Source organism: Zingiber officinale, chromosome 3B (assembly GCF_018446385.1).
Source record: "Zingiber officinale cultivar Zhangliang chromosome 3B, Zo_v1.1, whole genome shotgun sequence".
Classification (NCBI taxonomy): Eukaryota; Viridiplantae; Streptophyta; class Magnoliopsida; order Zingiberales; family Zingiberaceae; genus Zingiber; species Zingiber officinale.
In genome coordinates, this window is record NC_055991.1 from 77018112 (window position 1) to 77089717 (window position 71606).

The 71606-nt window shown below is 37.2% G+C and overlaps 5 protein-coding genes across 11 annotated transcripts; 1 reads left to right on the plus strand and 4 right to left on the minus strand.

The window, feature by feature from the left end:
* Positions 1-16034: 16034 nt before the first annotated feature.
* On the minus strand, positions 16035-19763 carry LOC122056588 (CBL-interacting protein kinase 18-like). Of its 4 annotated transcripts, none has more exons than XM_042618599.1 (4): positions 19550-19763; positions 19362-19467; positions 16493-18141; positions 16035-16303 (listed from the first exon to the last, which is right to left on the minus strand). In XM_042618599.1, the coding sequence occupies exon 3, from the start codon at positions 17839-17841 to the stop codon at positions 16510-16512; it is 1332 nt and encodes a 443-aa protein (XP_042474533.1). In that variant the 5' UTR covers positions 17842-18141; positions 19362-19467; positions 19550-19763; the 3' UTR covers positions 16035-16303; positions 16493-16509. The 4 variants fall into 4 exon arrangements, with proteins under 4 accessions (XP_042474533.1, XP_042474535.1, XP_042474534.1 ...); XM_042618601.1 differs by having other exon boundaries at positions 19331-19467; XM_042618600.1 differs by lacking the exon at positions 19362-19467.
* Positions 19764-22139: 2376 nt separating this feature from the next.
* Positions 22140-28774, minus strand: LOC122056589 (UDP-xylose transporter 3-like). Of its 3 annotated transcripts, none has more exons than XR_006133300.1 (8): positions 28324-28774; positions 26888-27072; positions 25598-25665; positions 24574-24706; positions 24009-24170; positions 23663-23935; positions 22794-22997; positions 22140-22432 (listed from the first exon to the last, which is right to left on the minus strand). XR_006133300.1 is itself a non-coding variant. In XM_042618604.1 (8 exons), the coding sequence occupies exons 1-8, from the start codon at positions 28442-28444 to the stop codon at positions 22987-22989; spliced, it is 1041 nt and encodes a 346-aa protein (XP_042474538.1). In that variant the 5' UTR covers positions 28445-28774; the 3' UTR covers positions 22575-22986. The 3 variants fall into 3 exon arrangements, 2 of the variants coding, with proteins under 2 accessions (XP_042474538.1, XP_042474537.1); XM_042618604.1 differs by lacking the exon at positions 22140-22432 and adding an exon at positions 23498-23585 and having other exon boundaries at positions 22575-22997; XM_042618603.1 differs by lacking the exon at positions 22140-22432 and having other exon boundaries at positions 22575-22997.
* An 8908-nt stretch (positions 28775-37682) lies between these two features.
* LOC122054947 (zinc finger MYM-type protein 1-like) lies at positions 37683-39490 on the plus strand. The gene is made up of 4 exons (XM_042616359.1): positions 37683-38663; positions 38749-39186; positions 39270-39356; positions 39434-39490. The coding sequence occupies exons 1-4, from the start codon at positions 37683-37685 to the stop codon at positions 39488-39490; spliced, it is 1563 nt and encodes a 520-aa protein (XP_042472293.1).
* A 1483-nt stretch (positions 39491-40973) lies between these two features.
* On the minus strand, positions 40974-44293 carry LOC122056590 (protein ACTIVITY OF BC1 COMPLEX KINASE 3, chloroplastic-like). Of its 2 annotated transcripts, none has more exons than XM_042618605.1 (7): positions 43836-44292; positions 43531-43758; positions 43119-43454; positions 42465-43020; positions 42206-42392; positions 41733-42099; positions 40974-41186 (listed from the first exon to the last, which is right to left on the minus strand). In XM_042618605.1, exons 1-7 carry the CDS (start codon positions 44139-44141, stop codon positions 41058-41060), a joined length of 2109 nt encoding a protein of 702 aa, XP_042474539.1. In that variant the 5' UTR covers positions 44142-44292; the 3' UTR covers positions 40974-41057. The 2 variants fall into 2 exon arrangements, with proteins under 2 accessions (XP_042474539.1, XP_042474540.1); XM_042618606.1 differs by lacking the exon at positions 40974-41186 and having other exon boundaries at positions 41738-41877; positions 41955-42099; positions 43836-44293.
* A 256-nt stretch (positions 44294-44549) lies between these two features.
* LOC122054948 (octapeptide-repeat protein T2-like) lies at positions 44550-44888 on the minus strand. The gene has a single exon (XM_042616360.1). It carries the CDS (start codon positions 44886-44888, stop codon positions 44550-44552), a length of 339 nt encoding a protein of 112 aa, XP_042472294.1.
* Between the last annotated feature and the right edge of the window lie 26718 nt (positions 44889-71606).

Sequence of the window (71606 nt, forward strand, 5' to 3'; positions counted from 1 at the left end):
TGATGTTTTTTATTTTTTTTACTAGTATTAGATTTATTTGATAATTTTAATTTTTAATGGGTTAATTCTCAATTTAGTCCCTCATTATTTGACATGGCGCTGATTTCGTCCCCAATTTTTCAATTGACCAAATTTAGTCCTTCAATTTTTGAACTTTTTCTCAAATTGATCCTTCCGTCCAAATCTCCGTTAAAATAGACAGAAAGACTTGTTTAACCGGTGGGAGTGACCAGTTACTTACTTCCTCCTCTTCATCCTCGTGGTGACCGCCTCTATTTTTGCTTTCTCACGCCTCCCTCTCAACGCCGATCCCTCTGCTCCTTCCTCTCCGCTTTCTCGCTTCTTCTCTTTGCCTGCGGACTCTTCGCTCTCTGTGCCGCCGTCGGCGTCGCGTTCCCCAAGAGAAGATGCGGCGGTGAACGAGGGCTTGGCGGATCCGTTTCTAGCGAACCGAGGAGTTAGTTCCGAGAACGAAAATGACAGTGCAAATTCTTCTTTTTCTTTGGAAAAGACTTGTTTTGAAGGGCGGAACTGAAGACCAAGATCTCCAAATTACACATCAACAGCCTGATGAGAAGAATCGAACAGATGGAGAAAAGATTAGCGGTTTAGTCGTGAAGACTACTCCTCCTCCTCCTAATGCAGCCGTTACAGTTCCTGTCATTGCTGATGCTGCTGCATTAATAAGGAACGAGTCCAGTCCTCCTGCCGAGGTGAAGGCTCAGAGCGGCCTCTCCACGGAATGCGACATATTCGACGGGAGGTGGGTGTGGGATGAAAGTATTGAACCCTTCTATCCTCCTGGATCTTGTCCTTACATTGATGACGACTTCAATTGCCATAAGAATGGGAGCTTGTCCTGCCGTGGTGAAGGCCACGTTGCTGGCCTTGATGTCTCGGTCAGTGCTTCTTCGGAGCTTATAAACCAACAAAAGAAACAAATTTCTAAATCTTGAACTCAATCAATGCCAGGATTAGGGAAATAGCGCAAGAATAATAGTAACTGGTCACTTCCATCGGTTAAACAAGTTTTCCCGTCTATTTTAACGGGGATTTGGACGGAAGGATCAATTTGGGAAAAAGTTCGAAAATTGAAGGACTAAATTTGGTCAATTGAAAAATTAGGGACGAAATCAGCACCACGTCAAATAATGAGGGACTAAATTGAGAATTAACCCATTTTTTAATATTAAAGTTAGATTTGGTTGATAATTTTTTTTATTGTTTAATTAAAATTTGACGCGTAATTTTTAATTTTTTATTGATAAAAATTTAATTTATTAATTAAAATTAAGTTTGATTAATAAATTAAAAATTCTTATTGGTTATACTTAATTAATATTTTTTTATTAAAATATTCTTGAAAGTCTTTAAAAAGCATATTTAATATTGTACTATTATTTCTTTCTACTCCTTTATTATTATTATTTTACCATTATTATTATGTCCTTACTCTTCAACGAGTTATTATGCACACTTTTTTTAATAATTTACCGTCAATATTTACTAGCTAAATATTTTAACTAAATAAATTTAATTGATGATTTATCAAAGTTAAAATTGATAAAAGGCAACTTGGTTTAGGAATGTCCTGCCAACGTGAAATCCTAAGGAAGGGTTATTATACACAATGCATATATCTACTAGACTATTACTTAAACCTATTACATCTAGGTCACACAATAATAATTTTTACCATTGTGTCAAGACTTACCTTCATCGAAGTTAAAATTAATTGATAATTTTTTTAAAAAATAACAATTAAAATGTATATTAATAGTATTATAATAATTTATTACTTATTGTCAAATTAGTTAACATAAAATATTTTTTATTTTTTATAAATTTTACTAATAAAAAAGTTAGGTTTACCACAAGATAAAGTTATTGCTACATGACCTAATTGGTCACTCCTTCCGATTACATAAATAATCATTGACAATGTATAAAACTATCATTTTAAATTTTACTATTATAATTAAATGTGTCTAATAATATTTTTAATATTTATTTTTTAAAAAAATATTAAGGCCTTAATTTTTTCAGCCTAGGGCCTCAAAAATAGTTGAGACAACCCTAGGTGACGAATGAACAGATCAAGCAATGCTGAAGGACCAACAACGATGATGAAGTAGAAAGGGGTGTAGAAATTAAGGGGAAAAAATCTAGTCATATTATTAAATTTAAAATTGATGATTAAAAATATAGAGTATAATGTCTTTATATAGTTTAGTTAAGAAACCTTAAACTCTAAATATAAAAGAGAAAAAGATCAAATTACCTTAAAAGCTATAAACAAATAAATATATATAATCTAACATCCTCCCTCAAACTCACGATTCTATAGCTAGAAGCATTGAGAGTTTGTCAGATAAGAAACAAAAACGTGAAGCAGAATGTGACTTGCTAAACATATCAGCAATCTGTAGTTTTGAATGAACAAAAGGCAATATGATGGTGACAATTTGAAGATGGTGACGAGTAACGTAACAATCAATTTCAATATATTTCATTCTCTTATGAAAAAACTAAATTACGTGTAATTTGAATAACACTCTGATTATCATAATATAACAGAGTAGGTTGATGAAGAGAAATACCTATATCCGCAAGCAACCAACGCAACCAAACTATTTCACAAGTAGTTGAGGTCATGACACAATACTTAGCTTCTGTGGAAGATCTAGAAATAACATCTTGCTTCTTATTCTTCCAAGAAATGAGGAAATCATCAAGAAAACGCAGAAACCATTGGTAGATTTATGATCCGTAGGATCACCAGCCAAATCCACATCAAAGTATGCACGTAGTTCAAGAGATAAAGTAGAAGGAAATAAAAAACTTTGAAATTGAGTGCCCCGAAGATACCTGAGAATACAAAGAACAGCAACCCAATGAACTGTAGTTGGTGCAGCGATAAATTAATTAACCATACGAACAACATACGCAATATCTGGACGAGTCACAGTAAGATAAACCAAGCTTCTAACAATAGTTCTGTACAAACAAGGATCTGACAAAGGTGAGCCATCATATGGAGAATATCAAGCATTAGTCTCGATAGGAATATCAACGACTCTATTATCAGTAAGACGAGCACGCTCAAACAGATCAGATATATATTTTGACTGAGATAAAGGATAATCTTTCGGGGAATACACAACTTCAATGCCCAGAAAGTAGCGAGTATACCTAAGTATTTCATAGCAAAACGACGAGCCAACTCAGACTTTAGGGAAGTAATTTCATTAGAATCATTACCAGTAATAATCATGTCATCAACATATAATCATAAAAGAATACAACCTACACTCGTACATCTAACAAACAATGATGAATCATGATTACTAGGATGAAACATAAACAAAGTAATCACTGTAGAGAACTTCTCAAACCAAGCACGAGGTGCTTGTTTGAAACCATAAAGCGCTTTACAAAGCCTGCAAACTTCACTAGGTTGGTGTGAAATATCAGGAGGAGGTGTCATATAAATTTCTTCATGAAGATCACTATTTAGAAATGCATTCTTGACATCCATCTGAGATATTCTCCATTGACAAACAAAAGTAACAGTAATCAGAGTACGAATAGTCGTCATTTTTGTAACAAGAGCAAATGTTTCCTTATAATCTATGTCATACTTCTGAGAATAAATTTTAGCAACAAGACGAACTTTGTATCATTCGATAGATCCATCAGATTTAGTTTTAATCTTATATACCCAACAAGAACCAACAGTGTGTTTTCCTGATGGCAACAGAACCAAATCCCATCTTTGAGTCTGATGCAAAGCAGTTAGTTCCTCAGCCATAGCACTCTGCCAAAGTGGGTTGCAAACAACTTCTCTATAGGATACAGACTCAGAAAGATAATGAATAGATGCAACAAATTAAGCAAAAGAATGAGAATAACAAGAGTAAGCAAAATCTGGCAGTTTAGTAGACTTACGAACACGAGTGGATTGATGACGGTGGAGAGAAGGATCATCCACAACCTCAGAAGATAATTGGGTAGTGGCAGAAGGAGGAGCATGTGGAGTGGATATCTCAGGAACCAAAGTACCAGATTCAGTTAAGCTACCAGTACGAACTGTGAGTAAAACTTCCTCAGTGTCGGTATTGAAAGGATCAATACAAAGTTGATCTGACTTTGCCACATTATGCGAACTAGATGGAATAGAAAAGAATGGAATATGCTCAAGAACCACAACATGATGAGAGACAATTTTTGACTAACGGGATCAAAGCAATGATATCCTTTTTAAGTAACACCATAACCCAAAAAGATACAAAGAGCAAACCGAGAGACTAATTTATTACGCTCGACATATTGACAAAGGATAAAGCAAATACAACCAAAAATACGTAGAGAGGAATAGAGAGGAGCATGCCCATACAATTTTTCAAAAGGTGACAAGCCTAAATTGTGTGAGGTGTTGGAATCTCAAGGTTGTTTTGATGTGATCAAACAAGTTAAGTTAGGTCCTGCTGGTTTTTGATCCCTGTTTCTAAGTGTGCAGGAGCTTAAGAACACAAGAAGTCGAGCGGAAGACGCGGCTAGCGAGGAGGACAGCACAGGAGAGAGCCAACGGGCTCAGTGTGTCTACGGGGCGAGGCGCAGCAAAAGAGTACACCGGTGGACGAGAAGAACGTGCTCGACGTTCAAGGGACGAGAAGCCGGAGCGAAAGCCTGCTCGAGGAGAAGGCCAAAATTGGGTTCGGGTGAGCCTTATTTCGGTTGGCCGAAATCACCCAAGCGAGCGGGGTCGGAGCGGAAGACTCGGACCAAGGCGAGCAGCACTGGAGTAGAGGGCCCGGACCAAAAAAGTCAACCATGTTGACTTTAAGGGTTCAGGCGTCTGGACTCATTCCGGGTGCCCGGAACCTGATTCTATCCAGATCGTGTTTATCCGTGATCCATTGCAGAGGGGATAATGTTTTATCGCCCTCTAGGCGCCTGGAACCCTTCCAGGCACCCCGACCAAGGCTATAAATATAGCCTTGGTCCAAGAAGCTAAAAAAAAGAAGCATTCTTGTAACAACACTTGTACACGCTCTAGTTTTCATTTAGCTTCTAATTTTTTGTGCTTACACTGCTGTAAAGAGACTTCTCCACCTGAAGGAAAGTTAGTGCATTTCACTTCCTTGGATTAACAACCTCTTCGGTTGTAACCAAGTAAATTCAGGTGTCTCTTTCTTTTTAGTACATTTTTTATTCTATCTTTATGCAAGTATTCATTTAAGTCCGAGAAGGGTATTTTCTGTTTTATTTTTAGCAGGACTATTAACCTCCCTTCTAGCCGGCCCAATGGTCCCAACAGTGGTATCAGAGCCAAGACACTTTAGGAGGACTAACCGTCGATCGAAGCAAAGACGATGGCCGGACTGAGCATATACCCGTCGACGTTCGAGGGGAGTTCGCTAGCTGGAAAAAACAAATGCAGGTATTCTTTAAAACCGACTTTGAATTACTTTTAATAATGGAGTTCGATTTTGTAGCACCCGAATGTAAGGAAGAATACCAATGGACGAAGAAAGAGTAAGCCGACTATGTGGCAAACGGTAAAGCATAATTCCATCTGCTGAGCATCCTTCCGCTACAAGAAGTCAACCGGATTGGCACCTATAACTCAGCAAAGGAGCTTTAGGAGAAGTTCCTTGAGCTACACGAAGGGACGTCCGAGGCCAAGCTCACGCAACGAGACTTACTCCGCAACCAGCTGACGAACCTACGACTTGAAGAAGACGAAATGATTGCACATCTTCACTCGAGGACTAAGGAGCTCATCACCGGACTTTCGAATCTCAAAGAAAAGGTAAGTAACCGAGATTCGCTAAGGTATGCTCTTACTGCATCCCTAGGAATACCAAATGAGCATCATTAGTAGATGTCTTCTATATCTCTAAGGACTTAGAATCTATTACCATAGAAGAATTCTTTTCAACTTTTGAAATGCATGAATCGAGATGTGCAAGTACGAAGGAGCCGAAGCATAACATCACCCTCAAGGTAACAAGAGATGAACATGAGTTAGAATCTTCTCTCGACGACGAGGAAATGTTGATGATGGTAAGACATTTTAAAAAGTTATATAAATCAAGAAAAATTAACGATCCGTAGTGTAGAAAGAAAAGGATGATTAGATGCTACCACTGCAATGAAGAAGGGCACATCAAAGACAACTGCCCCAAGCTAAGGAACAAGGACAAGGACAAAGAAAAGAAGCTTGTTCAAACGAACAAGTACAAGACACTAAAGGTGACGTGGGACGATACGTCGTCCGAATCGGAAGTCGAGGTTTTCTCCGGATTTGCATTGATGGCAAGTCATTAAGAAGATGAATACGAAGCAAGCTCATCTAAAATGAGTATCGATGAAGGGGGAGCTACATCGGAAGAAAGCAGCAGTTCAGGGGAGCTACGGGTAACGAAGTCGACAAGGTAAATCAGGTACGATCTCTCCCACCTGACAAGTTATTTAAGTTTGTGAAATTATTAACCAAAGATTATTGCAAACTTGAAAAAAAAAAATAAAAATTAAAAATTAATTCTAGCAAAATCTTGCCCATTAGAAGAATTTGACAAGATTAAACTAGAAAATGATATTTTGCAAAAAGAAATAAATAACTTGAAAAATAATGCATGCTCATATAACATAAGTTTTAGAAAATTTAATAATCTAAATTGATATTTTAGATATCACAAAGGATAAATTAGAAATATTTCAAAGAAATATGTCCATAGAAAATATCTAATCAATCTAGTTGGTTGGAACCTATATTGGGTTCCTAAGTCTTTCCTAACTTGAACTTTAGTTAGACTTTGAGCTTTCAGCGAGAAAATTAAACGTTTAATTTCCTTATGCAGTTTTGTCTAGAAGTGGTTGATGATCCAATAACCAAGAAAACCTAGTACCTCGCCATAGTCTGAAAGTCAAATATTGAAATAAAATGTTTAATTAACTAACTGATAAAGTATTAAAATTGAAATTAGAAAATGATTTGAATAGTTATTCAATTTTTTAAAAAAAATTCTACATTTTTTTTACGAATCTACTTAACTTCTTTAGATTTTTTTAAAAAAAACTTAGAAATTATTTAAATTTTGTTCTTAAAGTTTATTTTAAGTTTTTTTAAAAAAATATATTTTACTTAGAATTTTTTTTATCAAAATTTCTAAAAAAATTAATGCATGAAAATTTTCTTTAACTGAGAAACTTTTTTATTTTTTTACTTAGAAAATATTTATAAAGAAAACTAAAAAATTAAACGTTTAATTTCTTATGCGGCTTTGTTTAGAAGTGGTTGATAATCTAATAACCAAAAAGGCCTAGTGCCTCGTCGTAGTCTGGAAGCCAAATATTGAAATAAAATATTTAATTGACTCACTGATAAAGTATTAAAAAAATTCTAATTTTTTTTACGAATTTCCTTAACTTCTTCAGATTTCTTAAAGTTTCTTTTAAGTTTTTTTTTAAAAAAAAATGTATTTTACTTAGAATTTTTTTTATCAAAATTTCTAAAAAAATTAATTCTTTAAAATTTCCTTTAATTGATAAAATTTTCCATTTCTTTACTTAGAAAATATTTCTAAAATTATATTTTCAAAATCAGAGTTTAATTAGAATTTTTTTTGAAATTTTTTGGAAATTTAGAGTTTTATAAAAATTACGCTTAGATTTTTATTGAACCCCATTTTTTTTATATGATCAAAGAGAGAGAAGAAAAAGATTAAGTCTAGGAGGAGGTAGCTTAAAACTAAATTTCCTATTTTTTGTGTTTTATTGAAAATTTTATTTTTGCTTTACCTTTATTTGTTTACCCCTAGCTTAACTTGGGTTGCTTACAATAAAAAGGGGGAGATTGTTGGAACCCCAAGATTGTTTTGATGTGATTAAACAAGTTAAGTTAAGTCCTGTTGGTTTTTGATCCCTGTGTCTAAGTGTGCAGGAGCTTAGGAGCACAAGAAGTCGAGCGGAAGACGCGACTAGCGAGAAGAATGACACGGGAGAGAGTTGACGGGCTTGATGTGTCTGAGGGACGAGACACCGCGAAAGAGTACACCGGTGGATGAGAAGAACGTGTGCGACGTTCGAAGGATGAGAAGCCGAAGCGGAAGCCTACTCGAGGAGAAGGCCGAAATTGGGTTCGGGTGAGCCTTATTTCGGTTGGCTAAAATCACCCAAGTGAGCGGAGCTGGAGCGGAAGACCCAGACCGAGGCGAGCAAACTAGAGCAGAGGACCCAGACCGAAAAAGTCAACCATGTTGACTTTAAGGGTTCGGACACCCGGAACCTGATTCTATCCAGATCGCATTTGACCGTGATCTGTTGTAGAGGGGATAAAGTTTTATCCCCTTCCAGGCTCCTAGAACCGTTCTAGGCGCCCCGACCAAGGCTATAAATATAGCCTTGGTCCAAGAAGCTAAAAAAAACAAGCATTCTTGCAACAACACTTGTACACGCTCTTGTTTTCATTTAGCTTCTAATTTTTTGTTCTTACACTGCTGTAAAGAGGTTTCTCCACCTGAAGGAGAGTTAGTGCATTTCACTTCCTTGGATTATCAACCTTCTCGGTTGTAACCAAGTAAATTCAGGTGTCTCTTTCTTTTTAGTTCATTTTCTATTCTATCTTTATGCAACTGTTCATTTAAGTCCGAGAAGGGTATTTTCTGTTTTATTTTTAACAGAGCTATTCAACTCACTTCTAGCCGGCCCAACTGTCCAACAATGGTATCAAAGCCAAGGCGCTTTAGGAGGACTAACCGCCGATCGAAGCAAAGACGATGGCTGGACCGAGCATATACCCGTCGAAGTTCGAGGGGGGAGTTCGTTAGCTGGAAAATGCGAATGCAAGTATTCTTTAAAACCGACTTTGAATTATTTTTAATAATGAAGTTTGGTTTTGTAGCACCTGAAGATAAGGAAGAATACCAGTAGATGAAGAAAGAGCAGACCGACTACGTGGCAAACGGCAAAGCAGAATTCCATCTGCTGAGCGTCCTTCCGGCACAAGAAGTCAGCCGGATCGGCACCTACAACTCAGCAAAGAAGATTTGAGAGAAGTTCCTTGAGCTACACGAAGGGACGTCGAGGCTAAGCTTGCGCAATGAGACTTACTCCGCAACCAGCTGACAAACCTACGACTTGAAGAAGACGAAACGATTACACATCTTCACTCGAGGACTAAGGAGCTCATCACCGGACTTTCGAATCTCGGAGAAAAGGTAAGTAACCGAGATTCGCTAAGGTACGCTCTTAATGCATTCCCTAGGAATACCAAATGGGCATCATTAGTAGATGCCTTCTATATCTCTAAGGACTTAGAATCTATTACCTTAGAAGAATTCTTTTCAGCTTTTGAAATGCATGAATCGAGATGTGCAGGTACGAAGGAGTCAAAGCACAACATCGCCCTCAAGGTAACAAGAGATGAACGCGAGTCAGAATCTTCTCTCGACGATGAAGAAATGGTGATGCTGGTAAGACATTTTAAAAAGTTATGTAAATCAAGAAAAATTAACCATCCGCAGGGTAGAAAGAAAAGGACGATTAGATGCTACCACTACAATGAAGAAGGGCACATCAAAGACAACTGCCCCAAGCTAAGGAACAAGGACAAGGATAAAGGAAAGAAGCCTGTTCAAACGAATAAGTACAAGACACTAAAGGCGACGTAGGACGATACGTCTTCCGAATCGGAAGTCGAGGCTTTCTCCGAACTTGCGTTGATGGCAAGTCATCAAGAAGATGAACACGAAGCAAGCTCATCCGAAATGAGCATCGAGAGCATCGATGAAGGGGGAGCTACATCGGAAGAAAGCATCAGTTTAGGAGGAGCTACAGATAACGAAGTCGACAAGGTAAGTCAGGTACGATCTCTCCCACCTGATAAGTTATTTAAGTTTGTGAAATTATTAGCCAAAGATTGTTGCAAACTTGAAAAAGAAATTAAAATTTTAAAATTAATTCTAGCAAAATAATGCCCATTAGAAGAATTTGACAAGATTAAACTAGAAAGTGATATTTTGAAAAAAGAAACAAGTAATTTGAAAAATAATGCATGCCCATATAACACAAGTTTTAGAAAAGTCAATAACCTAAATTGATTTTTTAGATATCACAAAAACAAATTAGAAATATTTCAAAGAAATATGCCCCTAGGAAATACATAATCAATCCAGTCTTGCCTAACTTGAACTTTATTTCGACTTTGAGCTTTCAGGGAGAAAATTAAACGTTTAATTTTCTTATGCGGCTTTGTCTAGAAGTGGTTAATGATCCAATAACCAAGAAGATCTAATGCCTCGCCACAACCTGGAAGCCAAATATTGAAATAAAATATTTAATTGACTAACCGATAAAACATTAAAATTGAAATTAGATAACGTTTTGAATAGTTATTCAATTTTTTTAAAAAATTCTAATTTTTTTAAAAAATTCTAATTTTTTTTACGAATCTACTTAACTTCTTTAGATTTTTTTTTTTAAAAAACTTAGAAATTATTTTAATTTTTTTTTCTTAAAGTTTCTTTTAAGTTTTTTTTTAAAAATATATTTTACATGGAAATTTTTTTACCAAAATTTTTACAAAAAATTAATGCTTGAAAATTTTATGAGGAAAATTTTCATTTTCTACTTAGAAAATATTTCTAAAATTATATTTTCAAAATTAGAGTTTAATTAAAATTTTTTTAAAAGTTTTTTTAGAAATTTATAGTTTTATAAAAGTCACCCTTAGATTTGTATTGAACCCTATTTTTTTATATGATCAAAGAGGGAGAAGAAAAAAAATTAAGTCTAGGGGAGGTAGCTTAAAAATAAATTTCCTATTTTTTGCGCTTTATTGTAAAACTTATTTTTGCTTTACCTTTATTTGTTTACCCTAACTTAACTTGGGTTGCTCACATCAAAAAGGGAGGAGATTGTTGGATTCCCAAAGTTGTTTTGATGTGATCAAACAAGTTAAGTTAGATCCTGTTGGTTTTTGATCTATGTGTCTAAGTGTGCAAGAGCTTAGGAGCACAGGAAGTCGAGTGGTAGAGACGGCTAGTAAGAAGGGCGGTACGGGAGAGAGCCGACGGGGTCGGTGCGTCTGAGGGACGAGGTGCCGTGGAAGAGTACACCGGTGGACGAGAAGAACGTGCGTGACGTTCAAGAGATGAGAAGCCGGAGTGGAAGCCTGCTCGAGGAGAAAGCTGAAATTGGGTTCGGGTGAGTCTTATTTCGGTTGACCGAAATCACCCAAGCAAGCGGAGCCGGAGCGGAAGACCCGGACCGAGGCGAGCAGCACTGGAGCAGAGAGCCTGGGCCGAAAAAGTCAACCATGTTGACTATAAGGGTCCGGGCGCCCAGAGCGATTTCGGACGCCTGGAACCCGATTCTATCCAGATTGCGTTTGACCGCGCTCCGTTGCGGAGGGGATAAAGTTTTATCCCCCTCCAGGCGCCCCGACCAAGGCTATAAATATAGCCTTGGTCCAAGAAGCTAAAAAAAAAAAGTATTCTTGCAACAACACTTGTACACGCTCTAGTTTTCATTTAGCTTCTAATTTTTTGTGCTTACACTACTGTAAAGAGGCTTCTCCGCCTGAAGGAGAGTTAGTGCATTTCACTTCCTTGGATTAATAATCTTCCCGATTGTAACCAAGTAAATTCAAGTGTCTCTTTCTTTTTAGTTCATTTTCTATTCTATCTTTATGCAAGTGTTCATTTAAGTCCGAGAAGGGTATTTTCTATTTTATTTTTAGCAGGGTTATTCAACCACCCTTCTAGCCGGCCCAACGGTCCCAACATGAGGTTAGAATTGTATCAATCACGTGAGAAGCAGTAAAAATTGCTTCCCCCCAAAAGGTACTAGGAACACTGGTAGACAATAAAAACGAACAGACTGTTTTAACAAGATGCCTATGTTTTTGTTCAGCCACAATATTATGTTCAAGAGTATTTGTACAAGAGCTTTGATGAATAGTATCATCAAAAGCAAGTAATTATGAAAAATAATTCGAAATGTATTCACCCCCCGAATAATAATGAAAATATTTTATGACACTAGAATGTTAAGTTTTTATAAGATCTCTGAAGTTGTTGAAAATGGTAAGATAATCAGACCTGTGTTTCATAAGATAGACCCAAGTGTAAAGAGTGCAATCATCAATAAATGAAACATAATACCTTGACCCCCCTTTTGTAGGAATAGGAGAGGGTCCCCACACATCAGAATGGATAAGATCAAATAGAGCAGAAGAAAAATAAAGACTTCTAGAAAATGGTAAGGCAAAAAATTTAGCTAGTTTTCAACCACTACAATCAGAAATATCAGAACTTTTTAAAGGTTCTAATACTCCTGTAGAAGCTAAAAACTACAAACGATATATTTAAATATGACTTAAATGAGAGTACTATAAATAAAAATCAGAAGGTAAACGATTCAGATGAAAAGATGATAAATCTACACTCGAAGCCACAACTTCTGATATGACTAATCCAAATCAGCCTCTGAGATTGCGGATTCTGAACATAACAATTGGATGAAGAAAAAGAGACTAGGTATCCATAATCACATAATTGACTAATAGAAACAAGATTTAAAATAAGACTTGGAATATAATAAACATCAGTAAGAGATAAACAAGATATAACAATTGAACCGAAACCTACTAATGACATAGGAGTACCATCAGCAGTCACAATTGATATAAATGAATGGAGAGAAAAAGAAATAAAAGATGATAAATTAGATGACATATGATGGGAGGCACCAGAGTCCAAAATCCATAAGGATGAAGATATACCTGAAATACCAGACGATGACAAACTATATGAGAGGAAGCTACATGGCATATGACTATGAAGGAAGGAACTGTTGAAATTGGTCCAACATATATGGATCAAATTTCCATGAAGCATCTGCACGACCAGGCATGATGACAAAACGAATAATGCTAAGAATAACCAAACTGTAAGGATACACATCTATATGATCCATAAAAACTGGTATCAGAATGACCCATGACCTCATAGAGAATTTGAGGCAGAAAAAGATGTCAAACGTAGAAATCGATAGCACAAGGTGTCGGTGTCAAAATTAGTAGAAAAGGACGTCAATACCAAAATTGGTAACACAGGGCGTCAGCACCGAAATCGACAGAAAAGAGTGTCGGCGTTGAAATTAGCAGCATAGAACGTGGGCGTCGAAATCTGCAAAAAAGAGCGTCGACGCTGAAATCGACAAAAAAGTGTCTCGGCACCGAAATTGGCAGGGCAGGTCGTCGATGTCGAAATCGGCAGGACAGGACATCCGCACTGAAATCGGCAGTAGCAAGAGACGGTAGCGACAACAGTAAGCAATAATAGGGGGTGGTAGAAAAAATTAGGTCAGAGAAAGAGAACTTTCCTCTAATACCATGTAGAAATTAAGAAAAAGAAAAAATTAGCCATATTATTGAATTCAAAATTGATGATTGGAAATACAGAGTATAAAGTCTTTATATAGTTTAGTTAAGAAACCCTAAACTCTAAATATAAAAGGGAAAAAGATCAATTTACCCTAAAACTTATAAACAAATAGATATCTATAATCTAACAAGGCGGTCGTAGGGAAGCTGCGGGCAAACAAACTACATAGCAGGCAATTTGTGTAAGTAAGAAAAAAAAGAAAAAAGCAACTAAATTTCAAATGTGAAAGAAAGTTCTAAACCTAGTATTTTTGGCATCAAACCTATTTTCCTCATAGTATCCTTGGAGAGCGTCTGCGAGAGGGTATCCCTAATAGACTCAACTGATAAGGAGAGGGCCGACTACAAGAGTAGAATAGTTGGCAGGGATTTCTTTAATTAGATGGCTCGACCAAACTACGACAGGGATTTCTTTAGATGGCTTGACCTTAGTTTGACTAATTTTGGATGACCAATTTAATTCTATGGAAGTTTTTCATTGGCCACCTAGATTAATCAGAGAAATATATATAGAGGTCCATCTTAATAACCAACATTTTAACATTCATTACCTATTATGAAGAAAATCTTCCGTAATACACCAAAGTTTATTTTTTTTATTATTAGACAAATGTATCTTAATTTATTCATTCACTCATTCTGTAATATTTCTTACTTTAGGATGTAAAAAGTCTCTACACTTAGGGCTGTAAATGAACAAAGCGTTCGTGAACAAGATTGGTGTTCAGTTTGGTAAGAATTTGTTTATGTTCGTTTAATATACATAAGATTAATTAAACAAACAAGTTTGAATATTTCGTTAAGCTAAATAAATAAGTTTGAACACATATGTGTTCAGCTCGTTAACGTTCGTGAACAATGTTCATGAACAATGTTCACGAACCATATTCATTAATAAAACTCTTTTCAATATGCTAAATAAACAATAAAATAAAATAAAATAAATAAATTTAAATTATGAAGCTCAATAACCAATCAAATAACTAAAAATTTTAAACAATCAAACAAACTTGAATTGAGAGCTTGATAACATCTAAACGAACCAAGCTCGAACTAAGCTCGAACCAAGTTCAAACCAAGTTTGAATTGAGAGTTTGATACATTTAAATGAACCAAGCTCAAGCCAAGCTTCAAACAAGCTCAAACTCATAAAAAATAAACCAAGTCAAGTTTGAACACTCATTTCAAAAGCTTAATTCATTTTAAGCTCGACTCGACTCGGCTTGGTAACCTTATCAAACAAACTTGAACACCCTAAAATTCGGCTCGGCTCGACTTATTTACAGCCCTATCTACACTATCTCAATAATCTTATTTTTTTAATTAATCTTCTTTTTTTATTTACTGATACTAAATTCTAGCCTATTTGATTTTTTTTAGCAAACTACTCAATCACCTAGTTTAAGTTTTATATTATTCAAATTGCGTAGCCAATTTTGAGAATACATGCTTATTTGATATGAATTTTGCCCCTTTCACTCATTTACGTTCATTTGCAGAATCTATTGTTATAATATAGAGATCGATTCAGTAAAATTATGTGACCATAAATATTAATTTTAATCATATATTTTTAAAAAAAAATAATTAAAAAGACTTATATGATTAAAAAATTATTACTCTCATATTGAGATGTATCAAATTGATGTTTAAAGGGTATAGATATAATAAGAAGAATTAGACGAGCACATTGAACCTTGTTTCATGTTATTTTAAGTTCTCTAGGATTATTAGTTGATCTTGGTCGAAATTAGATAATCAACTTAGAGAGCTCGGAATAATATGAAACAAGCTCTTATATGATTGTTTAGTTCTCTTAATTATATTTATGCTTTCAAATATCAATTCGATATACTGTATTTAGAGTAGCGAATTTGATTATAGATCTTTTAATATATTTTTTAAAAAATATTTTTAATTGAACTATAGCACTCGATTAAAGTTATTGTTCATGGTCACACAACTTTACCAAATCGATGAACGGAGAGGTAAAATTAGTATTGGATATGCAATTTGGTATTTTCCAAGTTATTGTTCAAGTTTAGTTTGTTTGATAAAATATTCGAGGCAAGTCAAAGTTTAAAATGAACTAAGTAAATCGTTGAAATAATTATTATAAGCTTAATTTATTTTTTTCATAAGCTTGAGTTTAATTCATTTATATGTTATCAAATTTTATATTTTTAAATTATTTGATTGATTGTTGAATTTGATAATACAAATTTATTTGTTCATTTTAAAAGTTTATTTATTTATTATACTAATAAGAATTTTATTGATAAATATAATTTATAAAATTTATTTGTGAATATTATTTACAAATAATTCATAATTTATTCATGAACATTAGCCAGTTGAATACAAACTTGTTCAAATGTATTCATTTAATTTTAATTTAACATAATTCACTGTATGTATTGAATAAATATAAATGACTTCTTACTAAATTTGAATATCAAATTTGATCAAAAATATTTGATGTATTTATTAATTGAGTTCATTTTTTTTTTATTATTATTAGAAACTAACTTTAGTTCAATTGATTTCTTTTAAGCCTAATGGAATCAAAATACCCAAAAAATTGCTTAATACACAATCATTCATTCTACCATAATTGTGAGAGAGAGACATTGACCAATTATTCTTCTTAGAACTTTACTCGAAAGAAACAACACAACAGTGCAGTAGTCCTCGTTAAATTAAATCCAAATATGAAGTATGTAAATCATTCATTAGTTGAGTTGGTACTCAGTACTCAGAAACACCTCATAAAATAGCTTCATCTGTCCCCACAATCCCCTAACAGCAATGGATCACCAACAAGATCTTTCGACTCCTCGAGACGTATTCCTGAAATGAAGCCAAATGAAATGTACTGAAATGGTTAGATCATAACAATAGCAAAAACCTAATTCGATATCTATCTAGCTATGCTTTTATCTTGCGAATGAGTTAAAAAGACTTGGTAGGAAATGAATGCAAAGCTAACAGTTTTCAAGGAGTTGATAGAACAAACGACCGTAAGAGTAAAGTGCTAACATCATATACGGCGAAGACTATTGTTGCTGATGCTCTCCTTGCCATGCCCATACGATGTCCTTAAGAGCCGGTCTGATGTCCTGCTTCCACAGCTTTTGGTACTCCAAGGTATCTCCGTTTGTCTTCTTCATCTCCACCAGATGAAAGAGGGGTGTGACCTCGAAGATCTCTGCGTCAATGGCTAACACTCCTTTTTTTCCTACCCTGGTTCCTTCCATTTTCAGCGTCCCGTTATCTTTCTTCTTCACTTTTAGCTTCAAGAATCTTGCGATATCCTCCAATTTTGCGATGATGGTAGATGCAGAATGGTGGGATATGAATCTTGCTTCCTTCTTATGGACAGTCTCCTCAAACATGCCAGAAAGATCGAATCCATCTGAAAGAGAGATAAGGTCGAAAGCATTTAGGTTCGTCAACTTCCCAACCTCTGGCCTCTCCTCAATCATGTTGATACTCTGGGAATCTGAAACTTCATTGATCTTGTCTCGATCAGTCTCTTGCATTTCTTTGTCGTTCCCGTTTGATCCTCCATTGTTTCCCTTTCTAAACCAAGGATTCTCCATAATCTTTGGAATTGTTATCCGTGTAATAGGATTCGGGTCAAGAATTCTTGCAAGCAGTCTCCTAACTTCCAAGGGAAACCAATTGGGACATTTGAAATCTGCCTTTGTAATTTTCCGATACAATTCGATGAGATTTGGATCATGAAATGGGAGATAACCAGCCATAAGAACAAACAAAATCACCCCGCAAGACCATATGTCAGCTTTTGCTCCATCATATCCTTTTCTACTGATCACCTCAGGAGCAACATAAGCAGGAGTACCGCAAGTTGTATGAAGTAAACCATCCTGTCTCCTTGACTCTGCAAGAGCACTCAACCCAAAATCTGAAATCTTCAAATTCTCATTCTCATCAAGCAGAAGGTTCTCTGGTTTCAGATCGCGGTGGTAGACACCTCTGCCATGGCAGAAATCCACGGCACTGATCAGCTGCTGAAAATACTTACGGGCGACATCTTCTTTAAGTTTGCCCTTGGCGACTTTGTTGAACAGCTCACCACCTTTGACATACTCCAGAACAAAGTATATCTTAGATTTGGTGGCCATGACCTCGTAAAGCTCTACGATGTTTGGATGCTTCACCAATCTCATCACTGATATCTCTCGTTTAATCTGATCATTAAGTCCAACCTTAAACACCTTCTCTTTGTCAATCACCTTTATTGCAACACTCTGGGAAGACTTCAAGTCCCTCGCATAGTAAACCTTGGCAAAAGTACCTTTCCCTAACATTCTTCCAACCTCGTACTTGTGCATCAACACATTTCCTTTGTTTTCTAATTCCATCTTATGAAAACACAAATAATCTAAAGCAGTAAGATTTCCTCCCCCTAGAGCAAGGATACTTTGCAGACAAGGGGATATTCACTGCAGTTTATCTCAACCGTCTTCTCAAGGTCATGGTCTACTACGACGGCTTCTTGAATATTTCCAACTCCATTGTAAAATCTTGTGTGGAGAACATGGTGGATGTTGTTTTGCTGTCCAATATCATCTAGGATGAACACACACAGTTCAGATGAATCAACAAAAGCATTTTTGTCAGACCAAAATTCCCCTACAGTCAAGCACATCTTTCAGCATTCCCTGAAAGTTATCTTCCAATTATCAGCAGGACATCGTAAAATTTGAAAGAAACTAATATTTGACAATCAAGGAAAAGGAAACTTATTTACCAGATATAATCTTCAGTAAAAAAAGGAAAATAAGACGCAAGAGAACGAACTAGCAAAGGGAAACTACTCTAGAACGGTCCCTAATTTTCACAAAAAAGGGAACGCGACAAGGGCCCCTTTTCCAAAAATGCTTGTATTAAGGCCTCATGAAATGCATATTTCAAATTTTACCTTTAGAATTATGTTTTAGTCGAGATTTGGCCTCCTTTTCTTTCAAAATGCTCCTGCTGGGCCTCATGAATCCAATTTTACCACTCGAATAATGTTTCGATAGAACAGTGGTCATAATTGAGCAAGCATGATTGTAATGGTACACTTGGAACTGTGCTTTTCATGGGACCTCATCAACATGGACAATTAAGAGTAGGCCTTTAACAACAGGGGACCTTTATAGGACACTTGCTCAATAGCAATAACACAGTCTTCAACTTGCAAGGTAGCATTTCATTCATGATGAGGAAGGCCACACAAGAGCAGCAAACATGACAAATTAGGCTGTGGTTCTCATTTATTTAGTGCAATTATTATTATTATTTTCAGTAGAACAATAAAGAGAGATTAGAACTGATTCAAATTATTGAAAATGCTAATCATCATGGGGAAACAGAATATTAGCACCACATATAACAATTAAATTAAAGGGAAATACTCAAGAAACTAATCGGATTTGTTCAAGCGATGTGCTACAAATATTGCATTCATGAAATGAATAGGCAAATGGCAATACTATAAACAAAACTCTTCTCTCATGGAAAAGAAATACAGCAAATGTTGAGAAAAAAAATAGGGGCAAGAAGAATCCCAACACAAAAAAAAATAGATATAAATGGCAAAATTAGATTATTCACACATGATACGGAAAATAAAATTGTTGTTGAACAAATCTACAGCGAGATAATTCCTTTCGACGATTTCGCTGCAAATGGCGAGAAGGAGCAGAAATTTTTGTCCTATTTTCGACGATTTTACAGCAAATGCTGAGAAAACAATAGGGGAAAAGAAGAATCGCACCAAAATATATATATGTGGTAAAATTAGATTATTCACACATGATTCGAAAAAAAATTGTTGTTGAACAACTCTACAGAAAAAAAAAATACTTCTCTGGAAATGGCCAACCAAACCACGCACCGTGCTGAGAAAACTAGACAAAAGTATCAGCAGCAGAAGAATGGGAACAATACGGAAACCATTTTGGAAAAACAGATCGCCGACGCATCGGGAATTGTTTATGTTCCTAGAGATCAACAACACTAGTATTCAAACACAAATCAACGAAATGGAACATCATTAACCCCGCAATCGAGCATAATTCTTACCTTTGCGCGCAAAAATTCCTCAGGCGTAGAGAGGAGAAGAGAGACCGCAAACGAGCTCCGAAAGACCTGGCGAGAAATACAGAATCAAATCTCGAGGTGGAAGAGGAGAAGGAGGAGGAGGAGGAGGCGGTCGTTCATGTGGACGGAAACCTCGGAGGGCTGGTGACCTCAAAGTTCTTCTTTCGTCCTCACCGTCCCGGAATTCTCCTTAGATTCCTTATATAAAAATATTTTTTTATAATTACAAACGGCCCTTTATTTATTTGTTTTTTACTTATTTCCGAGTATCGGTTCGGGGGAATATTCTTAGGGATATTTCCAACACGCCTCGCATTCTTTTCATTTTTGCCATAAGTATTTGACAAATGGATTTCAAATAGCAATGTTTTTACAAGATTTTTTAAAAAAACATTTATTATAAAAATTTTCATTTTATTTTTTCCTACAAAAATAAAGAAGATAAAATTTTCTTTAATTTTTTAAACATTTTATTTTTAAAAATGATAATAATACAATAGCAAACTTAAACCTGAATTTGAAACAAAAATCTTATGGTCTTTAAATTTGAAGGGCTAAAAAATAAAAATGAGGAATATTCTTAGGGATTTTTCCGAAATGGCTCCCATTCTTTTGATTTTTGCCATCAATATTTCACAAATGGATTTCAAATGACAATATTTTTACTTGGATTTATTTATTAGATTTTTTTTTACTTTTATTATAAAATTTTCATATTATTTTCAACGAAAAAAAGAAAGATGAGATTTTTTTTAAATTTCTATTTTTAAAAATGATAATAATATAAAATCAAAATTAAACTTGAATTTTGAAGGAAAAAATCTTATGTTCTTTGAATTTGAAGAGCTAAATGAAAATGAGGAATATTCTTAGGGATTTTTTTCAAAATGCCTCCCATACTTTTGATTTTTGCCATCAATATTTCACAAATGGATTTCAAATGACAATATTTTTACTTGGATTTATTTACTAGATATTTTTATACTTTTATTATAAAAAGACATCATTTCATTTTATTTACTTAAATAAAAAAATAAAAGATGAGAAAAATATTTTTTATTTTTAAATATGATAATACAAAAACAATATTAAACTCTAATTTTGAAGGAAAAATCTTTATGTTCTTTAAATTTGAAGTGCTAAAATGAAAATGGAGAATATTCTTAGGGATTTTTCCAAAACGCCTCCCATTCTTTTGATTTTTGCCATCAATATTTCACAAATGGATTTCAAGTCACAATTGTTTTACTTGGGTTTATCTATTATTATTTTTTGTTTACTTTTATTATAAAAAAACCTCATTTCATTTTATTTACAAAAAAAAAGAAAGACTAGAAATTTTTTTTTTAAAGTGATAATACATAAGCAAAATTAAACTCCAATTTTGAAAGAAAAATCTTCTGTTCTTTAAATTTGAAGGGCTAAAATAAAAAAATATCCTTTCAACTCGGCTCGAGGGTTAGTAAAAACAAGTAGGTCATATCCCACATGGGTTTGTCCAACAAGAGGCTTAGCCGAACTCAAACAAAACAAATAAGGTCCCAATCTGGTCGTCGAGTCTTTGTTCATGGCATACTATTAGCGAAAAACATAATGGATGTTCAATTACATTGAATCTAACTAATTAAAAGATTTTTTTTTTATTATAATTTTTATTAGTTGATATCATATATCCAATTTACACTGATTAATCCTGAGATATCATCCTGACTCCATCAAAATTTTTCATAAGTCACTAGAATAAATCGAGAAATATTCACAATGACGGATCCAGAAATTCAAGAATGAAGAGACGATTTTTATGCGGAACAAAAAACGATATCCTCTATCTCCACCAATAAAATCATATAATGCTAGAGATTTCATAGGGGGAGGGGGTGATCGCCCCTGAGTATTCACAACTAGTAACTTATAGGTTAGTCGTTATTAAAAAAAATTATTTATTAATTCATTAAAATTAAGATTCGATTCATCAATTTTTTTTTTGATAAGACGTCCAACGGTTACATCATTGCCTTGTGGCAAATAATTGAAAGATCTTTGATGGCTACCTTCGCACGGGGTGTGCTTTGTGATCGACACGAATAATTTGCATTCAGTATGTACTTAGGCTCGGTTTAGTTGGAAGTTAAGGAGAAGATGAGGAAACAACGGGACAAAATTATTCGTTAGGTGGATGAAAAAGGAGAAAAGATGTGCGAAGGGAAATGCGCAAATTATTGTCCTCATCTTTATCACCGAAAAGATTCTTGATGGCTACCTTCTTTTCATGGAGTGTCCAAAATTATTAAGTGATTTACTTTGTGATCATTATACAAATAATTTACGCTCGATTTGTACTTAAGGTTGCTTTACTTTAGAAAAGGAGAGGTGAAGGCCAAACACAAGGCCAAAAACTTTGTGATAGATGATACGAATACATTGCTTGGTTTACTTTCGATGTAAGAAAGGAAGAACCGAGAGGAATTATCTCTACAATCTTACATTGGAAGTCAATCCCATGAGAGTCGCATTCTTCTTATTCTTTACCAAGAGGTTCTCTTATGTTCGTCTTGACAAACGCATCAAAACTGAGTTGAGGTGTCAACATCACTGAGGTCTACTTGCAAGCATAGGTTGAGTGTTTACAAGACATTGAATACTACTTATAAGCGTCAACGAATGACTACTTGAAGACGACAACAATGGTGATGGTTAATCAACATCAAGACTCAACAAGCCTAAATTTATCAGGCGACACGAGAACAAGAATTGCTCGTTGAGAATGAAGGGCTCGTCCATCTTTACACCTTCGATTCTCCTTCCATAACACCACGGGCATTAACTTTGTTTTGATTCTACAAAAGCCTCACTGGTTCCACTGTCCTAAAGAACAAAATAAACAACCGAAATCTCAATTTGCCTTCCTCTTCTGCAAGCCATTAAGAGTGAATGCTAGCAGGATATCGATAAAGGGGATACTATTTACCCACCCTTCTTTTCTCGCAAGAAAAGAGATGATAGCAAATAAGAATCAAAGAATCATCAGACCTGCATTTAGTTGTACGAATAAAGAGCTGGTTCTCAGTTCATTTTCAGAGTGTAACTGCAAATCGTTTGAGTTACAAATGTTGCAGAAGAACAATTGGCATTCTCTGCTAATATTCGGTGTGAATCTCAATAAGACTCAGCATGAGAATTTGTGTAAACAAATGCCTTCGAAATTGAATGCAGAGTCGTTCCCTACCTCGAAGAATGTTGGAGTCTTCTTTTCCAACCGCCGCTACACACTAAGAGTTGAGATCTGCAGGTATGATTCTGTACATTGGAGCAGTACTCAGGCGCGCAAATCTTTGTCAGAGCTCCATACTGGTGTTGGCAAAGGACCGTCACTGTTTATCGCAGCTCCAGCTTCAACTCGGATCAAAGGTTCAGATTCATCATCTTTCACCTATGGCAATTTTGACAAAATTGAAAAGAGAGTAGCGTAACGTAGTACAAACACAAATCTAGGGAGAACATCTCCTTGGGTGTCCTCAGTTCTTCATCTCATATATCATGATTTTTTTACTTCAGTTTTTAAAACTATACACTGGTTTTTTTATCAGATGCTAAAGAACCAATATGTGTGACAAATTTGAGTGCGATCTGACGACACAAAAATGAACCCTCCGTGTAAACAGCAATATCTGGATGCTTGGTCCTTGCTAAACGAGATCATTAGTTATTATCAGACCAACAATTATCTGGCACCATGGCTACTAAGAACAGTCAAGGCAATGAATCCTTATATACGCTATGCTATAAAAAGCTGATATTTCCTAATCATGGTTGATGCATATACCTTTTGGTCCTGCGTTGCCAAAATCCTTACAAACCAAAATTTTCCATTTCCTCGCTATCTTTTAAAAGTTACAAGGTATGAGTAGATAGATGGAAAATACTTATTACTTGAAGGGCTTGATAATTGATCGATGGCATGTTTTTTGAGTAGAGAAAACATTGTAGAAATGATAGGTTGGGGCGGAGGAGCATGGAGCTGGAGGAAAGAATCATGATTATGCAACGTTGATAGAATTAGGAAATAAAATATCATCGGAAACATAGAAGACATACCTGTAACATTTGGGACGAGGTTTCCCGAGCTTTTTGCTGGCCCTCAATTGTGCAGAAATAAGAATACAAAACCATACCAACAATTGCAACTGAGATCCCAAATATATTTCTCCAACTGAATGGATCGTGAAGTAAGACATAACCGAACGCCAAAACCAAGCATGTTTTGAGATGACCAAGAACTTGATACGTCACAGGTGATGTCCTTCCAATCACAAGAAATGTGCTGAAGTTGACTGAGACTGATATTAGGCATGAAAGCACAATGAAAATCTACAAGCAGAAAATGGAAGTATGAGACGCGAACTGTGTATAGTCACATAGAAACTTGAAAGAGATCACTTACCGTAACTTGAGGAGTGTAGTCAAATGCAAACACATTCTGGTTTGTCAAGAGCCCATCAAGACATGGTCCGGATACAAAGAGCGTTAAAGCTTGATAAGGAACGGATTGATACAAAAGTTGAGTAGAAGAGACCTTGAACTTCTTTTGTATTGTGTTTGTCATCTGGGAGCATCTGATTAAGGTTTAAAACAAGACTAGAAAAACCTAAACCATCAGGCATGTTATTACCAATTTGTCCCCAACTGATGGTTACAGAAAACATTAAAAACATACAGATGTACCACAAAATAAGTCATCCTGATATTCCTTTATGTTGAAATACAAAACAATTCCAAAATAAAATCTGTCATGGATGGAAAAACTAAACAGTAAGATTATGTTTCATGTTCTGGCTTCCTATGAAAATTAAGCAATCTGATAATTCGAATTTTGAAATCCAAGACTAACAAATTTTGTTATAAAACCTTTAATACCCACAAAGGCAAAATCTTTGCAAAAATTTCAGTAATTGAGTATTATAATTCATTAGATTTCCACAAGGAAGAAAGAAAAGCTAAAAGGATACAATTTGTGCAATGCAAGTTGTAACAATTGCTAGGAGAGATAATACAGATCCAAGCAAATTAAGCTGCAGATCTGTCACAGTTGCGATTCCAACACCGAATAGGAGGACAGATAGTGAGAGTTGGATACACCGACTGCAGTACAAAATACAAAATAACAATCAATAGAGTTTTATATCAATCTGACAGTCAAATTGATTTGAAGAAGTTTGAGAAAATGCATCTCTATTCATAATAATATCAACTGGGAAAAATTATTATATTTTCATGGCACTGCAACTGAGATATTAATTTTGAATGTGAATATAGCAGAATATTAGCTGAGAATGATGATTCAGTCACGAATCAGCTAGACTACAATGTCTAACGAGTAACAACTATGAAGTTTGTGAATGCTTCACTCAAAATCTGTTTTTTAAAAATACAACAACTACGAAGTCTGTAATTGCAACTTAATAATTTTTTCTGTGTTAATCATAGCAGTTCGTAAAGAAATATTGTTTGAGGGAAAACATTTTCTAAGCAATATTTACTGTTTAGAGTCCCAGACAAATACAAATTTCAGCAGTTAGCATAAACTATACATTAACTTACCTGAGAGTTCTTCCAGGCAACGGGCATTCAATATATTTATTCTACTAAATGAATTGTCAATCTCAGTTAGGTTAAAGGTAAGTGAAAATAATATGGCCTATGTTGAGGTAACAGGTTGTACAGGCAGTAAAAAAGAATTTTCAGAATCTGCTTCAAGTGATAATGTTAGTTTTGAAAATAATGTAGAAATAACATTCACAAAATGTTTCTAATGCCTTCAAAATCACAATAAGCCTAAAATAATGCTAGTCATAAAGGAAAAGAAAAGGTAAAAGAGGCCATTATTAGCAAGTTTATAACTAAAACATCACATATGTATGAAGTTGTTCCGATTACAGGTGATATCATTCTGAAGGAACTCTACAACCTAAGAAACAGATATAGGGAAATGTTCAATGTAAGAGTTGACTACTCGAAAATAAGGAACCACACCTAAACTTCTTTGACAAAAAAGCAGTCTCCAAGAAGACAGTACAAGGAATGATTGCGAGTTTTGTCATCTGCATGGTAAGTCAATCGTGTGAGTCAAAACTCAAAACTACAATAAACAGGGGAAATTTTGAGATTCTACAGCAAATACTATTGCAGCTAAAAATAGTTTACTACTTTATGAAACATCAATACACTAATAGAAATAAGATCACATAATCATCTAAACCTGTTTCCCTCAAAAAATGGTGGTTTAATTTTCATCAATGATTGTCAGTTTCAGTGTCTAGTTATTTTGCAATTTATTTAACAAGTAGCATCTTGCTAATAGTTTCCCATATATGTATGGAATGTGTCATCAACTAAAATCCTAAAAGGTATAGCAGATAAGATCTGACAAAAACTTAGTTAGTTGCAGCAATGGAAATTAATTTCTAACAAGGATAAAAAGCAAATAAATACAGTGAAACCAAATCTTCATTCAATTTACATGCTCTGATCAAAGGCGATCCGTACAATGAGTAGAGAGAGCCAAAGCATCTATAAATGGTAGATATAGAAGAAAGTTGTAAAGAAACTGCTCCTGAATATCACATGAGTAGCATAGATTCTGAAATGGAAGTAAATGTATTTGGTTGCTCAAAAAAAAATCAAGCGTCTTGTAATGTCATATTAGGATTGACACAAATGCTAAAAGCAATAGTCCTCCATACTATTATTCCACATCTTTTCCCCTGAAAAGATTGACCTTCTTACTAACTGATTGTTCCGTTCTAAATTGCTTTCTCTTATTAGATCTAGTGATCTACATTCAGTTCCAGTTCCACCACCAAAACAAACCTAATGTTGCAAAATATTCCCTCTTCCATGACATAAATCACCTCAAAAGTCTGTTACAAGGTCAAAGCTCATCTAATATTTCTCTGATTGTTAATTTATTGTGTGCCACAGCACATCCATGATTCTGGAATTTATCAAGATTCGTACCTATGTGTTAAGAAATATTCTGAAATCAGAGTCTTTACTTAATGGCAATTCCAGTAAGTTAAATCTAAGAGAAAAATGGAAGAATGAAAGGCAAGATTGATACATATCATACATTGTTTCTTGTAGCATGCAAAACAGAATGGAAAACAAAACATATGCAAAAGCAATACTACATCATCAACTTTTTAGTAGGAATATACCTTGATTCTGAATCAAGCATATATCTAAATGGATTTTAAAAAATTAAAGAAAATGTCAAGATGTGTATGATTGTATGACTTATTATTTTAGCAGAATCATATGTACCTGATAGAAGCCAACAGAGTTGAAGCCCAAGCTTAAATTTAATAGACCTATGGAGATTCCGTTGAGAATTCCAAAACCCATGACAGCCTTCCGATCAAAAGCTTTGTGCTCAAATAGTTTTAGCAACAATGCCACATGAAGAGAACAGAAGGTAACCAATAGGTGCCAGCTTGTCAAGGTAGTAGCTGACAATAAGTCAATAACAGAGAATATATGCTTAATAGACTATTTATCAGTAAATTTTAAGTAAAACAATGTGCAACTTATTTCAAGAAATTTGACAATTCTTTTGGTGATTATCTTCGGCAAGTCAGACAATGCAAAGTACAATAACATTAATATCCAAATAAATGGACTTCACATATTTATCCTTGGGATAAATATTTCAGTGATATCAGATCATCCATCCAGATTTCTAGGAACAGAGGAGTTTGAAGAATTCCTGACTTCCAATCATAACGTACAAGAATATCAACATGCATAACATTTACAACCAAGATCTTGTCTTCATTTTCAGATTAAAATCATTTTCTTCCATTTATTGTGTAGAGAAGTATATAAAATCATCATCATCTAGCTGTGGTAGTAGTAGTTATTTGTGTTAGGCTACATGGAGATAGATAAAGACTGCAACATTTTTGAACAACATAGAATTCCTGAATAATAAAGAATGGGTCCAGCATATTCCATTTCATACTTGACTTTCTATTAGCAAAAGGAAAACTATTACATTTATCTACAGAGCTATAAAATCTCCTAAAATACAATGCTCAAGTTGGTCAAGTTTCTCAGCCTCTGAATAGTAATATTGTAATAAGAACATAACATAGTTTGTTCCATCTTTGGATCGAATGTACAAGTGAATCCAAAGAAAAATGATCACTGAGCTTAGCGGTTCTCCTTGTAATGTTAAATAAATCTATATGCTCTTCCAATGGAGATGAATCATTGTAACTGAATGTGCATCTTGTGAAAATTCATGGTTGGTCTTCAGAGTTTCTTTTACTATTACTATCTATAAATTTTAATCCTGAGTGAAAGACAGAAAAGTGCAACAACCTAAGACTGTAGATTTGTTATGAATTGAAAACCCAAATGTTCCATTCTTCTTTATTATTCATCACTTAGCTCAATTTTGGGCAGACTGAGCTCCTTACATACTCGTGTTAAGAAGAAATTGCCATAAAACTTTTTAAGGAATCACTATAAATGAAAAATAATTGATTCCCTACACTGAAAGTCATGAGGCGCAAAATAAACAGAATCAACTACCAGAAGATCTACTTTTGCCTGAATTTAATAAACCTATGAACACACTCTAGACTAAATGAATGGAATCATCTCCAACCGAGGTATATGAGCTACAGGCCGCTCTCAATCATAATTATAAGGCAACGACGAAAGAAGTAGAAGAAATGCATGATCAGATCTCATACCGAATATGAAGCCAAGCGAGCTCATCAACGCCTTGTTACATATCACAATCGACACCGACGACACCACCGACAGGCTCAGCGCGCCGACGGTCCCTAACTGGAACCCCCCGAGTTCGCCCATCTCTTCACTCCTCGATCCACGAAACCAAACCGCCCACCGTCAATCAACCTCCAGAGCCCACGGAGAAGATTGCTCACCTCATTCTTCGGAACCGAGACGAACCGGTCGCCGAACTAGTAAAATGCAAGGGTAAATCCCGCACTGGACGACGGATCTCGCGACGGAAACGTCAGATCTGACGAAGGGTCCGACGAGGAACCTTCTTCCCTCGATCCCACGCAATTGCCGGCAGGCCGAGGGACGACGGGCGGCGACGCGACGATGCTCCTTCCTTTCGCTTCGGATTTTTCTCTTTCGTTGGATATCAATATAAACGCTAAAAAAACAAAGACGAAGAAAATATGGGTATGAAAATTAGAGTATATATAGCTACAGAAGTTGTTAAGAAAAGAAAAATATCTCAAGAATATTTATTTTTCATAGTAATTTCACCAAAATTACTAAGTCAATTTATCAACCAGCCCACCTAAAATATTAAATTTACTAAAAAAAAATATATATGTTACTTTACTATTTACTAAAGGAAATACCTTTACAAATATAATTCCTATTTTACCCTCCTCACAATTTGACTTTTTTTTTACCATTTTTCTTTTTTTTCTATCATTTTTCTCTCTCTTCTCTCTTCGCTTTTTTACATGCATGCATAATAAGGGTATAATCGAGTTGAGCCGAGTCGAACTCTTGGATGTTTGAGTTTGACTCGTTTATAATCGAGCCGAGCTCGAGCTTTATTTAACGAATATATTCATGGCTCACGAGCTTATTCGAGCTTTTATCGAGCCTAAATGAGTTTAATAAATATAAATTATAAATTTAAATATTCATTAAAAACTAAATTATATATTTTTTAAAAAATTATAATATTCTTGTTAAAATTTATAATTGTATTATAATAAATAAATTTAATATATTTGTCTATGTTTTTCATAAGTAGAGTGCAAAATCTATAAATTCAATATCAAAACTATTATTTTTTTATTTAAAAGTTGATTTATGAGCTTAACGAACATGTTCACGAGCTAACGAGCCGAATATTATGAAACTTGAGTTTGGTTTGTTTATCTTAACGAGTCTCATTAAACGAGCTCAAACGAGCTTTTATCGAATCGAGCTTCGAATAGCTCACGAGCGGCTTGGCTCATTTACACCCCTAATGCATAACATATGAATAACATTACATAGATTTAGTCAATTTTTTAATAACATTTTAATATATTTGAAGAAGCCAAAATAAATAATGGATAGCATATTTGAACTTCTTCCAATCTTAGAAATCCACTAGATTTGAAATGAGTGTAATCGGAGTTCTCTAGGTCCATCAGTGAGTTTCAATTAAAATCCACTGATGGACCTAGAGAGCTCCGATTGCACCTATTTCAGTTCCTATGGATTTCTGAGGTTGTAAGGAGTTCAAATATAGTATCCATTATTTATTTCAACTTTTCAGAGTTGTTAACATGTAACAAGGAAGAATCGTCAAAAAGGCCCACGTTGGGCATGATATGATTTCATATCATACCCACGTCGGGCCTGATATCATTTCATATCAGGCCCATGTTGGGCCTGATATGATTCAGGCCCAATATGGGATTTTTTTTGATGATTCTTCCATTTTACATATTAGCATCTATGAAAAGTCGAAATAAATAATAGATACAATATTTGAACTCCTTGCAACCTTAGAAATCCATAGGAACTGAAATGGGTGCATCTAGGTCCATCAATGAGTTTTGGTCAAAACTCACTGATGGACCTAGAGAGCTCCGATTGTACCGATTTCAATTCTTATGAATTTTTGAGGTTGCAAAGAGTCCAACGGTGTTGTTCATTACATATTTCGATATCTCCAAATGTTGAAATATTATTAAAAAATCAGTTAAAATATAAACTAATTCATATCAAACCCACATTAGACCTGATATTAAATTATATCAGGCTCACGTGACTCTAAACTATAATTGCATAAGATAGCCTCCACTATATTGCTATGGAGAAGGGATTTTTTAGCCATTACTTTTGTTGATGTGATTCTTGCTTTTTGAACTTGGCATTTAGTTACTATAGAATTAGAGCATAGACATACTTTCCTTAGTCAATTATAAATTCAAGTATTATCTATATGCAGTTTGAAAATATAATGTTTTGCGGGAATTTTTTTTATTGAAAAGGAGACACTTCATCTGGTTGGATTCATTTCACAAGTTGTTTATCATATTTGCAAGTTAAAATTGAAGGAACTGTTGAAAAGGTTTTTAGAGAGGAGTCTAAGTAATATTTTCATAGTCGCCCTCGAGGAAGTCAACTTGGAGCAATTGTCAGCAAGCATGTATGTTTTATTTATATTTATTTTTTTCATGCATAGCAATAGAAAACTATATTGCCCAACATAAGCCTGATATGAAATGATATCAGGTCCAATATGGACCCGATATCATTCCATATCAGGCCCAATATGAATATTTTTAACAATTCTTATTTATTACATTTTAAAATCTTTGAAAAGTTAAAAAAAAATAATGGATAGCATATTTAAATTCCTTGCAACCTCAGAAATCCATAAGAACTGAAATGAGTACAATCAGAGCTCAAAACCCACTGATAGACATATAGAGCTTTGATTGTACTTATTTCAGTTCCTATGGATTTCTGATGTTGCAAGGAGTTCAAATATGGTATACATTATTTATTTTGACTTTTTATAGATGTTAATATGTAAAATGGAAGAATCGTGAAAAGGGCTCACATTGGGCTGATATGGAATCATATCAGGACCAACATGGGCCTGATATGAAATCATATCAGGCCCGACGTGGGCCTGATATTGAATCATATTAGTCCCAACCTGGACCTGATATCATTCCATATCAGATCCAACATGGGCCTTTTTGATGATTCTTCCTTGTTACATGTTAACAACTCTGAAAAGTCAAAAAAAATAATGGATACCATATTTGAACTCCTTACAACCTCAGAAATCCATAGTAACTGAAATGGGTGCAATCAGAGCTCTCTAGGTCTATCAGTGACTTTTGATTGAAATTCACTGATAGACTTAGAGAGCTCCGATTGCATCCATTTCAATTCCTATGGATTTCTAGGGTTGCAAGGACTTAAAATATGATATTCATTGTTTATTTTGACTTCTTCAAATGTATTAAAATGTTATTAAAAAATTAACTAAATCTTATGTAATGTTATTCATATGTTCTGCATCCCTGTAAAAAAGAGAAGAGAGAAAAAAATGGTAAAGAAAAGAAAAATATAGTAGAAAAAGTCAAATTGTCAGGAGGGCAAAACGAGAATTGCACTTGAAATGGTACACCCTTTGGTAAATAGTAAAGTAACATAAGTCTTTTAGTAAATTTAAAACTTTAGGTGCGTTGTTTGGTAAATTGTCATAAAATCTTTAACTCAAGTGACATAGTCCTCAGGGCGTAGCACAAACGGTGGGCGCATAACATCTCTGGCATAATGACCAAGGGTTGATTCTCAAGAACTGACGACTTGGGGTTTACCCCACTATGCGTCTGGTGCCTATGTATCTATATGTACCTCCCTCCATATCCATGGGACCAAGGGCGTAACTAGTACTAGGCTGCACTGGGTTCTAGCCCTGTGCATCCCAGCAACTTTTAACACACTAATCCCTATTATTTTTTCGCCGCCCAGTGCAACTCCACATCGAGCCCAGTGCAGCAGGCGCTAAACCCTAAACCAAGTGATTTTTTCACCGCCCTCCTCCTCTGGCACGAAGTACACATCGAGGCGGTGACCGTCACCACCTTAAGCGCATCATCTCCTTCTTCAGCCATCGATTCTCCTCACTCAACCACTTGCAATAGCTTTTCAAGCATGGGTAAGTCACATAAGTGGTAATCTCCATCTACATCTTCTTCGTCTTCTTCGTCCTTCGTCAAAATCCAACCTTTCCAGTTTCCATCAATTTTGCCTATTTCTCTCCTTTTTTCCAACTCTCCAAATCAATCGAAATAGGGGGACAAGAAAATGAATTGGGTTGCACCTCACCTGGCTCTCCTGTTCTGCAGATGAGTAGATCTGCAGCAATTTTTATTTTGTTTCTTTTTAATGGTTTGTGATTGTTGTAATTGAATTCTTTGCCAATCGGCCAAGTCCTGCTTTTGAGACTACAATCTCAAACCATTTAAACAACAATTAGAAACTCAAATTCAATAATAAAAAAAGAAAAAAATTTTAACACGTTTTATTTCTTTGGATGAGTTTAAGGGGCTTAGATTACTTCTAAATTCCCATATTTGTTTCTTTTTAACTCCTTTAAAGTTTTTGATTTTAGGTATTTCAAGTTTCAGCTTAGCACAAGCAGTGGACTTCTCTTTATCTTAAAGTGATAAATCACAGGTAATTTTAAATTTTTAGTTGTGATTTTATTTGAAATGATTTGAATTTTAAAATTATCTGAAAATTATGGTTCTAATACTTGGGAATGTTGTGATATTATAAATTGATTTATTATTGTGTTTGAGTTTGTTTTAAAATGAATAATATGATTGAGTTTGTTATAATTGATTGGTAGTTCATTTTTTTTCTTAAGTTATAAATAATTAATTTGTAGTTGTTTTTTTTCCTTAAGTTATAAATGGAACACCAACAACCTTCAAATAAAAAGCTAAAAATATTACTGTCATTTGTTTAGTAAAAGAGATGACCAATTTGAATCTGATAATCAATTGCAATGTAATATACCTCTTAGACCAACAGTTGGATCCTCGACTTTCGATTTACAGTCTCCTTCTGTATTTAGGCCAATAGAATAAAGAGAATAAGAATTTGATATTTCTTCTATTGAACGAGATCCAGGATTGCGAAAATTGATTTGTGAATACTCTGTTAATGAGCGGGATGAGATTAGAAGAGTATATATCAAAGCAGAGCCTTATCAACCCAAACTTAATGAGTATCCAAGAACAAAAATTGGAAAGCAAAATTGTCGATTTCAATATGTTTGGTTTAAACAATTTCCTTGGCTAAAATATTCACCTTCAAAGGACAAAACATACTGTTTTCCATGCTTTCTTTTTGAGAATACAAGTAATCCAATGGCTCGTTCTGCACTTGTTTCTGAAGAGTTTAACAGTTAGAAGAGAGTTCAAGATGGGGGAAAACGTGCATTTCTTATTCATGTTGGTTCATTGTCTTCATCACATAATAGATGTGTGAAATGCGTTCAGGATTTGATGAAACCAAAGCAAAATATTGACAAAGTGATGAATGCTCAATCTATGGAAGAAATTATAAAGAATAGGTTGCGTTTAAAGGCAACAATTGAAGGTTTATTATGGCTTGCAATTCAAGGATGTTCTTTTAGAGGTCATGATGAATCAGAGAGTTCCTTAAATCATGAAAATTTTATTGAATTGTTGAAATTTCAAGCACATTTAAATGATGAAATTGCAAAAGTTGTGTTACATAATGCCCCACAAAATGCTAAATACACTTCTCCGCAAATTCAAAAGGAAATATTGTATATTCTCGCTAATAAAGTGAGAACAATGATTCGAGATGAATCGGGAGATGCCAAGTTTTGTATTCTTGTTGATGAAGCTCAAGATGAATCTAAAAAAGAGCAAATGTCCCTTATTTTAAGATTTGTTAATAATTCTGGTTTTTTAGTGGAACGTTTCTTTGAGATTTTGGGTGTTGAGGACACAACATTGGCAAATCTTAAGAAATCAATTTTTGACATCTTTGTTCAATACAATATTCAAATCCACAACATGAGGGGATAAGGGTATGATGGTGCAAGTAATATGCATGGTGAATGGAATGAGCTTCAAGCATTATTTCTTAGAGATTGTCCATATACCTATTATGCACATCATTTTGCTCATCGTTTACAATTAACATTGGTTGCAGCTGCTAAGGATGTACCTTCTATTTGACAATTCTTTTCTTATTTGACTTTCATTGTAAACTTCATCACCTCATCTCCTAAACATCTTAGTGATTTACAATCTGCTCAACAAGAAGAGATTACATATATGTTGGCTATTGGTGAGTGTGAGTTTGGTATAGGAGCTAATCAAATTGGTACATTGCATATACCTGGTGCTACTCGTTGGAGCTCTCATTATGATTCTGTTAGGAACTTGATAGACATGTATGCATCAACTTGTAAGATCCTTGAAAATCTTAGTGAAAATGGACCAAATGGTACAATACGTGAGGAAGCTTGTGGTTTATGCAACATAATTATGAGTTTTGAATTTGTATTTGTGTTGTTTTTGATGGAAAATATCTTAGAAATCACTGACATTATTTGTCAAGCTCTACAAAATAAATCACAAGACATTGTGAATGCTTTAAAATTTGTCTCAACCACAAAAACCATCCTTCTAAAATTTAAAGAAGATGGTTGGGATAATTTTTTTTGAGAAAGTAAAGACTTTTTGTGAACGACATAATATTGAGATGCAGATATGAGCTGTCGTTATAAAGTTAATCGTTATTGTCAACAATGGGATCATGTCACACTTGAGCATCATTATCACTATGACATTTTTAATGCTGCAATATATTTTCAAGTGATAGAACTAAATTATAAATTCAGTGAAGCAACAATGGAACTTCTTGCTTTTTGTTCAGCTTTGGATCCTACTGATTCATTTAAAAAATTTAATGTGGGTGACATTTGCAAGCTTGCATCAAAATTTTATCCAACTGATTTTACTCAACAAAAAATTCATGCTTTGAGAGCTGAATTGGAACACTATCAACTTAACATAGTTTGTGATCGTGAGTTTCAACAAATTTCTACTCTTTCTGCATTATATAGAGAAATGATTGTGACCAAAAAGGTTGAGAGTTATGTTATGATTCAGAGATTGATTCGTCTTGTATTGACTCTTCTTGTATTAACTGTAACGGCAGAGAGAGCCTTTTCATCCATGAAATTTCTCAAAACGGCACGTTGCAATAAGATGGATGATGATTTACTTTCTGATTGCATGATTTTTTATATAGAACGACAATTGTCTGAGAAAATAGAATTGGAATCAGTAATAGATGAGTTTTATACTCTAAAATCTCGTCGAGCACAACTTAAGTAAATATTGAAGTATTTTGCATGAAATTTAAACTATGTAAAAGGATATTGATATATAAATGTTATATGTTTGTTAAATGTTCAATATACATGTATGCTTTATTATTGTCGTAATTTAGCCCAGGGCATTCAGTGGTGGACCGGCCCCCCCCTCCAGCTTGCTGCCGTCCACTATACATCACCGGAATGAGGAGGCTTCAGCCTCCCCCACATCCACCTGGACCGCTGGACGCCGGCGCGCTGCCCACTGGCCACTGCCATTGCCGAACGCTGATGTAGCCGTGTAGGCCCTGTGGCGGTGTGTCATGCGTCGGTGCCGGCGTGCCCGACGGCTGTGCCTGTGCGTAGTGCGCCGGCCTGTGAAGTGTGTGTGCGTCTGTGCCGAAGAAGACGAAGAGTTTTGTTCTATTTTTTTTTACCAATTTTAATTAAACAATAATAGAGTGGGGCCCATTATTAAATAAATTAAATAATAAAAAAAATAAAAAAACATTAAATAGGGTTTGTAAAATGTAAAGGCCCCAAATTGCTTTGCTGCTGCTTCGCATTTCGCAGACGGCGGCTCAAACCCTAACTCCACTTCTTCCTCCTCAGTCCTTAGCTCCTCTCCCACTCCCACTCAAGTTACTCAACTCTCCTCCAACTCTAACTCTCCAACTCTCCAAGCCTCCAAGGTTCTAGAGACTAGAGTCCAAGGCTCCAGCCTCCAAGCCGGAGCGCTGGGCAGACTAGAGTTCAGACTACTGTCGCGACAGTCATATGGGAGTAAAATCTACTCTCGACTCTCGCGGACAGTCAGGCGGCAAGCGCTAGGCGGCGAGCCGGCGACAATAGTCTGAACTCTGAAGTCTTCATTCTCCAACCAGCAATCTGCAAGGCTGCAACCGAGTCTCTAAGACTCTAACTCTAAGGCTCCAACTCCAAGCTTCAACACCATTTCTTCATAAGGTTAGAACTTAGATTTGCTATGTTTTAAAATTTTTTTATTATTTGATTTTTTTTTGAAAATGTATAGTCTACACTCTACAGAATACCATATTACAATTTAGTGAATTTACCATTGTAGTTTAGTTTTCTATTAGATTGGTAGTTTTCCATTATTATTTATTTTATTTTTTTGTAAAATATGCAGAATTACATTTATAGTTTAGACTATTTAGTTTTCCATGAGTATTTTATATTTCTATTAGATTGGCAATGGTACTGTGGTCTGTGGTAGTTTATTAAAGTTTTAGTTCAACATATATTTTTCCATTACATTTGTAGTTGTTCATTACATAATTTATTTTTAGTTATTTATTTGTGTAGGATATGGAGAGATTTTTTAAACGAACTCGTAGTTCCGGCTCTAGCTCCTCTAATGAGCCGAATGTTATTGAACAAGTAGAAAATCAATCCCGTGTAGAATTAAATTTGGATGATATTGTTAGTGATCCGGGATTACGAACACCAATTGAAGAATTTGATATTACTATTCGAGATCAAGCTCGAAAAGAGTATGCGCTCTGAGGGCCTTGTCAACCAAATGGTCATGTGTATCCGAAAATAACTTTTAGTAATCAAGAAAGAAGTTTTCAAGGAACTTGGTATAAAAAATATACATGGCTAGAGTATAGCATATCAAAAGATGCTGCATTTTGTTTTTGGTGTTATCTCTTCAAACTTTAAATAAAGAAAATGTAGATAATGCCTTTATAAAAGATGGATACAACAATTGGAAAAGGGCATTAAAAAGATTCAATCGTCATATGGGGACTGTGAATAGTTGTCACAATGAAGATAGAATACAATTTGAGGCTTTTCAAGATCAAAGACAGTGTGGGGAATATTTTACGAGTACATAGTCGCGATATGGAAATTGATTATCGGACTCGTTTAACAGCAATGTTGGAAGTGACGCGCTTTCTATTGAAGCAAGGGTTGCCCTTTCGTGGACACGATGAGTCAACTAGTTCTTCAAATAGAGATAATTTTCTTGAGTTGCTTGAATGGTATAGTCAACGAAATGAAGAGGTTTCTAAAGTTATAAAACAAAATGCTCCTGCAAACAATCAATTGACTTCCCCAAAAATTCAAAAGGATTTAACACGTGCTTGTGCTTCAGAGATTACACTTGCTATAATCAATGATATTGGAGATAAATTCTTTTCTTTGATGGTTGATGAGGCTAGGGACAGTTCAGTGAAGGAGCATATGAGAGTTGTTTTGAGGTATGTGAATAAAAAAGGATGTGTGATTGAACGATTTCTTGCAGTTGTGCATGTGCCTGACACCAGTTCTCATTCTTTGAAAATGGCTATTGATGCTTTATTTGTGCAACATGGTTTATCATTATCTAGATTGAGAGGCCAAGGATATGATGGAGCTTCAAATATGCGTGGTGAGTTCAATGGATTGAAATCTCTGATACTACAAGAAAATCCATTTGCAATGTATGTTCACTGTTTCTCTCACCAACTCCAATTAGTTCTTGTTGCTGTTGCCCATGACAATTTTACTGTGAGTGAATTTTTTGGGTATATCACTATGATTGTGAATATATCTGGAGCATCTTGTAAGAGGAGAGATCAACTTAGAAAGATTCAACATGATAAAATAATTGCTGAATTGGAAAGTGAAGAAATTACTAGTGGAAAAGGAAAAAATCAAGAAACTAGTTTAGCAAGACCTGGAGATACTCGTTGGGGATCACACTACTTAACATTACTTCGTTTATGCTCTATGTGGTCTTCAGTGATAGAAGTGTTAGGAAATGTACATGATGACGCCTCTTATTCTGCAAATAAAGGTGTTGTCGCAGGTTTAATTGAGAAGATGGAGAGTTATCAATTTGTTTTTTTGTTGCATTTGATGAAGTATATATTGAGAATTACAAATGAGTTATCACTTTCCTTACAACAAGGGGATCAAAATATTGTTCAAGCCATGTCCTTGGTTAGAAGTGTGAAATGTCGACTACAAGACTTCAGGGAAGATGGATGGCAAATAATTTTGGAACAAGTTAACACATTTTGTGAATTGAATATGATTCCAATACTTGATATGGAGGACAACATGCTAACTCGTGGTCATGGTAGGCGTAGAGGGCAACTCATCACCAATTTTCATCATTATCGTGTGGAGATTTTTTGTCAGGTATTATTTCTAAAAATCTATTTTTTTTTGTTAAAGATATTTCATTGATTATTAATGTTATCATGGTTGCAAATTTGAATGATAGGTTGTTGATTTAATTATACAAGAGATGAATAATCGTTTTTCAGAAGTTAGTACAGAATTGCTTGGTTGCATATCATGTCTTCATCCAAGAAATTCTTTCTCTCAATTTGATGTTCACAAACTCATCCATCTTGCTGATTTTTATCCCGAGGACTTCTGTGGTACTGATTATTTATTTTTGGAACAACAACTTATGAGTTACTTTTATAATCTGCGGGATGATCCTTACTTTTCTTCAATTGATGACTTGGGAATTCTTGCTCAGAAATTGGTTGAGACTGAAAAACATTTGGTGTTCCCATTGGTTTATCGTATGATAGAGTTGGCATTAGTTTTACCAGTTGCAACTGCTTCGGTTGAACGAGTGTTTTCTGCAATGAATACTGTGAAGACTGATTTACGCAATAGAATGGGAGATGAATGGATGAATGACAGTCTAGTTGTATACATTGAAAAAGATATTTTTTCTATAATTGAAAATGAGCAAATATTACAACATTTTCAACAAATGCAGTCTCGTAGAATCCAATTGCCTCCTCTTGTACCGACTCGTCAGCCGTCGCAGACTTCTGTGCCAACCCGGAAATGAAGCTCACCTATGGAAGAAAGGTAGACTAATCTTTCCTAAACTTCTAGTTTTTTTCTCTTGCAAGTTAGATTAAATGTTCTCAATGTTAATTTATCAGGTTATGGAGAATCGATCTAGTATTAAGTGGGACAAGGGAAAGGCTCTCGAGTTCTAGTCTCTTGGACTCTTGGTAAACTCTAACAATATCATTTCAATCACATATTGCAAGTATTAGTATTGCAGCCTGTTATATGGTTTAAATGAGAATCCTAAGTGTTCAATAAGATCAATTGATTATTTGGTTGTGATTAACTTAATAGGCTAAATGGCTAATAGCTTTTGCATGGAGAGTGTTTCCTGTTGTTAGTCATCAAGTGGGTTGCAAAATGAGATGTAGACCTATTTCTTATTACTTCTGTATTGACAGAAACATTTGCTATTAAAGTGTTCTTTGTTCATCATTGATTCCTCAAAATTCTGAACCTCTTTTTTTTACTCTGTTCTACACTATATCTCATAAGAATTCCATGCATATTATGATTTATGTGAGTGACGTTCATGTTTATTTGGCTGCAGTTTCTGCAGCAACGTATATTATGCAAGAGTTGGAGCCTTGGAGGGATCAACACAGTGGAAATGAATAGACTAGAGTCTAGAGCTTAACTCCTTTGTTCGTTAGATTTTAGACTTTATGTGTATAGTTTCTGTAGACTGTAGTATCGTATATTATGCAAGAGTTGATGTAAAACTTTAATTATTAAATATTTTTATTTAGTCGTAAAAAAAATATCTATACAATTCAGCTCCCCTAGAATTTTTTTTCTGGTTCCGCCCATGAAGGCATTTGAAGACCTTGACTACGCCATTACATGGGACCGATACTAAGAAAACTGTTAATATAATGAATTTACATTTAACTCAAGTGACATAGTCCTCCGACACGATTTAGTAGTTAGTACATAAATACCGTTAACTTAAACTCGGAGTTTGACTCACCATTTTGCCAACTTTAACTCGAGTGACATATTTATTAGATTTAGCACTTAAAACCTTAGGAAAACTCTGATACCATTTGATACAGTTTGATATCAATTGATGCAGAATAGGCGGAGCCAATAAGAATATGATTCTAACCAGCAGAAAACTGTCAATTCTCATCTTAGAAAAAATATATATATATAAATTATATTAACTCAAAACTTGAAAGATCCTAATCCTAGTTTAAAATCACGATCTGTTCTTCTTAAAATAACCAAAAAAAATCCTTAATTTTTTAATAAAAACCTAATAAATTTTTCCTAAAAATTAAATAACTTTTTGAAAAATCTCAACTAATTAGAGAAATTAACAATTTTTAATAAATTAAATTCTGTGTCATTCTTTACCATTGAAGAAAACTTGCCTTCGTCGAATGAGAAAATAGAGCAATTTTGAAGCTCAGATACCTTTTTAATTGAGTTAAACGTTTTTAATTTATTTCTTCGACCGTTTTCATTTTTTGTCGATATGTTCCTTGGTCAAATGGAAAGGTTTCCTCACTTGGTCAAATGGAAAGGTGACACTTTTTTTACCGAATCAGAATTATTAATTTATTTATTCAATTATTACCTTTTTTTTATGCCAATACAATTCCTTGTGGTATTGTTTTTCTATAAGTACACAAATGAAAAGCTAGCAGCTGGACCACATTCTCTGTGCAAACATTTGAGTCTACATTTTCTATCATTTCAGGGTCGGGATGGTCATGGAAGAGCCGTGGAAGCAGTGATCGGAGATCTGAGAAGCTGTTGTAGCAGTCGGGCCGTCAGACGTTGAGTAACTCCTCCAAAAAGGCGGCCACCAAGTTTGCGAGCTTCTGGTTCTTCCAGAACCTATAAAATGAGATGTTTAGCAACTGAGTCTGTAGATTCTGAACTTTGTTACACTTACAACTTGTTGCCTCAGTCTTAACTATTATATACGATTTTCTCCTAACAAAATGATATGGCCATGTTCAAGGACAAGCTTTACATAGAGTCCAATGGAGAGATAAGCTTCATACAGCAGCCCTCGAATAGTTGAGACATACAAACCTTGAAGAAAATGATGGCGATGATGATGAATTACAAGATCATACGATGAAATCGATTTGAAAACTTCTAAAAACAACACCACCTATGTATCCAAAATAGTAGCATAAACTAATAGTTAAATTTTATGTGGGAGCAAACTTACATGGCAAACAACCTCATTCAACATTCATCATGACCCCATTGCTGTTCTGCCAAACACCAAAACTACAATCTACTTGTCATAGAACATCTCTGCTTATTTGTCATTTAAAATTATTTTGATTTTCTTGAATTCTAATTCCACAATATTTTCAATAATTTGATACTACATGGTAATAGAACACCAGACAAAGTTACAGGTAGTACCTGTATAAGCGGTTGCAAGAGGCTTGGATCAAAACTATCTGAAGATCTCAAAAGATTCCACACTCGGAGCACGGTATCTCTAAGTTCTAGCATCCTTGCTTGTTCACCATCGCTTAGCTTAAAAGGTCCATTTGTATTGCCATTACTGACCACAACCTTCATAAAGTCAGGCATGGAATCATACGTATCCATCATTGAACTGAAGACAATAGCTTCGGTGACCTGAACTGCCTCTTTCACAACAAGTACTCGAAGTTCCTCCCCGTTGGGACCCAGAAGTAGCTTCAAAGCAGGTTGCAAAGCATCCTTGGTAATAAAATCTTGATCTTTGAGTCCTTGAACAAGAAGGTCCTCAAGCCTATTCCACCTGCACACTAGGTAGAGATATCGTACATATTAATCCGACAAGGTACCAACTACAAATAGGTTGAGACAAAAGACATTCCCACAAATGAACAATAGCAATTGCTTGCCTGAATCTGCCATCTTGGAACAACAATTCAATTAAAGCATCTCTAAGATAAGGATTAGGATCGGTCAGAAGCCTTTTAGCAAAATATGGGTACGAAGCAGCGATCACCTTAAAATTCGGGTCAGCATAAATGGCTAGACCTTCTAGCACAGTAAACGACCTCAATATTAGTGCGTAGTATGCTGGAACTGCAAGCAAGTAAACGAAAAGTTAACACCAGTTGATTTGCAATTAGAAAACTGGGGACACGGAAAACTTACCATTAAAAGGATACTCATATAGAACGTTTCCAAGACCATCCACAATAGTCTTAAAATTGAGCTCGCCTACAGTCGAGTTAAGTGCATCGTCAAAGAAATTCTTCAGAGCGGGCACAATTGGAGATACATCTACATCCGGGGTTAGAAAATTTAAAGCATAGTAATCACGAGCCATAGCATCATAATCCCTGTTAACCATGTGGACCACATGACCAATTATAGCAGATCTTGCTTCTTCCGGTGTTTCACTCATCAAACCAAAATCAATGAAAGCCAATTTTCCCTCCGGCGTCGCCAGTAGATTACCGGGATGAGGATCGGCGTGAAAATAGCCATATTCGAGCAACTGCCTCAAGCTACACTGAATACCTATATCGACCAAATTTAACATCTTCAAACCTCTCTTCTCAATGGCTTCTTGTGCACTAAGCTTAACCCCATCCACCCAATCCATGGTGAGCACCTTCGCACTAGTGTAATCCCAATATATATCCGGCACATGCACTTCTTCTTTGTCAGAATATAACTTCTTAAATCTCCGAGCATTCTTACCTTCCTGCATATATAAACACGATTAAACAATGAGAAACAGACTTATCCACTAACAAGATGCAAGACAGCATAACAAGGTAAGATTCATTATCGAGTTTGCACCTGAACATAATTAAGTTCCTGATAGACCCTTTTAGCAAATTCATCAATGAGAGCAACAACATCACTGGGAATAAGATCGACATACTTGTTCACAAGAAAGCCTAGACCTCTGAGAAGGTAGAAATCCAATCCAATGGCTTCTTCAATCCCTGGCCTTTGCACCTTAACCGCGACAATCCGGCCAGTTTGCTTAAGCTGAGCTTTGTAGACCTGGCCAAGACTAGCAGCTGCAATGGGTTCCGGCGATATGGCCGAGTACATGGAATCGAGGGACACCCCCAATTCAGCCTCTATACAGGCAAATGCCTTCTCGTTTGGAAACGTTGGGAGTGCATCCTGCTCCAGGGGGCCAATATCAAACTAGCTGAGAAAATGAACAAGGTGAGATTTTTGAGGGTGGATAGGAAGAGACCTGCAACTCGGAGAGCTCCTCGAGGTACTCCTGCGGACAGATGTCGGGACGAGTGGATAAGCCCTGCCCAATCTTCACAAACGTCGGCCCTAGTCGAGTTAGGGTTTTCCTCAGCTCCGCCGCCCGCTGCCGCTTCCGCTGATCAACCTGCCCTTGCCTTTGATCCACGAGTAGTTTGAAAGCGAAGGCGCCTAGCGCTGTGAAGATCTCCGCCGTCCTCGAGGCCACCTACCGCCAAAGGAGGCTGGCATTACCGATTTCAAGCAGGCGAGGAGACGAAGAAAGCGCAGCAAGCAAGGGCTTACCTTTAAGGGCCTAGAGGAGTATTGGGCTGCGAGGAGCTCGGGGGTATAGACTGTGACATTGGCTGCTCGTGCCATGGCGCGCGCCTCCGCCTGCATGTCCTCGGCGCGGTCTCGGGGGACGACGGAGAGAGAGACGGCGGGGAGGACGGCGTAGTGCCCGCCTCTTCCGGGGCCGTCTCCGCCGGCATCGGACTTGGAGGCGGGGGCGGGCGGTGCCTGGACGAGGGCAGCGCGGGAGAGCCGCTGGCGAGGCCTCCGACGGCGCGCAGGCAAAGGGGGCGAGGGGAGGGAGAGGGTCACGGCCATTGCGGTAGCGGGATAGGAATCGCCGACGCCACCACTAGAAGCAGCAGCGCGAAGGAGACGTGCTCGATCAAATGCCCTCTTTTGGCTTCGCGTGGCGCAAAGAAAGGAAATGGAAATTTTGGCGCACTGTTTGTTGCCTACACGCTAATACGCTATAAACCAGTCGAGGGGACCGAGACGCCGCCTAATAGGAGTATATATATATATATATAGAGTTTTTATATGCGCTTATGCTGCGGCGAAAACGCGGTGCTGTCCACGTCAGCTGCGGTGCTGTGAAAGTGAACCAAAGAAGTCAGCGCGTGAGAAAAAAAAAAACATCGCAGCCAGAGAGAAAACAAAGTGAACCCTAACGCCGCTCTGCTCTCTCCCTCGCTCTACCTCGCCGCGCCTCTGATCTCCCTCGCCCTAGTGCCGCTCTGCTCTCTCCCTCGCTCTACCTCGCCGCGCCGTGCGATCTGCTGCAGCTCTCCCTCGCTGCGCCTCTCGCCCTCGCAGTGCCTCTGAGGTCTGCTGCAGCTCTCCCTCTCCGCGCCTCTCTCCCTCGTCGCGCCTCTGAGATCTGCTACAGCTCTCCATCTCCGCACCTCTGAGATCTGCTACAGCTTTCTCCATCGCCGAGCTCTGTTCTCTCCATTGCCGAGCGCTGCTCTCTCCCTCGCGAAGCTCAGCTTTCTCCATCGCCGAGCTCTGTTCTCTCCATTGCCGAGCGCTGCTCTCTCCCTCGCGAAGCTCAGCTTTCTCCATCGCCGAGCTCTGTTCTCTCCATTGCCGAGTGCTGATCTCTTCCCTCTCCTGCCGGCGCAGCAAGTCCCCTCCTGCCTAAGCGAGGTCTATTGAAGTTATCCTTGGTTAAAGTTTCAGTTGTACTTCGTATCATTTATCCTTGGTTAAGGTTATATTGCTTTTGAATACAACCATGCTTCTCTTGGCTCAGCTTGGTTTCCATTCCTATGAGCAGGTCTATTGAATTTGCCAATTCAACATTCTGATCTCTTACACATGGGAATCCTTGGTTAAAGTTAGATTGGCTTTGAATACAACCATGCTTGTCTTGGCTCAGCTTGTTTCCATTCCTAGTTTATTTTACTATGATGTATGCTAAAATTATAGTCATGTTCTAGGGTTGATAATTGCTAGGTGATAAAATTAGATTTATAATGTAATGGACCTACTGTGAGATACTTGGATTAGGAGTTCCATTCCTAGTCATTAACTTGATCAATTGACATTTGTTTTGTCTTTTTTATTCAATTATAAAAATATATAGAGTTGAGACTAATATATCATATAAAATGTGTTTTACTTACCAGTGATATAGTAGTCTAAATATTAAAAATGTAAGGCTACATAGTGTATCACTTTTCATCCTAATAATGTTTTCTCTCATGAGCAACGTGTACTTGATTTGTCACTATCTATGCTTATGCTTATGCTTATGCTTATGCCTATGCCTATGCATATGGAAAGACATTTAATTTCATGTTTAACCTAGATGTTCTGTTAGAATTTGATGCATCTATATCATAATCACTTTTATTGGAAGAGTTTTTATTTATATCATGTTTATGATTTATTTATCTATTGTCAAATAAAATGCGAGGCCGTCCAAAAATGGAAGAAAATAGAGTTGATGATCAGGAATTCATTCCCCAAGTTGCAGATGATCGAAAGCCAAAAATTGGAATGAAATTCTCATCTCTAGAGGATGCATATTCGTTCTATAACCAATATGCACGAGAAGCCGGATTTAGTTCAAGGAATAGCACGAGCAGGAAAAATAAAATGACAAATGAAGTGACATGGAAACAAATTGTATGCTTCAAAGAAGGACATACAGATCTAATGCGACACAAGAAACATCCAAATCCTGATCAACAAATAAGGGAAAGAGCACGTGGCACAGTTAGAATGGGTTGTAAGGCAAATATTGCATTTATCAAGAAACAGATGGGATCGGATTGGGTTATCTGTAACTTTATAGAAGCTCATAATCATCCGCTCTCGACTCCATCAAAGGTGCATTTGCTACGCTCACATCGTAGTGTTTCTGCAGTCAAAAAAGTATTGACAAAACAATTTTCAGAGGCCAATGTACCAACTTGTCAACAAATGCGTTTATTAGAGATAGAGTATGGAGGCCCTGAATGGGTAGGTTGTACAGAAACTGATATTAGAAACTTTGAGAGAAATCTAAGGGATGAACAAAAGGGTATTGATGCTGAAACACTTATCGAGTTTTTTACATCCGAGAAAGAGAAGAATTCAGCTTTTTTCTTTGCCTACGAGACTAATTCTGATAACAGATTTAGTAGGTGCTTTTGGGCTGATCATGTATCAAGAAGGGCATATAGTGTATTTGGTGATGCTGTTGTATTTGATACAACTTATAACACCAACAAATATGGTTTGATTTTGGCACCATTTGTAGGAGTTAATCATCATCATCAGACAATTCTTTTTGGTTGTGGGTTTCTTAGTGATGAGAAAACTGAGTCTTTTGTTTGGTTGCTTACAAAGTTCTTAGAAGCCATGCCTAAAGGTGCACCAAACATTATCATTACTGATCAGGATCCTGCAATGACAAAAGCTATTGCACAGGTTTTGCCTCAAACAGTGCATCGCTATTGTTTGTGGCACATATTGAACAAATTCCCAGAAAAATTAGACCCTTTGACTTTTCAAAACTATTATCACAGCATAAAGAACGTCATTGCAAATTCTTCAACACCTGATGATTTTGAAAATTCATGGGAAGAGACTATCAAGGAAGCTAACTTAGAAAAAAATGATTGGTTGTCCTTGATGTATGAATTGCGACACAGATGGGTGCCAACATATTTTAGTCATGTATTTTCTGCAGGAATGTCAAATAGCCAAAGATCTGAAGGGTCACATGCATTTTTTAAGAAATATGTCTCAAATAAAAACTCATTAATGGATTTTATCACACGTTTTAATAGAGCACTGAGACACCAAAGACACAATGAGTTAGTTGCGGACCATATCGATATGAATGAGAATCCCAAAGTTAATACAACCTGGCCAATGGAAAGTCAAATGGTTAAGCTGTACACAAAAAAGAAATGGCTCGAATTCCAAAGTGAAATGATCGAGAGTCATAGTTATTATGTGCAACAGACATGTACAGGAGTTGCCTCAGCAGTTTACCACGTGATGAAATTTCAAAGTTCCTCTTCCTCAAAATCAAGAGTGCTCACGCATGACAAACAAAGGGATTACATATCGTGTAGCTGCACTAAATTTGAGTTTGAGGGCATTCCATGTAGACATATGTTAGCTTTTTTTCGTATCAACCAAGTGTTTCATTTGCCTGATATGTATATACTCAAACGATGGACACGATATGCCAAAGTTGGAGCAATATATGCTTTAGGAGAGCAAAATGTCATTGATGATCCAGATTCAGAAAGATATTTGATGTCGAGGCACTCGAGGTTATCCTATAAAGCTTCAGTGTTAGTTGATGATGCATCTTTGAGTAATGAGAGAACAACCTTCTTGGAAGAACAATTTGATTCTATCTACAACAAAATTCAAGAGATGTCCATTAATACAACATGCAGTGATAGAAGTCAAAGGAAAAAATCCATGGATGAGACACTTGGTATTATTGATCCTTCTGTAGTACGAACTAAGGGATGTGGGAAGAGATTAAAATCATCAAAGGAGAAATCAACATCAAATTCTAGGCTTTGTCGTGGATGCGGACATCGAGGAGTGTCACATGACAAGCGTAACTGTCCCAATTTGCAACGAGGGTATGTGTCGATTCAATTTTTTATTTTTATTATATTTTTTCTTACAAACAAACTTATTTGATTATTGTAAATGACAATATGCCAATTATCAGATCAATTGAAGATAATAATCATATCAGTCTTGAAGACACATATGAACTGGATTTGGGATCTATAGTCGGTACTATCAAAGTTTTAATTTGTTAAATTATAGTGGTTTATTGTTTATTGAAATAATAAAATTAATAAATTATCTTTATTTTGTAGGTTCAAACAACATGAGATAGAATGTTGTAATGATCCATGGTTGGTAATTTATTGAGATAATGGTCCACTTGGTTTACATACTATCTTTATCTAACGGCATATGCATATTGCTATATTCATGTCTAGTAATTGCTTAGTCTTATTTAGTCTTAAGTATTTTCTAATGGATGTAGGTTGACAATGGTTACTGCAAGGATGGAAATGATGCATCACTCATGTCCTCTCATTATGGATGCACTAACAACTTCCTGCAATGTCAGCTTGCCTTGGTTGTGGTTGAAAGCTACTTGATCCGGATGCAACTGACAGGAGCTAAATTTCACAAGCAAAGTTTACTAATGTAGCAAAGGATTCATGTTGCATTCCATAGCTCTAGTCTCCTGCACTTAGTTATCGTACTAGATGATGTGTTATTCCTAGTTAGGCCATGTATTGTATTACAGTTGTTCAGACTTTTTGCTGTACTAATTTGGTGTCTGGTAAATTATGTATCTTTAGTGATGACAAGTTATTCTAAATTAAGATTGATGGGAAGATACTTTTGTTTTGTTATAAGATTACTGATTTCAAAACTCACATGTATAGATTTCGAGTACATATTTTATAAAATGCATTTTTATTTGTCACAAATCATGATGTGTTTTCATTTTTCAGGACTTTACTGAAGTAATGGTTATCTTAGGGTGTCATGCAATGGAGGCATGAATCAGATGCGTGCCTTTCCTTTTGTTTTCTACTTCCTGAATCATTCATGTAATAGGGTTGCAGTTGCTAGGGGTGTCTTTGTCCCCACCTTTGATGGAAATATGTCCAAAGTGGTAGAAGGATAGGGTTGGTTTGTTCATTAACAAAATTCAATAATGTGCTTCATTTAACTTTTTGTAATACCTGATGCTTGTTATTTTTTTTGTATATACATGTTCAATCTCCTCCATACCTGTGTTGTTCTTGTGCATTTCATGGTTTGTTAATTCTTCTTCCTTATTTATAGGTATAATTGCTTTCGTGAGACAATTGCGTTGGATAGAAAAGAACTAGTAAAACATTTGGATCTTCTTGAGGGCGGGAAACTATCCCGGGATCAGTTCTCGACTGCTGTTATCGAATCGACAAGGACCGGATGGGCCAACCAACATGAAGGATGGTCTCTACGACCGATCAGTAGAGTTTCGATATCTGATCGGTCCAGGGACCGATCAGGGGCTCTGTCACGCATCACAAATTACTGATCGACCTCTGATCGGTCGAGGGACCGATCAGGAGGTTCCCTGATCGGTCTCCACGACCGATCAGGGGGCTATGACACGCGAGGCTCCCTGATCGGTCTCCACGACCGATCAGGGTACTTTCTAACCGATCAGGGAACGTCCTGATCGGTCAGGATCTCTCCTGATCGGACAACCGTCCGATCTTCTGATCTTCTGACCCCCTTTTTTTAACTTCTCCCCATCCTTGTTCTCTCATTCCACGCCGAAAACCCTAGCCGAACCCCTCCTCACTCCCGACTCTTCTCTTCATCTTCTCCGAAAACCTCAAATGGCGCCCAGGTAACGCTTCTTCTTCCCGAACCTTGTTCATTCTTAGCATTTGTTCATTCCTTTCACAGTTTATCTCTGTGTGATTCTGTGTGATGGTCTCGTTTTCTCTCCGTGGCTCTCATGGACTCCCATTTGCCCCTACCATGTTCCATTTTTAACCTTGTTTAGGAAGAAAACAGCCGGTGGTGAGGGTGATCGGACATCTGGTGTTGAAAAGTCCAAGAAGGAAGCTTGGCACGCGAAGTAGGGTTCGGTAGCTCGTTCTCCGGATTAGGTCAGGGAGGGATCTAAGTGGACATTTCATGGCACATTGGATCGGTCGGTAGACCGATCCAGTGATACATGAATCAGTGGATCGGTCGGCAGACCGATCCAGTGAAACTAAGTTCCTTGGATCGGTCTGGTGACCGATCAGAAGACACTCAGTAGCACACTGAGTGAAATCTGATCGGTCTGCAGACCGATCAGAAAACACTCAGTAGCACTCAGTAGCATACTGAGTGTAATCTGATCGGTCAGGGAGACCGATCAGGAGAAGAGCTTGCAGAAGAGAGAAAGGGGTGGATCGGTCTGTGGACCGATCCACACCCAATCTGATCGGTCACTGCGACCGATCAGAATGGCCTCAGACCGATCAGGCTGTTGCCTGATCGGTCGAAGGAACTGTGATCGGTCTGGTGACCGATCCACACACTCTGATCTGTTGCTGTTTCTGCGATTCCTTCACTGCTTTTGATATACCTCATTCATTTATGTGCTGTTAGCTTGCTGTTAGCTTTTGAGTTTGCAGGATCACAGGTTATCCCCGAACCTCGTAAATCTGTGTGTTAGTGTGCTTGTTCTTGTTTTGTTTTTAGTTTGCTTATTCCGCTGTGCTAACTAGTTTTGTGTAGAACTTTCTGTTTAAGTTTTTAAAGAGTCTAAGATCCCAACACTTGCAACATGTGAAAAACTTCAACGAGCTTACAAGAAATTCAACAGTTGCATCTTTTTCATCAATAGAGTTGCTAAATTGCACCATCTGTGCATTGGTTATGAATGAAGAACAACTAATTCCTGCTTTCACTAATTCACCATTTGTGCATTGACTAGAATACAGTAGTTTTTAATTTCGTCATACTTACTCCCATCACTTTTTAGTGCCAAATACTTGTACGCTAAGAAAGAGAAGTAACAAACTACAAGTAGAAGGTAAGATAAATGATATCGAAGTAGGAAAGAACTCAGTCTTTCCAACAAATGTAATGGGTTCCAAACCTGCAACAAGAGGGACTCTAATTGTACAAGATTAAATGTTAAATTACCATGCAGAAGTATGTCAAATACATTGATTCAACTCTGTAAAATACATTGATTCAACTAATAAAAAAGTCTACTGTCAAATACATTCATCCAATTAAATAAAAAAGTCTACCATAAAATATATTCATCCAACTAAATAAAGAAGTCTACCGATTAATCACTAATATTAACAGAGTCAAATTTTTTTTTAATCTCTTCACACATCTCGGCGATCTTAGCTGCATTACGTTGATATTCATCAGCTAAATCTAGCTGGCTTTTTATCAACTTCGCTAGTTCTTCAATCTGCTTCATTTTTTCACCAGAACTTGAGGATGGAGTTGAAGTTGAACCCAAAGTTGAGCTTGAACATTTTTGGACAGTAGGGGCAAAGAAACCATGTTGTCTCTCCTTGTATGAACTAAAAGCTCTTAATGCTTCCTCTTTACTGAGATATGATCTATGCAATGCACCGCTATATTTGTTAACTTGAGTATGAGTTTCTTCCCAACTATCATAAACACCGGGATTCCGTCCAACAAAAACTACATATGTTTTTCCCTACATTACAATAAATAAACATTTCAAAAATAAATGCTAATCTTATAATACAGATTTTAAAATTCAAATAGGAAGCAAAAATCAAATCAAATGGCTAACCATTTGAGTAATGAAATCCAACTACGATCAACCTATTTAATTCAATATAAAAGTTAAAATATGTTGAATCAAACATATTGTAAGCAATAGAGAATTACATAATCCAAATATATTTTCCATCTGATTCTGTTAAGTGTTCCATCTATCTTAACCTACTTGAACATTATTCATTGCACTTGTAATAACTTTGTCAAGTAACCAACACATGCACACTTGAGAAATCATATTAGTAACCACACAATATAGTCAGTCTTAAATTTTTAACCAAACATCAAGACTAGTTAGTTGAACTCGACCACTTGTGTGTGATTGTATCAAAGATCATCCTAATTTCTTAATTGATCGAACTCGACCACTTAGGGAACAATTGCACCAACATGTATAATCTTCCTTGAGTAGTATAAGGATTGTATCTATACCAATTTTGAAAAATTATTATTCAAAATATTAACTAAGTGTCAAGAATGGTGAACCAAATCCTTGGAAGAACATGGAGTTGAATGGTGAACCAAATCCATTGAAGTGGAGGCTAATGTTAGTTAATATGGATGTCAACAACTATGTGGAAAGAGTTTCTTATCTGGTAATTAATGGACCTTGTTCAAGTAAAAGAAGAGAGGACCTGTCGCCGCTTCTGCTAGGGCTCGCAGCAAAATACAAACCTGTCGCCGAAGATCTGAAGAGCTCGGTGCTTCTGCTGGAGGGGACTCACGGCGGCAGGAGAGGGGAGAGAGCGAGAGGCACGGCGAGGGCGAGAGGTGCGGAGAGGGAGAGCTGTAGCAGATCTCAGAGGCGCGGCGAGGGAGAGAGGCGCGGAGAGGGAGAGCTGCAGCAGACCTCAGAGGCACTGCGAGGGCGAGAGGCGCAGCGAAGGAGAGCTGCAGCAAATCGCACGGCGCGGCGAGGTAGAGCGAGGGAGAGAGCAGAGCGGCGTTAGGGTTCACTTTGTTTTCTCTCTGGCTGCGATGTTTTTTTTTTCTCACGCGCTGACTTCTTTGGTTCACTTTCACAGCACCGCAGTTGACGTGGACAGCACCGCGTTTTCGCCGCAGCATAAGCACCGCAGCATATAAAAACTCTATATATATATATAAAAGAATTATTTTATTATGCTTTTTTTTAGAAGTTGTGTTTGAACTTAAGTAGTAAATACTGAACAATGTTTGAAGTAAATACTAAAAAGTAAATACTAATAGTGAATAGAAACAGTAAATAGTGAATAGTAAATAAAAGTAAGTAGTAAGGAAGTACGGAATTATAATAAATGATAACAGTAATGTACCGATAAAGTAAAATTATAAGATATTACTATTTTTTTTTTACTCTGTTTTCTATTCTTTTTTGTTTTCCATGGAGCTTCACCTGCTCAGGATCTCACCATATAATCAATGCCCCGGCTTCTGCGTAAGATTTTAGGTTAAGGATACCCTTCTTACTTAGCTCGCACAGGTCTTATATGATTTTGATTATTCCTGATACAGTTACCGTTTACCGATTGGTTACTAGGATAAGGACTGAGGAAAAGAACCAAGAAAAGATAGGCAAAATATCTTATTTTTACCGAACTCAGTTTATCATTATAAAAATAAGCATAGATCTTATTTAGTGGAGAATTTTACAGGGAATTACAACCATAAACTAAGAGAGTTACATATTTTTACATAAAGACTACTTACAAAAGAAAACTTACAAACACACTTGAGCACACTTGAAGAGCAATGGGGAATTTTGACAGTTGCGATGGCAGTGAGGAAGAGGGAAGTGGATGCCTTGAAAGGAGAGGTTTGCGGGCCTTTTATAAGCAGAGGAGGAGGTGCTTGCTTAGAGTAGAAGGAACGCAGGGAGAGAAGGAAAGAGAGGGGGGCGTGAAAGAGAAGGCTTGGTGGAAGACATGTGGAAAGCAAAAGTAGGTTTAGTGAGGGAGAGGTTGAGTGAACATACTGTTGGAGGAGTGGAAAAAAAACGTCATGGATGACGTTTTTAGATGTTGTTGTTTGTGAATGGAAGGAGATGTCATGGATGACGTTTTTTTTTTTGCAAAGTTGTCCTTTAAGTCTCCATTAGGTTGTCCAGGTTGTTGTCTCCTGTCAGGTCCAGAGAGGGAGTTTGTGAGCTTCCTGCTAAGTCTGGCTGCATACTTCTGTGGAGTGCTGCTCTGTATGCTCTAGCAGAGAGAACTGAGCTGGCTAGTCACTTCTGACAATATCTTTCAGTTTTTCTTTGATAATATTGCAGCAAGGTTGTATGTTGTGTTTTAAAGGAGAAAGGGAAGAATCTAGGACCCATATCTTTTGGCCAGTAGATTTTTTCGGTATAAGTTTCTCCGACTAAGAAGTAATTATCTGGATCTGTCAGACGGTCCCAAGCCCAATTCGTTCCTTGTACTGATGCTCTCCAGTGCTTTAGTTGATCTCCAATAGTAGGAAGAGCTTCCCAATTAAGATCTGGGTCGGAGGGATAATCTTCAAGTTCTGTCCGGATACCTCCAACTTCATTGATGTCGATCTTAACCAGATGTTTAGCTGGTTCAATATTGAGATCGAGCCATTCAGGTGGAGAGCTGTCAAAAGTACATACGACAAACGTTTCCTCTTCTTCTAAGGCCAAAGAAATAATAGTTCCAAGTTTTTTAGGAAAATCTTTGACCGAGTCTGGATCATGTATCCAAACTTTGTAAAGCAGTCCATAGTCCATTAGAAGAAAAGGAGTAATCAGCCTTCCTTTGTAAGAGGTTGCCTGATACTTCTCATAGTCCAAGTTAACCTTACGAAAGGAATATAACAGCTGGCATGGACATCCGTATTTAGCAGAGTCTTCACAGCCTGGGCCGAGTTTTTCACATTTTAGCTTTGGGCCAAATTGTGCTTCATAGACAATAGTTATCCCAGGAGGGGGATTTTTATGGAAGACTTTTAAGGCTTCACATAATTCAATAAAAATCTGTAATGTAGACTGTTCTGCTAAATTTCGCATGTAAGAGTTGATGTCTTCAGGTATAGTATTGGGCAGACTCAATATATGAGCTGCTGATGTTCTTTGAGCGAAGGTTGTAGCAGCTTGTTCCTTTAGTTGTGCTAATGTTAAATAGTTAGGCCTTTGTGGCGTTTTGTCTATTAATGCTGTAGAAGATGAAGGAGACCCATGAGTGTTGGAGTGTATACTGAAAGCCTAAGCTTTGTAAATATTTATTATGAATAAAGAATCACATTTGGTAAAATTGTCTACATTTAGTTGTAGTTGTTCAATTAATTTATATTGTAGATAACATAATATGTGGTGTCACATGCAGAAGATAATATTATCAGTACCTTATAAATTATAAACAGTAGCTCACGACCAAAATGGAAAGGAACAAACCATTAGAAGGTTGTAGTGTAATTAGGTATTAGTTTATCTTGACTATATAATTACACTAGTACACTCAGAGTGTATTGAGTAGGACCATTTGAGGTCGTTTCTTTTATACTGACTTTATAAAGGAACAAAGACCTTAGTTATTATGGAAGTGTGTGCTCTTAATCCTAATATAATAACAAGCACATATATTTGATATTTATTTCTTTAATTTATCAATGGGTGAGATTTAGTTCGATGAATCAATAAACTCGATAAGTTGGGAAATGATATCACTTATAGTGTGTGTTGTTGATTATAGAAGGAAACTGTGTCCTAGAGATACTAGGTTGATAATGTCCTCAAGAGGAGCTCATAAGGATTGTCATGTTAAACCCTGCAGGTGGACTTAGTCCGACATGATGATAAGGTTGAGTGGTACTACTCTTGGACTAAGATATTAATTAAATGAGTTGTCAGTAACTCACTTAATTAGTGGACATTCGATATCTTAAACACAGGGAGACTAACACACTCATAATAAGAAGGAGCCCAAAAATGTAATTTGGGATTGGTGCGGTAGTTCAATAATAGTTCTCTAGTGGAATGAATTATTATTGATAAAATTAAGTTGTGTGTTCGAGGCGAACACGGGATGCTTAATTTTATCGGGAGACCAAAACCAATTCCTCCTCTCGGCCCCTATCGTAGCCTCTTATTTATAGAGTACTATACCCACCTATACCTACCTTCTATACCCACCAATAGGGGGCCGGCCAAGCTAGCTTGGGAACCAAGCTAGGGCCGGCCTAGGTATAAATTGGGTGGCAGGCCCTAGCTTGAACCCAAGCTAGTGGGGGCCGGCCAAATTAAATTAAAAAAGAATTTTAATTTTAATTTTTTATTATGTGGAAGAAATAATTTATTAAAGAGAATTAAAATTAAAATATCTCTCTTGTAAAAGATCTATAAAAGATTAAAGAAAGAGATTAGATCTCTTTCCTTATTTGTAGATTGGTGAGATAATTTATTTTCTCTTTAAAATCATCTACATGTTGATAAAATTAAAATTATAGAAATTTCTTTTTATCAACCATGAAGAGAGTTTTAAAGAGAAATTTTAATTTTAAAATTTCCGGAAACAAATTAGGAAGTTTTAATTGTTGATTAAAACTTGTCTAATTTATCTCTTTTAATGTGGCCGGCCATTAGAGATTAATTGGGAAATTTTTCTCAATTAAATCATGTCAAGGGAATTAAGGAAATTTTATTGTAATTAAATTTCCTAATTTGCCTAGGCCAAGGAATATAAAAGAAGGGGTGAGGGTGCCTTCATGAGACACAATCTCTATTATTTCTCTCCCTCTTTTATTCCTTGGAGTAGCCGGCCATCCTCTTCCTCTCTTCCTCTTTGTGGTGGCCGAAACTCTCAAAGGCTTGGAGCTCTTGTGGCGGCCGGATACTTCTTGGAGAAGAAGAAGAAGAAGAAGAAGAGAAAGCTAGCATCTCTTGGAGCTTGATTGGTGTTTTGTTCTTCATCCTTGGTTAAGCTTTTTGTGGCCGAACCTAGCTAGGAGGAGAAGAAGGTGGTTGGTGATTTCTCATCTCGGAAGATCGTTGCCCACACAACGTCCGAGGTTAGAAGAGGAATACGGTAGAAGATCAAGAGGTCTTTCTAAAAGGTATAACTAGTAATTTTTCTTTCCGCATCATACTAGTTATTTTTGGAAATAATACCAAATACAAGAGGCTTACGATTCTAGAATTTCGAATATGTTTTTCGATGTTGTGTTCTTTTGTTTTTTCTTTTCCTTGTGATTTGATTGTTCTTTTCGGTTAACCTAAAGTTATTTTAGGAAATTAAATATTAGCTTTCTATAAAAGGTTTTGTCTAGTCGGTGGTGGTTGCTCCCATATCCAAGAAGGTCATGTGCCTCGCCACGTCAGTACTGGGAACCGATTATGGAAATTAATATTTAATGGAATTAATAACTTAAGGTGATTTGGGTCGAACGTGTTAAGTTCCGCAGGAGATTCAAGTCAAAACCTAAAAGAACAAATAGATTAAGTTTTGGATCAAACGTGTTAAGTTCCGCAGGCGATCCAAAATTTAATTTAAAAGAACACATGGTAGCTAGGAAAAGGTTCAGACCTTTGTACAAAATTTTTGTACAGTGGAACCTCTAGGCTTTCCGAGTAGCAACCAACAATGAGTTCCTTCAGTAATTTGTGCAAATGTAGGAGTTTCTTCAGTTTGTGAGCCGACTGAGTTTGTCATCATGGTTGTTGTTTTTAATAAACTACTAAAAAAAAATTAGCACCAAGTTGGGCTCTGGCAGCATTAAAAGCTTTCTCAAGTGAATAATACCCTTTGAAGAAAGGATGTTCTAGGCCTTGTATGGCCATGTTTGTTTCTTCCCAAGTAGCATATACCCCAGCTTGAGGTCCAGAAAAGACAACATAGCAAGAGAATTTCTTGCCTGCTGGTTTTTGTATGGTTGTTAGAAAATAGTTTGTTAAAGCATTTATAACTACTATCTTATGTCCAGAACTGCCAGTAATAGTCAGAATATGCCAAATGTTGTCAATCAGACAGTGTTGTATGTGATCTAGTTTGTCTCTGAATATAGAGCGGAACTGATCCTCTTGCTGTGTGAACTTGTAAAATATCCGAAAAAAATGACGAATAATGATAAGGGAATTTTCCGAAATTTTTAGAAATTTTTCGAGAATTTTTCGGAGCTTGTATGGACAAGTTAACGGGGATAAAAACGGGGCCAGAAAAGCCTGTTTAGGCTACCCATTTAATTAAGGAAATGTTTATTTATAAATACATTTTCTTTTCTTTTTCTTATTTCCTTCTTCCCCCCGCCGAACCCATGCGCCGACGCTGAGCTTTCTTCTCCTGATCTTCTGCCCTAACCGCCACGAGAGCACCGTCGGCTCCTCCTCTCGGCCAATCCATCATCGTCGGCCGACGAGAGCCAAGGAAAAGCCCTGTCGCCGGCCACACACCGAGCCCTAGATCTTTCTCTCTCGGGGCCGACACCCCGAAACCTCTTCTCTTCTCGCGCTGTCGCCACCTGAGGTCGCACAGAGCAGCACCGGCGCCCTACCACCGACGCATCGCCGAAGTTTCTTCTCCTTTTCCGAGCGCCGACAACCGACCAAGTTCCTTTACCCTAGTGCCGATCGCCCTTGCTGTTGCAACGCTTCTGCCCTAGATCGCCACCGACTCCCTGTTCTTGAGCCGTGCCCTAGATCCGAGCCAACAAGGGTTTCCGGTGGATCAGTGATCCGGGCAGTGAGGAGGCTTTCCATCAGTTGCTCTATTTCGGCAGCCATTTTTTTTTTGTAGCAACCGGCAACCCCTTATTCCATCTGTTGCCATCTTGCTGTCAGTATCAACACTCCCTGCTGTGGATCAGCAATCACAACCATTGATTAAGGTAAGCTATGTGTGGAGTTTTGGTTGTATTTCTATGAGTATTTGGATCATATGCATTTGTATCGGATTATGTTGGAGATGTTGTAACCTTCAGTTGCTTGGTTAGTTGTGGATTTAGGTAAGTTATGATGGATTCATGTTTAACTTAATCTAATGTGATTATGGAAGGCTTAACTATTGTAGTTGTGATGAATTAAGTACAGTTGATTTATGTTGGATTAGGTTTAATCCTTGGAGTTATTAGAGATGAACATATTGCTAATCGTAAGTTGATCAGCGAAAGGAAATGATTGTATTGATTGAGGATTATTGATTAAGGATATTAATTCAAGTTAATCATTAATTATGATTAATTAATGATGGATCGATTAGTGTTTTTTCCTAATTAAGTTGGGTTGGATTTAGCTAGTTGTTGTTTATAAAATTAGCTAAATTGTATATCACGTTATCTGCAGGACTTTGATTCGAGACGGTGTCTCGACGAGGGATCTATTTCGGATTGGACCTTTCTTATTGGAGGCGGGTACCTCTTGACTTATCTTTTATGATATTGTCAATTAGATATGCATAGTATTTTATAGCTACAAGCAATGATCATGTTTGCCTTTAGTATGTCATTGTTTGTTACCCGTAGTATGTTCTGTTGGGCGTTTGTTATGTATCCACGCTTACGTTTCGTGATTATTGCCATGAGTACCTTAGTTCCTAGAGTAAGTGACATACCATGCTTTACTGAGTTTAGGACTAGATTCTGGATTTTTATTATCTGGCATGTGTATCTATATTTTTATATCATACATGATCTGTGTACCTAGACCTTTTGCTTTGATCCATGTATATTGTTAGTACATATTTTATGGAGGTGGATATGTTCAGGACCTAGGTTGTTATACCATAGAGGATCTGTATACCCTAGATCTGTGGATTTGACTTACTTATACTAGGGTATATATTTATATATATATATATGTGGTTTTGGTTCAGGATATTGTCATGCTTAGTTTCATGCACCATTCCCATGATTGCATGCTGCGTGATAGGCTGTTCCATTATTGTAGAGCATATCGCCAGTTTCATCACTGTTCGGTGCTCCGTTGGTCCGCTCATGGGTAGCGTGACGCAGCGTGGTAGCACGTCAGTTTTGCTCTGTTCGGTGCTCCGTTGGTCCGCTCATGGGTAGTGTGACGCAGCGTGGTAGCACGTCAGGGATCCCTCCCCGTCATGGTGTACCGGGAGATGAGAGCATTGCACTCCCCCATTTATGATTTGGGGTAGGAGTATGTGTGTACTCCGACAGCATCCCATCCACTCGGTCACTCATCAGGGGTAGTGATGTCAGAGTGCACGGTTGTCACAACCCTACCCACTCAGTCTCACCATTATGTGTGAGATGACTGATTGGCGTCAGGGGTGACCATGTCTGATAAAGAAACCTTGTAAATGGATCGCCTTGAAATTCAGCTTGGGGAAGGGTATTGACGCCACACTCAAGCAAGATGAGAAGGTGAGTGATAAGTCATGGAGTTTTGATCGCCACAAGTTGCCTTGATAAGATCGAAATTAGTTCTTTGCCTAAGAACAAGAAGGAAGCTCTCACAAAAGAGAAACTCAAATTTTCATTCAAACTTACATGATTTGTCATACAAGAGTTCTCCTATTTAACATCCCTTAAGATCCCCTATGCACTAATTATGCAATAAATTTCATGCTTGCATGCATGGATTTTATTATCCACTAATGCAACCACTAATCCCTAATACTAGCTTAATGCAACCATGCATGCATGGTATTTGTTATACTAGCTTAGGAACTTTCAAAAATGCATTAAAAACCCACAAAGGGCATCAAAAGTCACTTTAAGCCTGCACACGAAAATGGTCCTCATGTTGGACCAATTTCACTTTCAAATTGAAGGAATGTGATCCACTTAGTTGTTGCCTCCATTGTGCATTGATCCTCCTTTTCCTTGAGCCTCATTATTAAGCCTTCCAAAGCTTGCTTCATTCTCTTAGTCTTGGACCTTGTCATGGGTCCCCCAATTCCCTTCAATGCCTCTTCTTGGCTCACATCATTCCCTCCTTCTTTAGGTGAATTCGTCCTCGAATTTAGGTCTTCATCTCCTACATCAAAAGGACTCAAATCAGCCACATTAAATGTTGCACTAACACCATACTCACCGGGCAAATCAATTTTGTAAGCATTGTCATTAATTCTTTCCAACACTTGGAATGGTCCATCTCCTCTTGGTTGAAGCTTTGACTTCCTTTGGGTAGGAAACCGTTCCTTCCTCATATGAACCCACACCCAATCATCGGGTTCAAGGACCACTCTTTTTCTCCCTTTATTGGCTCGATTTTCATATTGCTCCATTTTCTTCTCAATTTGAGCTTTAACTTGCTCATGAAGCTTCTTCACATATTCTGCCTTTGTTTTGCCATCCTTGTGAACTAAAGAAGAAGTGTTAGGTAAAGGAAGCAAATCAAGAGGTGTTAGTGGATTGAACCCATAAACAATCTCAAAAGGAGAAAATTGAGTAGTAGAATGTACCGCCCTATTATAAGCAAATTCAACATGAGGTAAACATTCTTCCCAAGACTTAATGTTCTTCTTAATAATTGCTCTAAGAAGAGTAGAAAGTGTCCTATTTACCACCTCAGTCTGGCCGTCAGTTTGTGGGTGGCATGTGGTGGAGAAAAGAAGCTTTGTTCCCAGCTTGTTCCATAAGGTCCTCTAAAAATGGCTTAAAAATTTGGTGTCACGATCTGAAACAATGCTCCTAGGCATGCCATGAAGTCTTACCACCTCTTTGAAAAACAAATCTGCCACATGTGTTGCATCATCCACTTTGTGGCAAGGTATGAAGTGTGCCATCTTGGAGAATCTATCAACTACCACAAAAATGGAGTCCTTACCTTTTTGAGTACGTGGTAGCCCTAAAACAAAATCCATAGACAAGTCAGTCCAAGGAAAATTAGGAATAGGCAAAGGCGTGTAAAGTCCATGAGGTAATGTCTTAGATTTTGCTTTTCTACACACAATGCACTGTGCACAAAATTTCTGCACATCGTGTTTCATGTGTGGCCAATAAAAATGTTCAAGAAGCATTTCTAAGGTCTTTGAACCCCAAAGTGTCCCATTAAACCCCCTTCATGTGCTTCCCTAACTAGCAATTTACGCATGGATCCTCTAGGCACACAAAGTCTGTTATTCTTAAACAAGTAGTTGTCATGCCTAGCAAACCCATTTTGTGATTTCTTTTCACACGCAGCATATAATTGGGAAAACTCATTATCATGTATATACAATTCCTTAATATGTTCAAAGCCAAGCAATTTAGTTTCAAGTGTAGCTAACAAGTTATACCTTCTTGAAAGTGCATCTGCTACAACGTTTACCTTTCCTTGCTTATGCTTAATCACATAAGGAAATTGTTCAAGAAATTCGACCCATTTGGCATGCCTTTTGTTGAGCTTCCCTTGCCCTTTCAAATACTTCAAAGATTCATGATCACTATGAATGACAAATTCTTTAGACAAAAGATAATGATGCCATGTTTGTAATGCTCTAACAAGTGCATACAATTCTATATCATAAGTGGAATAGTTGAGAGTGGCGCCACTTAGTTTCTCACTAAAATATGTAATGGGATGACCATCTTGAAGTAAAACAGTCCCAATACCCACATGAGATGCATCACATTCAATTTCAAAAGATTTGGAAAAATCAGGTAAAGCAAGAATGGGTGCATGTGTGAGTTTATCCTTAAGTGTTTGAAATGCCTTTTCTTGATTCTCTCCCCATCTAAAACCCATGTTTTTCTTAACAATTTCATTTAGAGGTGCTGCCACTGTGCTGAAGTCCTTCATAAACCTCCTATAGAAACTTGCCAACCCATGGAAGCTCCTAACCTCACTCACAGTTTTAGGAGTTGGCCAATCTCTAATGGCCTTAACTTTCCCTTCATCAACCTGCACTCCTTTAGAACTTATGACAAAACCAAGAAAAACTACATGAGTAGTGCAAAAAGAACATTTTTCCAAGTTAGCATATAGTTTTTCCTTTCTAAGGACATGCAAGACAGATTGGAGATGTGCAAGATGATCAACAAAACTCTTGGAATATACCAAAATTTCATCAAAGTATACTACCACAAATTTTCCAAGAAATTCTCGTAAGACATGGTTCATAAGCCTCATAAAAGTACTTGGTGCATTAGTTAAGCCAAAAGGCATTACCAACCATTCATACAATCCATATTTGGTTTTGAAAGCTGTTTTCCATTCATTCCCTTCCCTTATCCTAATTTGATGGTACCCACTTTTCAAATCAATTTTAGAAAAGAAGCAAGCACCATGCAATTCATCAAGCAAATCATCAAGTCTAGGGATAGGATGTCTATACCGAATTGTAATGTTGTTGATTGCTCTACAATCAGTGCACATCCTCCATGATCCATCCTTTCTAGGCACCAAAATTACAGGTACAGCACAAGGACTTAAACTTTCTCTAACCCATCCTTTTTGCAATAACTCCTCCACTTGATTTTGTATCTCCTTTGTTTCTTGAGGATTGCTCCTATAAGCTGGCCTATTGGGCAGAGAAGCGCCAGGAATAAGGTCTATTTGGTGTTCAATCCCCCTCATTGGTGGCAAACTGTGAGGTACTTCCTTGGGAAACACATCCTCAAAATCCTATAAAATAACAACAACATCACTAGGTAAGGAGTTAGGGTTAGATTCCAAGCAAGTTTCCTTGCCCAAAAGAAGAAAGCTGCCTTGTCAAATAAGCTTTCTTCACCTCACTTCCTCTTGTAAACAAATTTTCTATTTTTCTCTCTTTCTTTTCCTCATTCTCTCTTTTCTTTTGAATTTTGTCCTCAAAATCAAGTATTTTCTTTTTCACACACTCTTTCTTTTTCTTAAGCTCTCGCTCTTCTTTTTCTCTTTTCTCTCTCATTTTTATTTGATCATCACAAACCTCCCTTGGTGATAACGGTACAAGTGTGACTTTGCGAGAATTGTGGACAAAAGAGAACTTGTTGGAGAATCCATCATGGTGAGCTCGCCTATCAAACTGCCAAGGTCTTCCAAGAAGAATGTGGCTTGCCTCCATAGGCACAATAACACATAGAACTTGATCTTCATATTTGCCAATGGAGAAATTAATCAACACTTGCTGGTTCACTACCAATTCACCACTATTACTAAGCCATTGGAGTTTATATGGTCTTGCATGTGGTGTAGTCTTGAGGTTGAGTTTGGTGACTATCCTAGTACTTGCCACATTGGTACAACTTCCACCATCAATGATCATAGAGCATGTTTTACCTTGAATAAGGCAGCGGGTATGAAAAATATTTTCTCTTTGGTCCTCCTCATGCTCCTTGGCTTGGCTTCCCAATAATCTCCTAACCACCAAGAGATCTCCATCTTGCGCATAGGCTGCTCCATCATTTTCCTCATCGCTTGAGGAAGAGGAATGAGAAGTAATTTCTTCACTAGAGATACTCCCATTATCTCTCACCACCATAGTCTTCTTATTCGGGCATTCGGATGCAATATGACCTTTTCCCAAACACCTAAAACACTTGATATCCCTACTCTTAGAAGTGGAAGAAGAGGTAGTAGGAATAGGCTTCTTAGTGCTTGCTGCCTCCTTAGAATTTGAAGAAGAACCCTCCTTCTTTGGCTTGTCCTTCCAACTTGAAGAGTAGTTTGGAGAAGATGATTTCTTCATAACGCCCTTTCTCTTTAATTATTGCTCTATTTTCATTGCTTGATGCACTAAGTCGTCAAGCTCCACATAATGTTGTAACTCCACAATGTCTCCAATGTCTCGGTTTAGGCCATGGAGAAACCGAGCCATGGTAGCTTCCCTATCCTCCACAATATTGGCCCTAATCAAAGCCACCTCCATCTCCTTGTAGTAATCATCCACACTCCTACTCCCTTGGGTGAGTCTTTGCAATTTGTTGTGCAATTCCCTATGGTAGTGGGAAGGCACAAATCTCCTTCTCATCAAAGTCTTCATTTCGTCCCAAGTGTTGATAGGATGCTCTCCATACCTTCTTCTATCCTTTTGCAATTGATCCCACCAAATTAAGGCATAATCGGTGAACTCAAGGGCAGCCACCTTTACTTTCTTTGCATCATTGTAATTGTGGCATGAGAAAATTTGTTCTATTTTCATCTCCCATGCAAGATATGTTTCAGGATCATTCCTCCCTTGGAAGGAAGGTATCTGGACTTTCACACCTCCTAGATCATCTTCTTGTCTATGGTCTCTACCTCCTCTTTCATGTCTTCTTCCCCCTTCATGCCTCCTTCTTTTCTCTTGGTGGATCATAGAATGGTTCACTTTGACGAAATTCTTCATGATTAGAATTGCCCCCACAGTTCGAAACTTTTTCTCCTTCAAGTCGGTCCATCCTTTCGTGTATTTCTTCAAGTTGTCTTTGAAGTATTCTCTCAAATTGTTGAGTAAGTGCCTCCATTTGAAGCCTATTAAAATCTCGCCTAGGGGAATTAGGTGATTTTTCCCCACTCATGCTTGCAACAAAAAAATAGAAGATGACAAGGAAAATTACAAAAGAAATGTTAGACGGACCTCACCACTCTACTCACGTGGTTGCACTCAAATTTATCCACTCAGCTTCCTTTATAAGTTCTTAAGGAAAGAACCTTATTAATATCTTTCTCAAGACAACAAGTAGACAATCAAGTGAATAAGAAACCAACAAAAGAAATATGAGTAGAACAAGAGAAATAAACGGATAAAACGAGAAATTCAGTAATGGCCAAGAGCAATGGAAGGAATATATCTTTGAATTCAGATTTCACAAAAAAAGAATATTGAGTCCTTTCAATTCACAAATCCTCCTCCTTTTTTTTTCAATAAGAAATCAATGACTCTAATGATTTTTTTTTCTTTTTGTTTTTTTTTTTCGAATTTTCCTTTTTTTTTTTTTTTGAGTTGAGGACCCAAATAGTGAATAGAAATTTATGATAGATAGGGACGAAGAGATCAACAAAGATGGACAAGAACAAAGATGAAAACAAGACACAAACCTGAAAATCAAGGAGCCAAGGCTCTGATACCAAATGATAAAGAAATCTTGTAAATGGATCGCCTTGAAATTCAGCTTGGGGAAGGGTATTGACGCCACACTCAAGCAAGATGAGAAGGTGAGTGATAAGTCATGGAGTTTTGATCGCCACAAGTTGCCTTGATAAGATCAAAATTAGTTCTTTGCCTAAAAGAACAAGAAGGAAGCTCTCACAAAAGAGAAACTCAAATTTTCATTCAAACTTACATGATTTGTCATACAAGAGTTCTCCTATTTAACATCCCTTAAGATCCCCTATGCACTAATTATGCAATAAATATCATGCTTGCATGCATGGGTTTTATTATCCACTAATGCAACCACTAATCCCTAATACTAGCTTAATGCAACCATGCATGCATGGTATTTGTTATACTAGCTTAGGAACTTTCAAAAATGCATTAAAAACCCACAAAGGACATCAAAAGTCACTTTAGAAAAACCCCCCCATGCATGCACACGAAAATGGTCCTCATGTTGGACCAATTTCACTTTCAAATTGAAGGAATGTGATCCACTTAGTTGTTGCCTCCATTGTGCATTGATCCTCCTTTTCCTTGAGCCTCATTATTAAGCCTTCCAAAGCTTGCTTCATTCTCTTAGTCTTGGACCTTGTCATGGGTCCCCCAATTCCCTTCAATGCCTCTTCTTGGCTCACATCAATGTCATTGGCACCATATGCATTTATTGCATTTATTTGCTTGTGTTTGCTGCACTTATATGCTGCATTTTGGTGGATGCATTTGTTTGACATGCATACAGGAGGCATATTGTGTATCTGGTTTGACGATCCTTTTGTTCTGGATAGGAGTTCCTGGTGAGTACAGCTTCCTCAGTTGCCTTTCAGTCTTGCATTTTTCCTATATATGATTAGGAAGCTGTATTCCATGTTTATTGCTGTTAGATATATCTTACTAGGCATGTCTATTGATATTCGCTGAGTTATTGAACTCACCCCGTGGACACTATCTTTTTCAGGTACCAGGTTATTTATGGAGTCGCTTGGAGTATCCTGACTGCCGGTCCCCATGTCACATTAGAAGACCAGTCTTCGCATTTTATTTATGTTTATCGTGGTATGTGTGTATTTGGCTTTGTGTTCCGGTTTTGTTTCCGGAGTATTGTGTTGTTGTGTGGTGTAAGCCTAGCCGGCTAGCAGTCTTGTATATTTGGTTTTTCTATCATTTTCCATTGTATTTTGGTTTTGGTATAGCCGAGTGGGCTGTTAGAGCTACATATATCTGCGTGGTTGTGTTTTTATTGTATCAACCGAGTATGCTGCATATAAACTGCGTGGTTGTGTGTATATTCCAGCCGCCTGTGGCTGAGGTATATTGTGGATGTAGAAATGTTTCAGATTGTCACCCGTACAGGGGAGGTGCTGTCGAAATTTCTTCGGACAGGGACTCCCCCGAGGCGTGACAATTTAGTGGTATCAGAGCAGGTATACGATACTTGCTATGTGTTTTGGCTTGTCGAGATTTATCTGATACCAATTTATTTGGTATCAGAGCTCGGCTTGCGAGTCTTATTTTCCTGTGTTTCGGATTTCGTGTTTTGGTCTTCTCGATGTGACTTTTCGAGTTTTGGGACCTAGCAGCAGCAGGACATCTCCAAGCTATAGGAGGTATGTTGGTATACTGTTATCCTATCTTTTTGTAGTATATGCACCGTTGACTATTACAGTTTATGACATGTATTAGCATTCTTTATTAGTACCTGTCTAGTTGATATAGCATATATTTTATGTGTTAGGTAAACCCCTGATCATGGTAGACTTTAATATAGATCGAGGATTACAGTCTCTGGTGATTTTCCATATCATATCACCAGTAGTTTTAGCTTCTGTTATTGCTAGTTGGTTAGAGGTTGGAGACACATACCAGTCTCTGTTGTTATTGGCTAGGTGCTAGGTAATGACTAGTAAGTACATATTTTTGTTGACTCAGCCAGTAGTGTACTGATATACTTTAGTTAATTTCATCAGAAAATATTGATTCACTCTTGTTAGATCGGTCAGTAGGAGTCTGATTTACACTTGTTGATTTGGGTAGTCGTATATTGATATACCTTAGTTGCTTGTGGAGGATTAATGTATTCTTGATTAGTTAGTAGATGACTGATTTAGTTTTGTTGGTTTGATCAGTAGAGGACAGGCATACTCTATTTTTAGAGGTTCGAATCTTTTGATTATTTGTGCTTAATTAGGTATCTAGAGTACATTTGAGTACATGACTCGTATTGACGTGGAAAAGACTGAATTAGCCGTATACCATTGTCGGCTTGGTCAGTCTATTGAGGATCGATGTATCATATTCCATGTGGACATTAATTTTAGACTGTATGTACCTAGTTGGATTGTCTATGATTGCGTTTTCCTGTATGATCTTTATGTTTGATTTTATTTAGTTTTACCCCTAAACCATGAGAGTAGGTAGCATAGGGTTTGTGTGGTAGATTGGATTAAATATGCTGATTATACATACCTGTGTAGTTATACATATGATTATTACGGGTTGTAAAAGTGTTATGATGGACGGTCTAATTACATGTAGTGGGTGTATACTTTTCCAGTTATGATTGTTGTGAATTTCTAGTAAATTATACCCGAGTGGTCTGATTGGTTTATTGGAGGTATTTTTGTTGATTAAAACTATGTTGTGAAATGTGCACATGTGTTTGAGCGTTTTATTGGAGGTATCTTACCTATTTAATTTGAGTTGTGATATGTGCAGATGTGTTCAGTGTAATATTCGAGGTATCTTGTTCATTATATTTGTTTTGTGTGTGCACTCGTGTCGATTATGATTTGTTGGAAGTATTTCGTAGATTTTACTTTTGACATAGGTGTATATATGTCATGTGAGTGTTGTTTGAGGTGTACTGTTGATTATACCTATGTTGATATATGCACACGGGTTCGGTATGTATTGTTGGAGGTATCACGATGATTTATACCTATGTTGTGAGTATGTTTGGTGTGTACTAATTGGATGATTATGTCAATCATACATATGTTGTGTGTGCACGTGTGCCAGGTGTATGGTTGGTAGCATCATGATGATTCTACCTATGTTGAATGTAGAATGTTGAGTGTCTATATTATGTTATTGGTTGTATTACCCGGTCAACTAATTCTCCTATTGGTGGGTGATCCACTAGGATGTTGCTAGAGTTGACGATGGATTTGATTTTGATTACTAGGTTATTATACCCCTAGCTGCCACAGTGATATGTGGTTGAATGATCTCGTGCAATCTTTAGTTGGATAGTTTGAGATCTTGTTCATATATTATGGATTATTTGTGGTGGAGCGTTGCTCCCACATATTGCGGATAGCTTGTAGCGGAGCATTGCTCCCATATTTATTGCGGATACATATTTCGGATTATTTGTGGTGGAGCGTTGCTCCCACATATGGAGGATTTCTTGTGGTAGAGCGTTGCTCCCACATAGGTGGTATTTCGTGTGATAGAGCATTGCTCTCACACTGGAGGATCTATTCTTTGGTGATTTATATCGTTGGTGATCAGATCTGTTTATTGTCGAGGATCTTATGGTTAGGAATGACTGAGATACGGACATTATGTGTCTTGCTTTTACTATTAGGGCTTGCGGTGCCCTAGATGTTATCATGGACTCGATGATTTGGGTATCACTAGGATGTTTGGATTGATTTCCATTGTCTTTGTTGATGATGTGGTGATCTATTTCTGATCCGAGGTGGGTCACGTACACCATCTTCGCATAGTTCTAGAGATGTTTCGACGGAAACGTCTATATGTGAAGATCAGTAGTGCGTATTTTGGTTGTCTTCTATGGGATGTTCGAGACACACAGGCACCAGTAGGAGTATACCGTGGTTCCACAGGAGATAGATGTTGTTATCGTTGGGAGTAGTCGTAGTCTATACATGAGACTCGCAACTCCCTTTGCCGAGCTAGTTATTACCGGAGGCTCGTTGGGAGTTTTCCACGCGTTGCTATGCCAATGACACGCCTGACCAGGAAAGGCGTGAAGTTCACGTGGTTCGAGGACTACGAGACCAGTTTCCAGGAGCTGAAGCGGAGACTAGTGTCGGTTCTAATTTTGGTTTTACCTTCTGGAGAGGACGGATTCGTGCTCTATACCGACGCATCTGTACAGGGTTTGTGCGTTGTTTTGCTGCAGCACGATAGGGTAGTCTCCTACTTCTTGGCAGTTGAAGGAGCATGAGGAGAACTACCCACTACATGACTTGTTGTTGACCTCCATTATTTTTGCCTTGAAGATTTGGCAGCATTATCTGTTCTGTATTACATTTGAGATTCTCACTGACCATAAGAGTCTCAAATATCTGTTCACTTAGAAAGAAACTTAATCTCCGACTGAGGAGAAGGATGGAATTCCTGAAAGATTACGATTTGTACCATTAGCTATTACCCGGGGAAAGCTAATGTGGTTGTCGATGCACTCAGCAGGAAGTCCAGAGGGACTTTGGCTTGCCACCGGGTTTCAGTTACGGACTTGATTCAGGGATTCTCCGAATTGGGCCTTAAGGAGCAGGGACAGACAGAGCAGGGTATTCTTGTTACCATGGTTGCTCAGTCGTCGATCAGGACGATGATCCGAGAGGCTAAGCTGGTGATCAACATTTGCAATTTATAGGTAGCTAGATAGCTTCCGGGCAGCAGACCGAGTTCACACGAGACGAGGAAGGTATTTTATACTTCCGAGGCGGATTATGCGTACCTCAGCCTCATCCGGTCTTACAGGAGCTACTTCAGGAGGCTCATCGCACTCGATTTGCGATCCACCCAAGCGTAACCCGCATGTGTTGAGATTTGAGGCATTCCTACTGGTGGAACGGTATGAAGAAAGACATCGCGGAATTTGTAGCAAGATGTCTTGTCTGTCAGCAGGTGAAGTCCGAGCATCAAAGACCTGCCGGTTTACTTCGGCGGATTCCAATTCCCGAGTGGAAATGGGAACACATTACCATGGACTTGTGGTGGGTTTGCCGAGGACACGACGAGGCCATGACGCGATTTGGGTAATCGTTGATCGATTAACCCAAATCCGTGCACTCGTTAGCGATTCGGAAGACTGATTTCTTGGATCGATTGGTAGATCTGTTTTGCCGGGAGATCATCAGATCACGTGGTGTTCCGTTGACTATTATTTCGGATAGAGACCCCCGGTTCACGTCTTGTTTTTGACAAAGTCTGCAGCAGGCCTTGGGCACACAGCTCTGTTTCAGTACAACTTTCCATCCGCAGATAGATGGACAGTTAGAGCGGACCATTCAGACTCTAGAGGACTTGCTGAAGTTTTGTGTATTGGATTTTGGAGGCAGTTGGGAGGACCATTTGCCATTGGTAGAGTTAGCCTACAACAACGGTTTGCATTTGGCTATCCAGATGACACCGTTTTGAAGCGTTGTATGGTAGGCCTTGTCGGACACCCACCCTCTGGATGAGGTTGGGGAGGCCTAGTTGTTGGGACCTCATAGAGCTTAGCATGAGGCAGAGTTGGTCCGTACTATTAGACGGAGAGTGTCAGAGGCACAGGACTGCCAGAAGAGTTATGCTGACCGGAGTCGGAGACTCTTAGAGTTCTCCATTTGCGATCATGTATTTCTGCGAGTTTCACCCACGAAAGGGGTGAAGAGATTGGCCTCAGAGGTAAGCCAACTCCGCGATACATTGGACATTTCCAGATCTTGGAAAGGATTAGAGCGGTAGCTTATCGTTTGCCGCTACCACCAGCTTGGCAGGCGTTCACGATGTATTCCACGTATCTATGCTGAGGAGATACATACCCAACCCGACACATGTGCTGACAGATGTCTCAGTTCCAGTTCAGCTTGATGTCACTTATGAGGAGGTTCCGGTACAGATATTGGACCGGAAGGAGCGTCAGTTTCGGAATAAGACAATCCGGCTGGTTAAAGTCGGATGACATCATCATTCAGATGAGGAGGCTACTTGGGAGCTTGAGGATATTATCCGAGCTCGATACCCCCATTTTTTTTTTCACTTGAGGTATGTGATTTAATTTAGCGGCCAGCATTTATACTCTATATCTGTTGTT

Coding starts and splice junctions, on each gene's coding strand:
- LOC122054947 (XM_042616359.1), top strand. CDS start 37,683: ATGGTTGATGAGGCTAGGGACAGTTCAGTGAAGGAGCATATGAGAGTT. Junction 38,664..38,748: donor GTGTGGAGATTTTTTGTCAG/GTATTATTTCTA, acceptor TTTGAATGATAG/GTTGTTGATTTAATTATACA. Junction 39,187..39,269: donor AATGGATGAATGACAGTCTA/GTTGTATACATT, acceptor GCAGTCTCGTAG/AATCCAATTGCCTCCTCTTG.
- LOC122056589 (XM_042618603.1), bottom strand. CDS start 28,444: ATGGGCGAACTCGGGGGGTTCCAGTTAGGGACCGTCGGCGCGCTGAGC. Junction 24,707..25,597: donor TTTTTGTCAAAGAAGTTTAG/GTGTGGTTCCTT, acceptor TTTGTACTGCAG/TCGGTGTATCCAACTCTCAC. Junction 24,171..24,573: donor CAACTTGCATTGCACAAATT/GTATCCTTTTAG, acceptor AGATGCTCCCAG/ATGACAAACACAATACAAAA.
- LOC122056588 (XM_042618600.1), bottom strand. CDS start 17,841: ATGGAATTAGAAAACAAAGGAAATGTGTTGATGCACAAGTACGAGGTT.
- LOC122056590 (XM_042618605.1), bottom strand. CDS start 44,141: ATGGCCGTGACCCTCTCCCTCCCCTCGCCCCCTTTGCCTGCGCGCCGT. Junction 43,759..43,835: donor ACTCCTCTAGGCCCTTAAAG/GTAAGCCCTTGC, acceptor CTTTGGCGGTAG/GTGGCCTCGAGGACGGCGGA. Junction 43,455..43,530: donor AGGAGCTCTCCGAGTTGCAG/GTCTCTTCCTAT, acceptor CCCCTGGAGCAG/GATGCACTCCCAACGTTTCC.
- LOC122054948 (XM_042616360.1), bottom strand. CDS start 44,888: ATGGAGAAAGCTGAGCTTCGCGAGGGAGAGAGCAGCGCTCGGCAATGG.